At 28.5% G+C, this 72,089-nt stretch overlaps 5 protein-coding genes and 1 long non-coding RNA gene across 6 annotated transcripts; 4 read left to right on the forward strand and 2 right to left on the reverse strand.

Moving 5' to 3' along the window:
* Nucleotides 1-1,630: 1,630 nt before the first annotated feature.
* On the forward strand, nucleotides 1,631-2,952 carry LOC8266290 (probable xyloglucan endotransglucosylase/hydrolase protein 27). Its single transcript, XM_002529916.4, has one exon. The coding sequence runs from the start codon at nucleotides 1,839-1,841 to the stop codon at nucleotides 2,763-2,765; it is 927 nt and encodes a 308-aa protein (XP_002529962.2). The 5' UTR covers nucleotides 1,631-1,838; the 3' UTR covers nucleotides 2,766-2,952.
* Nucleotides 2,953-8,308: 5,356 nt separating this feature from the next.
* On the reverse strand, nucleotides 8,309-9,349 carry LOC107262108 (auxin-responsive protein SAUR32-like). Its single transcript, XM_048370475.1, has 2 exons — nucleotides 8,720-9,349; nucleotides 8,309-8,482 (listed from the first exon to the last, which is right to left on the reverse strand). Exons 1-2 carry the CDS (start codon nucleotides 8,986-8,988, stop codon nucleotides 8,422-8,424), a joined length of 330 nt encoding a protein of 109 aa, XP_048226432.1. The 5' UTR covers nucleotides 8,989-9,349; the 3' UTR covers nucleotides 8,309-8,421.
* An 8,575-nt stretch (nucleotides 9,350-17,924) lies between these two features.
* Nucleotides 17,925-21,450, reverse strand: LOC107262107. Its single transcript, XR_003080495.2, has 2 exons — nucleotides 20,751-21,450; nucleotides 17,925-19,384 (listed from the first exon to the last, which is right to left on the reverse strand). It is a non-coding gene; the product is annotated as an uncharacterized LOC107262107 (long non-coding RNA).
* Nucleotides 21,451-36,903: 15,453 nt separating this feature from the next.
* LOC8266293 (homeobox-leucine zipper protein ATHB-7) lies at nucleotides 36,904-38,314 on the forward strand. The gene is made up of 2 exons (XM_002529914.4): nucleotides 36,904-37,400; nucleotides 37,500-38,314. The coding sequence occupies exons 1-2, from the start codon at nucleotides 37,044-37,046 to the stop codon at nucleotides 37,872-37,874; spliced, it is 732 nt and encodes a 243-aa protein (XP_002529960.3). The 5' UTR covers nucleotides 36,904-37,043; the 3' UTR covers nucleotides 37,875-38,314.
* Nucleotides 38,315-38,477: 163 nt separating this feature from the next.
* On the forward strand, nucleotides 38,478-42,266 carry LOC8278400 (uncharacterized membrane protein At1g16860). Its single transcript, XM_048376109.1, has 4 exons — nucleotides 38,478-39,600; nucleotides 40,829-40,984; nucleotides 41,512-41,723; nucleotides 41,814-42,266. The coding sequence occupies exons 1-4, from the start codon at nucleotides 39,289-39,291 to the stop codon at nucleotides 42,022-42,024; spliced, it is 891 nt and encodes a 296-aa protein (XP_048232066.1). The 5' UTR covers nucleotides 38,478-39,288; the 3' UTR covers nucleotides 42,025-42,266.
* A 14,067-nt stretch (nucleotides 42,267-56,333) lies between these two features.
* LOC8273048 (cytochrome P450 78A3) lies at nucleotides 56,334-58,445 on the forward strand. The gene is made up of 2 exons (XM_002533288.4): nucleotides 56,334-57,411; nucleotides 57,569-58,445. Exons 1-2 carry the CDS (start codon nucleotides 56,437-56,439, stop codon nucleotides 58,184-58,186), a joined length of 1,593 nt encoding a protein of 530 aa, XP_002533334.3. The 5' UTR covers nucleotides 56,334-56,436; the 3' UTR covers nucleotides 58,187-58,445.
* Nucleotides 58,446-72,089: the final 13,644 nt, after the last annotated feature.

A 72,089-nucleotide genomic window follows, 5' to 3' on the forward strand; every position in this document is an offset into this window, starting at 1 on the left:
AGAAAAATCAGAAAAGAAAGGCAGGTTGGGGACGTCATGCACAGCGTGTACTCACTATCAAGAGAGCAATGATGAGTGTATGGACTGATTACTGAACCTTTTATTTTTCTTTTTCTTCTTCTTCTTTTGCTTTGGTCTAAAGCAATATTAGAGTTGACGACCATCTTCTATAAAGTGCATGTATCTGCACTCTTTAACTAAAACACTTATGTAATAAAATCCTCGCTCTTTTCCTCAAGTGGATGGGCGGTTCCAAGCCCTATTGATCTAATCTGACTATGACCTTCATACAACAAATATTTAAAATTATATTCTTTTGGCTCATTAACAAAGTCAAATGTACATGAACCTTCATCTACTTACTTCAAAATGAACAAGAAAAACATAATCCCTTCTTCTTCACTATGATGTAATGCTATTCTCCTCTCAGATTCCTCAATTTGTAAAAATGATCATATGCTTCGTATTTAATGTATGAAGATTCACATGAGAAATTTTATCTGGTGTCCTCTATTATTTCAGTTGCTTTCAAAAATATTCTTCTTCTTTTTTAAAGACAAAATTATACTTCCTTATTTCTTTTAATAATCATTTCTTTTAAATTAAGTTTATCATTTAGAGGAATACATTTATGATTTAGAGGAATACATCTTTTAAATTAAGTTTAACAATAAAATTGGCATTGGGATGCTGCATCCAAGTAGATATTTCAAAGTTTGATGGTCGCAATCTTCTCCTTTCCTTTGCGAGATAGCCAGTTTGTATATTCTGTGGTAGATTCCCTCCACTTTCCTTGTGATGTTATTGTCCAATCACTATCAGATAAGTCTTTTTTTTTTTCTTATTCATATCTAAATATATATAAATTAATTCTTAAAATGTAACCTGTGTATTATATTTTGACTATTAATTTATATATTTCTAATCTTGATATACATAATTTATTATATATTTAGTGTTATTATTATATATTTAATAATAATTTACATAAATGCAGTTAACATTTTAATTAAATTATCAAAGTAACATCATCTCATAAAAATATAAATGATTACTTGTTCACTTCTAAAATAAATATATTTTACAAATATCCCAACCATGTAATATATTATTTCTAGTTTTTCAAAATATTATAAAACATTTCGTATTAATTCCTATATTTTCTTCCTTTCACTTACTAAATATTCCTCTTTTAATTTATAACTATAATTTTTTATTTTTTATTTTGTTATACTGGCGCAATAAGATTGATATCCATTTCACATATAAGTGAAATAGGAAGGTAATAGATTATACTACAGCCGGAAAGAAAAATTAAAAGAGGATCATTAGTAAATGAGAGGGAGAAAATATAGGAAGTAATAAGGAAACATCTTATAATATTCTGAACCATTAGATATAATACAGTCTATGGTTGAGGTATTATATTAAATATTTTCATATATTTTTATATCATAAAGTATATTTATTTACACATTTATAAGTGGATCCCTTCTCATATATACATATGGATTGGCATGTTATCCATCTAAATGCAAAAACGGTAATGGGTGAACTTGCTAAATTGGAAGTTACAGAAGAGTGTTACCATCACATACAGGTTGTGATGACATATAATTAACAACCCACTTTTACCTTTAATGTATCTTTGTATGGAAAGCCTCCTATGATTTCTACTAAAAACGTGTTGTATATTCTTTCTTTATAACAATAATAAAGGAAACAAAGTTCAGCTTCTTTCTTTTAAATACCATAGGCAAATAGTATAATGAGGCAGGAATACAACAGTCTCTGGTCACTTGGGATTTAGTTTTGAGTTAGGAGGGAGGTGAAAAAGGATGGTGATGATTTCTTATCTAAGGTTTTTTATTATGTCAATGTCTTTACCTACTATTTCTGTTTATGGGTTCTCAAAAAATTACACTACCTCAACTTTCAACCAATCTTTTTCTCGTTTATTTGGAGATAACCACATTGTTTTTCTTGATGATGAAGGTAACTCAGTTCAAATTTCCCTTGATCAAAGTACAGGTTCTGGTTTCATGTCTCGTGTTTATTACTACTATGCATATTTTAGTGCTTCCATTAAACTTCCAGCAGATTATACTGCTGGAGTGGTGGTTACGTTTTACACATCAAATAGCAATATCTATCAAAATTTCCATGATGAGTTAGATTTTGAGTTCTTGGGCAACGTTAGAGGCCAAAATTGGGTTGTGCAAACCAATGTTTATGGCAATGGAAGCACAAGTAGAGGACGTGAAGAGAGGTACAATCTCTGGTTCGATCCAACCCAAGATTCCCATACCTATAGTATACTTTGGGTTAGTAAATGGATCATTTTTTATGTAGATAATGTCCCTATTAGAGAAATTCGAAGGGTTGACGCAATGGGTGGGGATTTCCCTTCGAAGCCTATGTCTTTGTATGCTACAATTTGGGATGGTTCTTCTTGGGCAACAGGTGGTGGCAAGTACAAAGTAAATTACCAATACGCCCCTTTTATCGCCATGTACTCGGATTTTGTTTTATATGGATGCTCCGTCAACCCGACCCAGAAAGCACAAGCATGTCATGAGGATATAGGGTCAGATTTGAATGCTACTTTTAGTGGCCTAACCAGTCAAGAAAAGATGAGAATGAAGAATTTCAGGTCGAAATATTTAAAGTATTCTTATTGTGATGATCGTGCCAGATATTCGACTCCGTTGCCTGAGTGTGTAATTGATCCACAAGAAGCAAGGAAGTTGCAATCAGAAATCTAGTTACATTTAGGGCAGGCTTTATTATGTATTCACAAGTAGACCAAAATATGCTTATTTTAGTTCATTTATTCTATGACCATGCCTTTATTATTTTTAGTTAACAATATATTCTTATGTTCCAAATTGCTTCGTGTATGGTTGCTATGCTTCCTAGTTTTGGTTGTGTTGATGCTGAGTCAAGATTTAATATTTAATGAGCCTTCTCAACCCACTTTGTTTCCCGGTTCATTTTTTCTTTCTATTATTTGGTAGTTTTTATTTTCATTTAATCAGCCCCCGAAGCATGCTTAGCATACACTATCTCAAGAGTTAGTCTAACGTTCCAATAATTGCATATTTAAAATTTAAACTCGAAATCTTAATTAAATTAAAATAGACATTTACCATCTCATCTATACATACTCTTAGGTGTCTAGTTGCATTCTCATTTATTTAAAAAGAGCTATTATTAAATTAGATCTTACTAGCCATACATAATTGATTTTTGGAAGTTTATTTATTGCTATTGGATGCGTGTTCTGGTGAGTTTGCTACATTAGCAAGTAATATGTGATTGTGTTCCTCTTTTCTTTTATAAGTGGGAACATGCAATTTCATGAAATTATTAGCTTAAGGATTTCATGAAGAGTGATACATTTGAGATTTGCAAGAAAATCAACTAACTCTAACTTAATTCACTCCACATGGGAAAATAAGAAAAACATTTTTTTTTTTCAAATAAATAAAAGTTCATTTATATTTTCTATAGGAAGGTAAGGTAAGTATAGAATATGGAGGATTAAGAAAAATTACTGGCAAAATTTAAGAGATCACTGCTAACTAAGTAGACCTTAGTGATTTTTCTAATCAGTAACAATTATAAATTTATTTATTTTTATAAATTAATACGTGCTCAAAGATTACTGATCAAATTAGACTCAGATTATGAATATTAGCATATAAAATAAGTTTAACGATTAACAGATTGGATCTTAACAAGCCACTTTGCTAGTTAGATGAGTTTTTAAACTCATAATTTCTGATCAAATAGTTTGTCAAAGAATAATTTTATTCACTATTGTCACAATCTAACTGATGATTACTGAACTGATCATAAATCATTATCACTTGCAATAAGTTAGAAATTGATTAAAACAAAGAAGAATACAAGATAGTAAGTCGCTATCCTCACTGATCAAATAATTAAAGCTCTTCTATTAACACAAAAGGAAAAATAAGTACAATATTAAGCACTTCTTAATTCTTATACGATACAATTAAACATTAGATTATTTGCATTCAATGTATCAAAAAACAGTCAAACCCACTTCTTTCCACATATGCTGATGTCATATTTAAAGGAATTTATTTAAGAAAATGCAACCCGAGTGTTTACACAATGCATTTGAGATCTTTTTAGTCAAGAATTAGTGGAAGTGCAGAATTATATATTTTAGGTCCAATTTTGTTGAAGAATTAATATTTTACTTGTTTGGTCCCCTTAAGAAATGAACAGTTTCATTGATATACACATTTTATTGATAATAATGGGTTTTATATTGGAAATTTATCTTTTTGTCTCTAAGATTTTTTTAGAAATTTTTTACGTAAGCTTGGTATGTGTTTCTACCTATATACTAAACTGATAAATGATTGACACACATTCATTAATTTTCAATGATAAAATATGTGCTAATAATCCAATGCTAAAATATAAAATCTTATACATTCTGTTAGTTGTTGTGTATATACCAAGTTTAGATAAGAACTTCTCAACTTATTTATGATGGTATTTGTTTAATTTTCTGCCCATAATTGATGCTTTGTCTGATTTGTTTATATTGTGAAAGGTATATTAAATCTTAAATTGTGCAGTTACATATTAACGAAAAAAGGGGTCCATTTTATATTTTTTTAACATGCGACCGTGGTATGATTTACTCAATTAATAATTTACTATAAAATATGCTAAATTTTCGTTTACTCTCATTTGATTTTATATTTTTTTGCAATAGGTTATGTGGTTTCTTTGTAAACTTTCATATTTTTATATTCTCTTCTAACACTTTGAGCAAAATCAATGAATATTATTAATATTTTAAATGTATCAATGAATTTAAATTAAATTTAGTATAATAACTATTTTTAAGTAATTCGATATCTAACTCAATACTTGAGAATTAAATTATAAAACCTTATGTTTTCACTTATGATACACAGTAAAATGTGATATTATTAAAAATATGTTATTCATATTATATTAATATCAAATTATAAAATAGCAATAGCTTATTTGATTGAGGTACTTAAATATCAAATAAAATAAAAATAGATCCACGTAATAATAATAATAACCGTATTAACATCATCAAATAGTGTTATCATATTTCGTAGTGAAATCTTAATTGATAAATTGGTGGAAAAGTAAATTATAGGCTTGTTTCTGTAAGTTAGTCAAATAATCTCATAATTTTATTACTCAGCCACGGATGACAGTGAAAGTCGTTATACTTCAGCCGTATAAACTTAATGAATATATATATATATGAAAAGGAAAAAAGAAGCAGAAATAATTGTACTGATTGTTGTTCGGGTGTTCTGTTCAAGAAACAGAAGCATGTGCCCTACAAAACCTTGGTATCAACTGAAAGAGAGAAGAGTGTCCGCCACTGGTTACCAGTTTGCTTTACCTACCAAATTCAATGCGGTCCAAACAGCAATAGCATCGCTCCATTCATTTAACTAGTCCAGTTAGTGCCTTATACACTCACCCATTCCAAGGATACGCCTACCCATTTTCAGTTTTAAAGCAGCTACCCATATAATGGTCCATACTGCCATGCTCATCAATTGTGGTTCACATATATGTTTAATTTCTTCTACCAGATATATAACCTATTTTTGTCTACTTTTAATTATTTCCCCTTCGTGGGAATTTGGTTTTAAATTATAACAATAACTGAAACAATATTTTTTATTTATAGGGTAAAAAATAATTATTCTCTTACTACTCTACATACAAATGATATTACCAATAGTATGGAGCAAAACATTTGAGTTATCTTCTCCTCTCAAAGGCATTAACACACTTAGCAATTTAATTATTCTTTCATTACTTCTAATAGCTAATTATTGACATATATTTAGAGAATTTAAATCAAATTACATGTTGAATATACTTCCTCCGTCCGATTTTAATAAGCTATTTTTTTAGTCGTTCAAAAGTATACACTGGTTTCCCTTTTTAGTTGTTAGTTTAATAATTTAATGTCTAATATTCCATTTATTAGTTAATATCATGTCTCTAATTAATTTATACTTATTTGATTTTGGAATTATAAGTTACTGTACAAAGTTTTTAAATTTCAATACAAATTTCTTTTTATGTAAATTTTAAAAATTAAAAATTATAGATAGATTTCATGCATTTTAAAATTTACTAAAGGTATTTTAATAAGAAAGTTGTTAAAAATAGTGGTATTAATTGAAAGAAAAATTAAATTCCTTAATTCTTGTATAACTTGAAAATGGACTATCAAAGTTGGACGGAATGAGTATACTTTGATTTGAGAATAATGCTAATCATAGTTTAAAGACAAATATAACTGCTTTAATAAATAGCAATATATATATATATATATATATATATATATATATATATATATATATATATATATGAAAATATAAAATATATGTCTCAAATTATAATAAGAGACAAAAAGAGTGTTTAGTTCAGAAGTTTATCCGCAGCTAATAGTTGATTTAATCCAAATCAGCTGCTGATTGTATTGACTTTAATTGAACAACGTTATCCTTATTTATACTTATTAATAATAACTTATTTTAAGTTGATCTCATATAACTAATTTTTATAATTCACAACAAAAATTATTATTTTAAAATTATACTTAATAGTTAAATAATAATAATATTTAGAATTATAGTATTTGAAATTAGAAAGTTTTATTGTTGAGATCTAAATTTTAATTTGTATTTTAAAATAAATTTTTATTAATATTTTTAATAATAAATGCACTTGAGCTAAATAAAACATTTGTAATTATTGTGAAGTCATTTTAATTAATTTGTCATTGAAAATAGTATAATGAAAATAAAATATATTTAAAGTTAAATTATATCCTTAATAATTATTTAACATACTAATATTAGCCACTAATAAAATTTAATTAAGCGGTCAATTAGTATTGTATTGATGAGTCGAGCCCAACATGCCTAATTAAAGTAAATTGTCCTTGGTAATGGCAAAGACTTTTTTTTTCTATATCTCTTTATAAAAGCAAATTTACTTCTCTATAATTATAGTGTTTTGAGAAATATAATTTGGTCGGTATATAAAAATAATAATTTATTAGCCTCCAAATCTATTATTAAAAACACTGATATTCTTGTTTTTAATTATAAAATGGTGCTCCCTTAAATCAAATAATAAAACTAGATAATTCGCCTCCAATTTAAGGCCAATTTGAAAAGTAAGGTATCAAAGAAAACAAAATGATAAATCAGAAATATGAAAGTATAAGTTCTCATAAACTTTAATCCAAACGCTTGTCCATACAATATACACAAAGGCCTTACATTTGGATACAAGATCAAAAGTCCCTTGACCCACAAATTTATTTCTTTTACGAGTAAATAGAAACAACATAATCTCTACAAATCTGAAGCCCTTATACCCTTTGTTGGGGAAACGGTGATTTTTGAAAATCATGAATATCTTTGGCTTTCGTTAAGATTTCTTAGGTTGAGAAACCAAACACGTGCATTATTCTAAACAAACATAACAAAGAGTTGACAAAACAACCTAATTTAGTAAAATGGAAAGCAAGGGCAAGAGAGAGCGAAAGGAAAAACTAACCTATGACAGACAAATGGGACTGGAATAAGCCAAACAAGGACTTATTTCGCCCATACTAGATCAGCCGCTTTCCTAGTGAACTCCATGTTTTTGGATGAATACGAGTTCATACAAGTGAGTGTACTAGGAGTGGACTATTTATCATTTGTATTAAATTTCTATACAGGATTTCATATATATCATTCTTTTGGCTTCAGATTTGAACGAATAAACTTTAGCTAATGTTGTGACATAATTATGTGTCACTAAATGTAAACATTTTGGCTTTCGAATTTCTGTATGGGGCAATACTTTTGGAGGCAAATAAAACAAGTTAGCCCCAGAAAGCTTTTATGATATCTAATAAATGTTTTATGTGAAAAAAAGAAATACAATTTAGCTGGAAAAAAGAAGAAGAAAAACATCAGAAACAATAATCATAGGTGACGCAAATCATTTGCCTCTATACATCACTTTTGTTATATTGGGAGAGAAAAGATAATCAAGAAATCAACTTAGATTTTGTTTTAAATTCAAATTTTAACTTAAATTAAATTAAATACTCCGTGATTGCTGTCATGATTGTTAGCCTAAGCCAAAATTTAAAGCTCTAAAGCAGTTGCATATGGCCCTACCACTGCTTTCCGTTCTCTATTCTATTGTACTAATGATGCCATTGCCATTAAATTTATCCGAGAGAGAAAAAAAATAAAAAGAAAAGGAAAAGCGTTTAACTTTTTTTTTTTTTTTACTTTGAGATTCCTAACAAAATAATAACAAAAATGAAATACAATATGCAAGGCTAACATTTTTTTCTCGTCATTATCGACCTTTATCTTCATCGTCTTCTTCCCTCATCGGCCAATCAACCGCCAGCAGAGGTCTAACAAGAAACATAAAGAAAAGAAGAAAAATAAACCAAAACAAGCCCTAAAAAGACTCCGAATTTACATCCCAGGAAAGATTTGAACATGGAAGGGGTTAGGCCTTGTTTGGCACCACAACGCCCCCCAAACAAAAGTCTTTCGTGATATCAAATCATATTCAAACCCTAAAACACCCACCACCGTGATGATGGTGATGCAGGGATTTTTCTCTGTCAATCATGCCTTGAACGTACCTAAACTCTTCCACATGGCAAGGGATAGTGATTGTACCCTTCTGATCAAACCCGTATTCATCTTCTGCTTCTTTAAGTAATTGCATGAAGAGTGGATGATTAAAGTATATCACCGGCACTATAAATCTCTGCTGCTCCTCTCCCTGGCCTACTTTGATCGCCAAACAGCCTTTCGGAACGTCTCTCGCTTGCTTCTTGTGGTGGTGATTGTGATGAAGGTGAGGCAGGTGTAGATGGAAATTCTTTACACTCTTCTCTCCACTACCCATAATAATGGTCACTACAAAAAATCAAGAACCAAGAAACCCAAGAAACAAGAAAACCCAAGAAAGCTTTTACAAGAAAACAAAGGAAAAGGGCCAAGGTTCTTGATTGAGATGGGTAAGGAAAGAGTGATTAAGAAACTTTGGAACGTTGGTCATGGTGAATATAAAAACCCCAAACGAGACATACTAAGCAGAAAACAATAAAGATATATAGGAAGGGAGAGGAATTGAGATAGCCCCAGATAGTGTTTTTTCTTTTTCAAAATTATAAAAGATAAATAATAATAATAATATAATAATAAATATTTATTATTTTTTAATAGCGTAATCACTGTATTAGTTTACTTGTTTTTTACACAAAGGTGATATTGAAGAAGTTTGATTAAAACGGGTAAGATAAGGATATGATAATATGGAGAAGAGTAAGAGCGTTGTTATAAAATGCTGTTGGGGTGCAGGCGTTAGCTAGGATTCTTCGAGTGGGTAAATAGGCCGAATTCAGAAAGGGAGAGACACGTGGACAGTGAGTGGAGAAGATGATGACACGTGGGAAAAGGTGGGGCTGAGTATCATGAGCATAGCCGACAATGGAGTGTCGTTTACAGGAGTGCAAATATCAGAGACAGCCAATAGCAGGTATCGAACATGTCCATGTAGACATTGGAGATGTCTATTCGGCTTTACTAAGGGGAAGAAACCGTAGGGTCGTTTATGCTCCTGTACCAACTATCATCAATTTATTATATGTGGTTTTTATTACTCCATTTTTCTTCTATTTTTTTTTTCTTAGATATAAGAGTAATTTTATATAATTTATTTTTTCTCTATTTTATATGATATGTAATATTCTATAAATATATATTTTAATATTTTTTAAAATCAAAAATAACTTTATAAAAATATTAAATATCACATAAATATTAATATTTATTTAGACAACAGAGAAAATTTGGTTAAAAGAATCTGAAAATCTAATAAACAAAATCTGCCAGTCAGTCCCCGCATTTATTTTCGCACTTTCTATTGTTAATAGAATATCTTCCCTGTCGACGGTTTTTTAAAATGGAAGCTTTATTTTTAGCTTGAAAAATATTACTAATAGAATTTGGAAAAACAATAACATCATTTATGCAAAATAAGTGCCATATTTTCGTGCATGATTGGTTATGAAATATATTTGGAAATTCTCATTCAAATGTTGAATTGTTCTTGGATATTATTTATTTGCCTTCCGTTATTGTTAAGCATTTAAGGTAAATACATGCAACTAGGAAAAATTTAAAATAAAAAATAAAAAATTCAGTTTTAATAATATTGGATAAAATAAAGAGTGAAATTCAAAAGACTATTTTGCAGTTTGATGCTTTTATATTTGAAGGATAAAAATGTTTTTTTTTTATTATTAAAGGAGTAATGTATTTTATTTTCTAATTATTTTTAAGTACGTTTAGTTATTTTTATTTTTAAATTAAAAATATTAATAAAATTATAATTTTTAATAATATAATTTTTTTTAGTAATTTAACATTCAATAAGATATTTTCTAATTATAATAAATTCTTAGTATGTCATTCAGGACCGAAACGATTGGACTACTTTATGAAACTTTTTATCTGGATAAAAAGTTAAAATATATATTTTTTAATTTTAAGTAAATTTAAAAAATAATTTCTTAAAAAAAATTTTAATATATTTATATAGTTTATAATATATTATTAGATGCCACATTGTTTATAAAATCATAATTTAGTAATAATTTACATTAATATATATAAGACTATATAAATATATATCTAAAATATACTAAGAAGCGGTACTCTTTTGATACAAAAAATATTTTCATCCCGTAAGTAAAAAACTTCTAAATATAGGATAATTTTTTAAACATTATCTTAAAATAAATTATAATAGACAATTTGAACTCTAATGCCAATTCTTAGAATAGGTCTACATGTATCATTGACATACTAAGAATTTATTATAATTAGAAAATATCTTATTATATTATAATAAATTCTGACTATTTTAGATTTAAACATGTCAATAATAAATTGTTAAAATTTGTTTTAAAGTATTATTGACATGTTTAGATCTAAAATAGAATTGGAATTATTTATCTGCTGCCAAGTACGTCCAATAAGTAAGTTTCATTCATACATATGTGGTCCAGTGGAAAATTATATGTGTCCAATTTAAATTATTTGAATGAGAGTTAGGTGCATAAAAAAAAAAATTGATGACCAAGTGTAAACATCACCAGCCGAACCATTAGAAATTAGAGAAAAACTTGGAATAAAATAATTATTAATGATTAAATTTTAGTTTCTTTCTTATGTAGACCTCATTTGGAATGGCATTTTCAAAATTTTTAGATTTAATTTGTTAAAATTAATGTATTACAAAATACAAGGGATTATAAGTTTTAACATCATATTTCTTTATTTAATAGGTGCGTTTAATTAATGGAATTCAAGTGTATTTTTTAAATAGATATTAACAATCTCTCATTCATTAAATGAGAGATTTAATAATAAAGAAATAAATTTTCGAAATCCTTCATTTAGGATTTGAATTTATGAGAAATTTTATAAAATTTTAATTTTTTTAATAAAAAGATAGATTTTGGTAAAGTTTGTAGAATCTGTAAATTCTCTTACTAACAACATTCAAAACAAATATTACATTTAAGGAGGGAATTAGAGAATCTTGTAATTATGTTTAACTTAGAATTAATGGTGCAGTTTACTGTTTTAACTTGACGTGATAGAAGGATACGAAGTAGGAAGAGTTTTCTAATAATTTTTATTTTTGTAGAGTTGATTTTATTATAAACACTCAAACACATATTATCTTAACGAGGGAATCTTGTTATTATCTTAGCACAGATTTTGTTTTGAATGCAAATTATCTTAACATAGAATTGATAACTGAGTTTACTTTTTTTATTTTGTTAAAATTAATTTAATAAAATTTGTGTTTTTTAGATTTAATATTTAATTTTATAACTGAAATTATACAAATAGAGATAAAATATGTTAATATTATATAATTAAACTATTGATGAGATAAAATAATATTATAGTAAATAAAACATAAAGTAATTTAAAATTTTATTGTTATTTTAAAATAAAAATGATAATGTAGTTTTACTCTTTTAATTTGGCATCGCAAATGATAAATCTGTAGATTATATGAAAACTCTCACTAAGAATACTCGAAAAAAAGATATTATCTAGTAGCAAAATATAAATGATACTATCTGTTTTTTATTCCAAAAAATATAAATTGTTTTGAGCCTTTTTTTCTTTTTGAACGGAAACTAAACCAATATACATATTGAACGGAAAAAAATATTGATTATTTCTTTTAGTATAATTTTAATATTAACTATTAGAAGTGAAATATAAGATTGATAATAACGAGTTATTAATATTCCCATAAAAGTATTAATGAATTACTGTAACAACTTATTTTCCTAACAATCAAAGAATAAATGAAAGAAAAGAAAAACTCAATGACATTGCTGATTTTTCTCATTAAGGAGATATAAATAAAATTTGATCAATGATTAAAAATGGTAAGCAATTGAATCTTCATTACCAAAAATATAAAATTTCTCTGAATTTGATTAATTATGATTAAAATTTAAATTTAAAATTAAAAAAAAATGAGTTTCAACTATTAATTTCAAATTAATAGCAAAATCAATCTCAACATGTAAAAATTTCAAAAAAAATGGTAAGGATCGAGTGATTGAGGAATAGAGTGCGAACGTAATTAAAAGAACAAAAGACAAATTGAATAAAAAGAAGGGAGAGGTACGGACCCTTCCTGCACGAACTCAATAGAAACGTTAGAAGCAGTAGACTGTTGTAGCCTAGTGGGGAATAAAATCGAAGACGGAATGACAAAAATGTCCCTATCCTTTTGGTAGAATTTCCAATTCCCATGGGACCCAGAGATCAAGTTGGGTAGATTTGATAGCATTTCATTTCTTTTTCAACAAATTAAAAAGGTTGAGCTCATAATTCCAAATTTTATGGCCTGTCAATGCCTAACCGGTGAATAATATCTCATATTTAGAAAAAGAAAAATTAATAATTTTTAATATATACATATATATTTTTTTTTTTAGAAAAGAAAGGGTGGCAGGTTTGTGGCTCTGAAATTGGTTGGTGAACTGATATTATTAGTTTTGGAAAATTACAAAAAAAAAAAAAAAGGAAATTGAAAAGATTTATTAACTTTAATTGTTTTACTGGCTATTATTTATTTAGTTTTCTTCTCAAAGTATATTATGATAAATAATAGTTTATTTTTTTCATTTGAAATGGCTATTGCACATCCAAATATCCAATTAACGAACTTTTTTAAACTATATTAATTTCTTAATACTTATTTAAAAAGATATTAAACAATTCATCTTAAATTATTTTAAATTTTAGTCATCTAGTATGACATAATATTTTTATAAAATTATTTTATTAATAAAATATTAATCTTAAAATATTAAAAATAGTATTATATACCATATCAAGTAGTTAAGAGTTTAAATGAATAAAAATGAATTATGTAGCATAATTGTTTATTTATTTTATAGTTAATAACAATATTTTCTTAGAAAAGAAAGAAAGAAAGCATAACTTCATAGTAAAATTTAAAATTTCTCATCAAATTCTGCAAATTTTTGAGTTCCCAAATCAAATGTTTTGATTTTTATTTTATCCATTGAAAGCTATTGATTATGAGTTACACATAAAACTAGTCATTCATTAGTTTCATTATAAAGATAAAAGTTTATTTAGTAAAAAAATTGAATTTAAGATTTTTTTTATGTTTTAAAATATAAACATTTTATAACACAACTGTAAAATGCTATTATTTTTGATGTCGCATATTAGAAAATCTGTTTGGTGGCAGAAAAGATGTGAAGTATTTGGTGAATCATTTTTGGTTCTCAATTTATTCTGGTAATTAAAGAGAGAATCAGGTTAATAGACATTAAACAAAGTTGGAATTTGTATGCAATGCTAATCAGACGTGTAATTGTGCTAAGTGCAACCATATGCATGTACCGCACCAGTACTGAAAGTACACTACATCTTGTCACCAGCATTCACAAAACGACCAAAACACAAAAAGAAAAAGTTGAACACCATTGGCAAAGTGGAGGCACAAAATTGCATAAAGATTGCAGCATGATTTTCTTTTCAGAAATTTTATTTTTTTTTATTTTTTTTTTAAAAAGAAAGTGAAAGGCAAGTTGTTAATAACCATTTGTGGTGGGTTCAAAATTAATAAATCATGCACTACAACAAGATTGAGATTTAGCAATTAAAAAAGAATTCGTCGCCAAAAAATTAAAAATTAAGAATTTTCGTTTCTAATATTCATGGAGACAATATTATGGCTATTGTTTGACATTCATTATGAGATGCACAAAGTTGAAAAAAACAAACCGCCATTTTTTACCTGGTATGAAGGAATTCAATTTATAACTCTCTTGTAATATTTATTTTGAAATTATATTATTACTCATTAATTCTCTTTTAATATAATATATCTGCTTTAAATTAATCAATTTGTTCATATTATAAACACGTAACTCATCCATTTCAGAAAGTACTTATTCAACTATTTTTGAGATAAATTTGAATTTTTCTAAGGAAGTTTCAATCGATAAAACATAGATACTGCTTATAAAAATTTCTTTTAATGGAAAAAAAATATTATATTCCTTGAAACAATATCGAATCTCTCATTGGATAATCCTAACAGAAATGAAGATTATTTTCATAAAAATGAAATCAAAGAGAATCTCTCTCAATAAATAGAATAATTTAAAGGATATCTTGTGTTCTTCGTTAGGTACTTTCTCTTTTCTTTATAATGAAATGCTACTCCTTATCTTGAAATTATTCCCATGAAACAATTACAAAATTGAATGCAATAAGCTTTCTCCCTCCTTTTCTTTTAATAGAGAATCGCAAAGCCATTATTCATTTTAAGTAGATGGTGATTAATAATTATATTTTAAAAGATTTAATAACAATTAAGCTCATTTGATTAATGAAAAATGTCGATAAAAAGTTAGTTAAAATTAAAAAAAAAATGAGAAAAAAATAAATTAAGCTCTGCTCCTAATATCTGGCTAAATTATAAAAATGGGTAGGAACACAAGGCTGTGGGATACGAAGAGAAAGATGTAAAGTCGAGGAAGGAGGAAGTGGGGGAATGGAAAGACCATCCAAAGTGGAGGGGAGCTACTGTATCTTTTTGAACAAAGCAAAAGGCAAAAGATGCCTTTGACAATTTATTCTTGCTCTTGCTCTCTCATCTTCTTATGGGCTTCTTTTGTTTATTATTTAATGTAAAATATAGCCAATTGACTTCCAATCAATTATATGATATAAATAATTATTTGTGAGGGTCAAGAGCTACTGTGAAGCACGCAATTGCATTTGGGGGTTGCGATTCTCCACTCAAATCATCATTACCCACATTCAAACTCCAAATAAGGGAAAATGAATACTTGAATAGAAAAATAAAACGCTGTAGCCCATTTTCTTTCTGTGCATGCTTGAGACTGTTTGAAATTGAAGGTCTATTATCTTTGGAGTTAAAACAAGAAAATTCTCATGTTATCATTGTAATAATAGAACGGTATTCAACTCCAAATGATCCTACTCCGCTTTAAGAATTTCAGAGTAGAAACAAATAAATCAAATCAGTTGTTAAAAAAAGGGTCAAATATTTTATAAATAAAGAATGCAATTGTATACCATATGTTTAATATGGTAGTAGGTATGTAACTTAATCTGAAAAAATATTTAAATCTGAGCCATTTTCTTTATTTATAATTAGGAGTGGTTTGGTTCATAAAAAAATAAGATTGAAATTGGGACAAGTAATTTTTTTGTTATTAATATTTGGCTCATTAAAAATTACTTAAGAATTGGAATGAGATTATTTTTCATCAACAGAAAAATACTAATTCCTTATTTTATACCTAAGAAATAAAAGATTTATTTTTATAAAAATTAAGTAAAATATTTATTTTCATAAAAATTGAATTTAATAAATTATAAATAGTAAAATAATAATTTATGATATATAATAAGCTTTTTTTTATTTATAGTTAAAAAAAGAAAAAGAAAAGCAAGTTGCCATATGGGTCATTCCTTTCAAAACTTTTGACACTCAATCAAGCTTCGAGATTCCAGAAATTGATGAAGAAAAGCTCTTGATAGGCTAATCTTGGAGCTTTTTCCAAGGATTTTTTTTCTTTTAGATATATGTCATGTTATGTCAATAAAAGTGTGATTGACTCGAGTCTTTCGCTAGTGCCTATCTAATGTCTATCTTTCGAGGCCTATCTTATGAAATTGAAGTATGTGTTATGATTTTTCCAGTTGAAATTTTATAAACATTACAGTTTTAATTTGTGTATAAATACAGCATTTTAATTATTAAATTTATAAAATAAATTGTAAGAGTTGTAAAATGTTGAGAAAATATATAGAATTTATCATTGCACAAATATTAAAAAATTGATCTAATTCCTTTTTTGGTAAATTCATAACATAGAATTTAAATATAAAAAAGTTATGGACTTAATTTCTCAACTATTATCAAATTATGGAAATACTTCTGGAAAATAATAATAATACAATTTTTGACTCCACCGGATTCATATTACAATTCCGGAACTCTTAGCAAATTAGTCCCTATCCCTATCAATGGATGACAAAAATAAAGAAGCTGCTAGCACTTAAAAATGATTGGGCTATCTTATGGGCTGGCCTTGAGATTATAGTTTGCTCCTTTAAAGCTGACACAAACAGACGGCCCAAAAGCTGTTTTAAGTGAGAAGATCTTTCCATTTACAAGCCCGAAAAATATAAGAAACTAACAGAAATTATTTAGGAAACTCATCAGAAACACTCTAAAATTAATATATAAAAAATCATTTAAATACTGTTCTTTTATTTTCTTTAAAAAGATTCGGTGTTACTTTTTTATGGTTGTTTTTCGATTTTTCTTTAGTTGTTTTATCAAAAAACAACTAATACCGTATTTTTGATATTTTCATCAGTAAGTTTTTTATTTCTTTTGATAATCAGCACTAACAAAAGAGCTTCGGCTAATAGCTTCATTGTTATTAAAGCTTTGGTCTATATTTCTAATTGGTACCGATGTTTAAGTTTCTTTTTTTGGTGCTAAAACTTTAATTTCTCTTATAGGTGACGATACTCATTGAAAACTCATTCAATAATGGATGAAGCAGAGAGCGGAACTCTACATCGGCATTCCACTTACCGTCCATATTACATTTACTTCGAATAAATTATTCCGTTTGTCCTAAAGCTTTACCACTTGTATCTAAATGATACTAGTTTTTAAATTTGTTTCTTTTTAATAGCGCACCTTTTTTTTTATTCAATCAATGGTAGCTGAAGGAGACTTGCATAAATGCAAATTCTCATATGAGTTAAGAACTCGTTAATACTCGATAGTCCTTCTAGACCACTAACATATTTAAAAGGCGAACCGTCATTCTATATGGCTGCAAAGCACTACTCTTGAAAAATTAAAATTACTAAGCTTTAGGATGATGCACACATGGAAATAATTAGCACTTCTATAAACACTCACCTAAATTATCGATAAAAGACTAATGCTGATACAATTCTTAAACGCTATGTCTTAAACCCCTACATAAACCGTATAATTCAGTTATTACCTTACACTTTTGGTGACGATAGTAGCCATTGGGATTCTAATATTTCTTGCTAATATGGTAGGCAAGAGTTTAGCTAAGCATGAAACTAATTAATACATCAATAAAAAAATCATTTGAAATCCAATAAATTTCATCAATTGAAATACAAATAACGAGTCTTGTACAAGAAAAAATCAAATTAAAGAATTAGTACCAATTAGATATAAATGGCAAAGCTTTAATACCAATGGAAATTAAAATTTTGGTGTCAAAAACAGTTAAAAATTGATACCAACCACAAACATAGAGCTTCCCCCCTCTCTCTCGTTCTTTCTCTTTTCCTAAGAAGTCAAATAAGCATCGCAGTAGAAGCTTTTGTTTATTGAGATAACATAGCTGCACAAGTGTTGCCTTCCCCTTTCTTTTCGTTTAGTCTTCTTCTTCTTCTTCTTGTTCTATTAGAAAGAGCTAACGCCTTCATATGCACACCATAATGTATAAACACTAACAGTCTGTATAAGACTGTAGTTTAGCAATAAGCTAATTGCCATAATATAACATGAGAATTGACATTAGAAAAGCAAGACAAACTTTTCTTGGATACCGCTGTAACTGACTAATAACTGTGAAAAGCCTTGGGTCCTTTTCTTTTTGCCACTAGTTTTCTACACTGTACTCAACATTTTATCCTCTATGGTTTTTATATGGTTTTCTTGGTCAATTTCTACATATAACAATCATTCATGGAAATCTGTGGTCATAAAGCTTTTATAGGAACACATCAACCAGGCCAAAGAACTCTCTCTCTCTCTCTCTCTCTTTCTGCCTGTCTAAAATCAAAGATTAAAAATCAATAATCACAGATAAAAGCAAAGCAGAAAGTGGTGTACTTTATGTTTTTGTGAAGGTCAAAAAGACTCAATTTCCCAAAAGGCGGTCCTTTACGAGACAGTATTCATACATTTCCCTTTTTCAACAACAATGGCTTGAGAAAATAGATTGGAAATTAGTATAACATTATGTTTAACCAAAGAAACCCATAATCTAACTAATCTCGAGGTGAAAAAACATATTTATCATAGTAATAACACTAATAGAAAAGGACCATACTTGCTTCCCAGATTCCAAACCTGCTTTTGATAAACTCAGAAACTTATGAAAATTAATTACAAACATTAGGTCATACATTGACAGGCAATAAAGAGATATTAATGGCTAGCTGATCCTCATTTGTCACAATTTTCCATGCTCTGTAAAGTCTGTTCATTACATGTATGGTTGCCTGCCTGCCTGCTTGTCTCCGTATGCGAGGAAGAAGGAGAAGAAGGGGAGGCAGAGACGGGACAAGAACATTACACAATCAAGGCCTAACTGGCAGAAATATGACCTAGGCCCTAGAAGCATGTAGGTTTTTTTATACTACTTTCAAATCAAAATGCTTTCATTACATTCATTCAGGATGTTTTCTCCCTCAAACTCCGATGAGAAGAAAACAAAGGCAGACAACGAGCAACAAGATTATAAGATAAAGAACATTTAATGATGATGACGACGACGACGACGATGGCAACCACCAAAACCCTTATTGATCCAATGGGTTTGTCACTACCCTTCTAAAACGTGCAACATAGAAGCACAAATATAGGAAAAAGCTCACTGCTTAAGCATGTGGTTTACCTGCACCAATGCTTCTATGTAAATCAATCAAAACATTTCATTTCAGCTATCAATATCAATCCATTAGGGATTGACTTTGCATAGAAATCTGCTCTATCACCGCACAAGATCAAGCGAAGGACATTTTGGTTCTTCAAATGGGTTTCCTAACTGCCCAAAATATTCACTGTTTCCTTCCCTAATACGTGCAAGCTAAAATATAATAAGAGGAAATCTAGCAAAGCATCCGAGAATAGGAGTTTCTAAATATATCATAAACTATTCGTATGAGGAAAGTATTAGGGTTTCAATTAATCAGGTGATAACAAAAGCCAAAACTTGCGGGGTTCCCTTCAAGAGACACACACACACAACCTCAAATACACATCATTGTCCCCGTTTGTATACACTGTGACACAATCATCCCGTACTCAAGAATTAAATGTATGATTGAAATTTAAAAATATATTATTAAATGTACAGCATTCATATAAACCCAAAGAAAGAAAACCTAAGCAACATCCATATCTAAAAGAGCTCTACAGAGTTATGATTCAATATTACAAATCTAATACCCTCAAGCGGAGGTCCATTACTTATAGCTTGCAAAGTAATGATTCTATATAGTTCAACTATTCAACTTATATTTCAGAGAAAGACAAACCAAACTTAGAGCAGAAGTAGATAAACAAATGGCAAAAGCATCTTCAACTTTACATACATATTACATGTACACCAACCAAGCCCCAACCACCACAGCAACAATATACTAAAACTTGTATCCAAGAAAACGTATGTATATGTTAGTATGTTACATTTCTTTCACCAATTATTATCTCTAAATATCTACAGGTTCTGAGAGACTTTTAAAAATATCGACAGAAAGAGAAAGGAGAAAAAGAAAACAAGGGCTTCACTTTATAGCCACTGCCTCTTTAGCCAGCAGCTTGTACCACTTTTAAAAGATTTTATTTTGAAAAGTGGAGCATGAAACCCGAAGAGAGAGAAGGTAGAGGAAGAGAAGAACAAGAATAGAATGTTGAGCAAAGTTCAAAGCCAGATCTGAAGATACCAGAAACGGACAGATCAGATACTGGAAGCCATCATTTGAGAAATCTTTGCTAATGATGAATTAGAAAAGGCTGACAAAGAAACACCATCAGAAAAGAAACATAAATGGAGTAGGTTCTGAGGTAATGATGGAAAACTTTTATTCAAAGTAGATAGTCAAAATACTTCATCATTACACCAATCTGCACACATGACACTAATAACAAACCTTGATTAGCCTAAAACTGAAAACCCATGATCTAAAACTGCCCGTTCTTTCCCAAAACGACCAAAAGCAACAGATTAGAGAACAGAATAAAGGGATTAAGAATCAAACCTCTACATGCAAATCCTTGGAATGAAATCTTCGATGAGAAGCATATTCAATTGGGGGGAATGAAGCCTGGTCCGACGACACTGTCAAATGATCTACCCACTCCCAATATCCGTATTGGATCTATGGAGAAAATTGAAAGGGATCAAAAGAGAGTCCTCGAGCCAGACAACATTCCCCTCAAAAACAAAAAGCTTCCCTCTTTGCCTGCACATCCAGCCCAATTCTTTTCATTCTAAAGAGAGAGATATAAGGGAAAGGAGAAAGGGATGATATTGTTGTGTGTGCGTGCGTGCGTTTTTATTTCTGGAGCTAAAAAACTCTTCTCTTTCTTTCTTTCTTTCTTTCTTTCTTTCTTTTATCCCCCAAGAGTTTCGCCTATCTTCAAGGGGGATGAGAGCGAGAGAGAGAAAGAGAGAGAGAGAGAGAGAGAGAGAGATTGGTGTGATCATGAAGAGATGATGAAGGGAATGATATGGCATGGGGGGGAGGGGTTATAAGAAGGAGTTAAAAAAAAAATTGAAAGAAAAAAAAAAATAGAAAGCCAACGTTAAAAAAGACAAAAGAAAGGTGCAGAGCCCAGACCCTACCCACCCTGTTTTTTCAGTTCCAGAAATGACCACGACTCCATGCACTCTCTCTATCTACTAGACACTGATCAAAGATCAATATCCACCGTTGGATTATAGGAAGATAGGATTATGATGGTAAAACACCTCGTACGGGATTTTGACTACAGAGAAACCCGCCATTAGATTTTAGGTCTGATGGTTGATGGTGTCATCAAACATGAACTACTGTGACTATGCTGTCCATGTACTATATTAACCTAGAAATCCATACCCCCATTATGGACCGTAGGATGTGGTTACTGTCCCATGATACAAAAAGCTGTAATTGTTTCTCTCTCTCTCTTTTCTTTTTTTACATTTAACTAATTAATAATTGAATAGAAAAGGAATCAAAGTAAAGGAGGCCTAGAATTGAGTCAGAGGAGTGGTTGAGTTATTGAGCTGTCCGATAATGGAAACCCAATTTAATATTTTCTTCTTTTATCTGAAAATAATTTAATATCTTTTCTTATTTTTTAAGAATCGATTACCATTATTTAATTGTTTTTACAATTTCCAAATTTAAAAGGTTATAATTAAAATTAATAGCATGAATTTCTTTAAAGATTAAAAAAGAAAATACTGGTATAATTTTTATGAAAGATTGGACCCTCGTCTGCCGTGTCACTTTTAGGGCAGGGGCGAGGAATTCGAAGCGATGACCGACAGAGAGAGAGTCAGGGGTCCACGCTTCCCTTTTCACCTTCACCTTTTTACCCTCTTTTCCCATCCCAATTCCTCGCTTACTCTCTTAGGTCAATATGACTTTTTCTTTTTCACTTCCCTTTTGTTCTTAGTAATTTTCTGAAACCCTTTTTTATTATACTACTGAATACATTTGTTTTTCTTCTTATTTTTTTATTTATTATTTATGGAGGCTTAATGATTAAAAATATTATACAGTGTAAGGAAAATAATAACACATTTATTATATAATAACAAGTCTTAAAATAGAAATTCAATCGACCTCAAGAAATTTTATTTTTCTTTTTCTTCTTTCTTAAACGTGAATTAGAATCATTTGTTAGGACACTGTAGATGATGATAGCATAATTTTCATGCAGTGGCTTTTAATACTGTGGGTCCGAATATACTTATCGCAAAGAATGGAGTCCTCTCCGCTAAGCATAAAAGCCTGTAACCAGGAGATTTACTGTGCGCTTCACTTAATTAGCCTACATTACTCAAAACGAATAGTTTCTTCGTGAAAAATACTTTTTTAGGAATTTATTAATAAGGATTAATAATTATATTTTAATATAAAAATAAAAATTAATATCAAATATTAAAAAACATATATAAAAAAAATTATTAACATTTATCAAATGTGTTGATGGAGTTTCACTCAAGATAGTTATGAGCCATATAATAGAGAATGATAAAATTTATATTAAAAAAAATTCAACATCTTATATAATAAAAAATTCTAATATTTATTTATTAAGACTAATTAATAGAAATTAAAAAAGAAAATAATTATATAAATTTTTTCCAAGAAAACAGAAATAATATGAGAAAGAAGGAGAGAATGCTATCTTGAAGCAAAATTTTAACTGAGAAAGAAAAGTTTTTCCAAAAAGATGTAAATATATATTCTTTTTATTTTTAGAAATGACAGTTCCTAATTAGAGTTTCAATTCTAACTTATACTAATACCGTGTAAATATTACCGTCAAAAAGTTATTTTCCTTCTCTTTATGAATACTTTAATTAATTAATTAAATATGAGCGATTTTTATATATATTTATTTTAAATTTTCATTGTTGGTTTATCTCAAACCTCTCATCTCCATTTGGCTTCAAGCTAGGTAGCAATCAAAACAGTAATGAATTAGAAGGCTGAAAACTAATATTGGAGGAAGGGATGTGAACAAGACGTGCCTTTGAGATAATGATATGTTTGGCTTATTAAAACTGGCCATCTACTTTCTTTGTTGTCCAGATAGAGACTAGCCGAAGACTATCATCTCCACATGCACATAACCCATGAAATTGAATTGAATGGGTCCAATTTTGTTTCCCCTATCTCTCACTTACTTGACAGGCCTTTTTATTTCAAGCTTCTTCCTTTTGCAGTAAATGATGATAGAATAGAAGTCATTGATTTAGGGAAATCTAAGTAAAAGGGTCTAAAATAAAATTTCCAGCCATGAGATGAGACGAGACGAGCAAAAAATTGTTCATTTGAAATTTGATGGAAAATCGGAATACTGTTGCTGTACTTGTGAGTATAGTAATATTTTGTCTTACACTTGCAAGTTGTAATGAAATTGCTAGCTGGACCATTATTATTAAAACATATGTATCCTACACTAAGTAAAATCTTCACGTGATCCACGGCCACTCAAATTATTATTATCTTTTAATCAACGGGTTGATTACTTCAAAGCTTTTGAATTCTCAATTGGTAAAGCATATGAAACCAGACTTTTAATTAGCTTTTGACATCTAAAAAAGTCAATCAAAAGATTTTGTGACAATGATGAAAGAAGAAAAATGAATCTCATTTTGGACTTAAAATGAGTTTCTGTAACTAATAAAAAAAAAATGGAAACAGAAAAAGGGTTTTTGTTTTGAAGTGAGATTGGTGCCCGTAAGAAGTGCTGCCATGTTATCACAGCTCGACCATCTAAAGGCTCCACCACACACCATCATCCTCTATCTCTCTCTCTCTCAACTGTTCATCAGAGTGACAAACGGAGAGGACGATACTGGCTCCAGATTTCAACGCCATTTTTTTAAAATATTGTTTTTCTTTTGGTAAGTTAAATTAAATGGATGGTTTTTCTTTTCTTTTCTTTTTCTTTTTTTGTGATTGAAAATGAGGAGATAGATGTTGGGGTAGGATTTGTAAGAGATTTCAACGCTTTACAGTCTTGAAAATTGTGTCTTTCTCTATATATAGACAGAAAGAGAAAGTGAGTGAGATGGCAACAACACGTAAATGTCAAATCCCTGCTTCTCCAACCCAGGTTGTCACTTTGCTATTCATTTTCTTCACAAATAATTCAAATTTAATTTGTCCAAAAAGAAATTCAAGAATTATTCAAAGTGTGAAGAATTTAATTATCATGTCTTGTGTATTTATTAAACTGTTCAGTTCAATTAATAAACAAGGAGGAGGAGGAGGGGGCAGCCTTTTTGAATTCGTCCCAGCACCACCAGCTGGGATCATATATGAAAACACTAACATGTTTTCTTCACTCTCCTCAAAATGCATGGTCACGTGCCATATGTCTCTCTCTCTCTTTCTGTATGTTTTTGGAGGAGTGGTTGAAAAGGAGGAAAAAGGTTAAGCAAACTTTTAGACATTCAAGTCAATTTGATGTCTGTATCGAGGTCTTAAACTACTGTTACTATAAAGTTTAAGAACAAACGTACAAAAGGATTACGTGGGTGGGTGTTTTGGAAAAGAATTTTATTAAGACGGCCAATATGCACATTCCCCTATACTTTTTCTTTAATTAAATCTGATTAGAGAAAATAATAATAATAATACTTTGTACTGAGAGGGAAGACTTTTTTAGCACCTAAATACCTATTGCTATAAGATCATAGCATTGTAATTAGCGAAAGTTGTGGCAAGTACAGTAAGTCTCTCTTTTTTTGTTTCTGTTATTCTTTTGATTTTTATTTTTTTAAAACATTTGTTCTTCTTCTTCTCCTTCTTCTTCTCATGCATGTATAAAAGAGAATCCAGGTCATCCTTCTGCTTGCTGTGTTTTCTGGTCTTTAATTGATATGCCTTTCTACCTTTTTCACATGTACGTTTGAGTTGGGTTGATTTGAGCACAAGGGTAGCCTTTGGTCTATGTTGCCTTTATGGATTGAAATGATCTTTGGTCAAAACGACTTTTAGATAGCTTCTGTCATTTTTAATGTGCATGAACATTCCCTATTGTTCAGACTTCCTTCCCATCTAATTAACCATTTCTTTCTTTTTCATGGCTAGACACATTTATTTCAACATAACGAAAAGCAATAATGTTTCATTCTAATAGCGGTTTTGAACCAATATATCATTACAAAGGAATACTCGTTCTTTTTTTTCCATCTCTAATTTGGTCTATTTTTGCGTGCTGTCAAAACTCATTTAACATGAATGACTTTGGTGCCCATTTAACTTTTCTTAGTTTTCTCTTTTTCTTAAAACCGGTGAGATTTGAGTCCTGCCCTCAATCTCACTACTAGACTGAAGCATTTTTCATGAACAAGTTTGTTGGCTCATGTAACAATCATAACTCTCGTATTTTCTTGTTTTATCCATTCCAAATAACAGTTAAACATGTTTATAGTGAATTAAAGAAACTGCGAAACACATATTTTCAGACCCAAAAATTCAAATGCTGGAAATACGTCTGTAATTACTTTTTCAAAATAAGTTACACCCATGGCCAGGTGCCTAAAAATGTCCATTTTTAACACTCACTTGGTGTCTATAGATTGGACTTTTCCAAGGGAAGGCCCAATGGTCGAAATATTAAAGAATCCTGAAGGTCTTCCTGCTGGACCAGACAATACAGGCCCACAGCTACCTGTCCAAAAGAGTTCAAATTCAGCCCATGAGTAGACGCCTTTCATATCTGCGTCCTAACATCAGATTGGATGCATGCATACTTGTAAGCAACGGCTCATTTACCATCAACAAGACAAGTCAACTATGACACTTCTCAATGTCTTATCCTCTCCAAAAGTTGCTGTTAACATAATTTGCAAGTTACATGTGTCACATAAAACGACAATAGGTACTTATGAGTATACGACTGCGATTTAATCCCTTCCTCATTTCTTAAATTCTACATGCCCAAATTTGACCCATTAGATTCAATAAGTTGATAGTTGAAATTTGAAATCTATCCTATTCACCTTACGCCATATTGCTGAATTATCTCTAGTTTCTGTTGGATATTTCTTGAGCTAATGTGGCAACAAATGCCAACTTGCTCATCTCTTTGTCCTTCTTTAGATCCATCTAAACATTTCCTTTGCTTGATTTTGAGCTATTTGGTTGCTTAGACTGGTCCAATGTACTAACCCATGCGGAAGAAATGCTAATCCTGTTACCCTTTCTTGCTAAGTATTTCACAACCTTGTAATTATATTGTCATTATCATGAAGTGTCTCCATCACTTGTGCCGTCTTTTTCTGTTTAAGTATAAACTTTTAAAATCAACCTGTTTTATCCATCTACTTTGAATTTGATAATGGCGAGAGCAACAATATCATAACAGCCGTTGCTTAAAAAAGTACAATCTCTATTTTCCAGTTGTTGGCCGATGCATGGGAGCTACATTTTTTATATTTTTTCTAAGGTGGATTACGTGTATATCTTGATATCTACATTTTAGTTGTTTAATCACTTTAACATCTTATTTTCCTTAACATATATTTAAAATTTTATTTTAAATTTTATTTTAATTTTCATTTTAACTTAACATTCAGTCGAATTCTACTTTTATAATATTTAAAAATTCATACATAATATAAGTGAATTTATTAACTAAAGCAAAATATTAAAAAAAAATTAAACATCACAAAAAGAAATAATAAATTGCCATCTATTATAAATTAAAATATTAAAATTTTGAGGTAACATTTACTATTTTCAAGAGTTTTATGCAATCCGCTTTAGATTATTTAATTAATTTTAAATATTGAATAAAAAACTAAGATATTCAAGCAATTCAATAGCTACAGTTTAATATCTAAATATGGATTTGGTTTTCTTTAAAGAACGGGAGCTACATTAATCAGGGGTAATTTCAAATGATGTAAATGCCAATGCTCTACCTATTAGATGAACTCTATTTAACAATTAAAACCTAATTTAATGAAATAAGTCACAATACATAATCAAGTCTCTACATATTATGAGATAAGCATATTCGGATTGTTGAAAATACCTATATCTGAGTCTATTTTGACTTTATTTAAAAATTACATTTATTATTTATCTTATTAGAAAATTAATTATTTTATCCATTTAACCACATAGTGAATAATTTCACTCATTAAATATCTACTTTGTTAATTAATTTAGATAGTAGGATAATTGTCTGTTTACTAAACTTATTTATAAGCCTATATTCTAAAAATATTAAGGTTTTAAATAAAAAAATAAAAAGCTTGAGATTCTAAAAATTAAATGAGTATCTTATGTATTACCAGTATCAATCTAAACTATATTCAATTGTACTTATCTTATTAAAATATGGCAAGATTGAATCTTTAAGATTAGCAATAGTTGGCATTCTTATTGATAATATAGAACAAATATGAAGAGTAGGCCGAGCTTAAAAAATAGACTGAGCATGAAGAATAAACTGATCGTTAAATAATAGGGTGAGTATGAAAAATAGGCGAGCATCAAATAATAGGCTGACCATGAATAAATAGGCCAAATATAGAAAAATAAGTCGAGCAGATAAGAGTAAGCCGAACATCTAATAATAACTGACCATTGCATGTCGAGTTGTTACAACTAAAAAAAGGAATTAACTAAGTTCAAATCCCAGTATAATAAGAAGGCTTAAGATCAAATCATTCTTGGACTCTAATTGAAAAATTCAATCCAATCTGGGGTTATATTGTATGACCAAGAAGATTGGTTCTAATAGAATTAGGAGACTTTATATTCATAAAGTCTTATTTCTTATAGGACTAAGCGACCTTTTCGATTTTTATATAAAAGATTATGATACAACATATGTAAAATATTTATATTTTTTTTATAGTTAATACATATTTATCTTTATAATATATACAATTACTAATTTAGGTATTAGAGTGTGTGGTTGGACAATTTCATTCAAAATTTTTAAATTTTTATTTTAGATAATCTAAAGTTCGAGTTAATCTTGAAAATATTATCAATAACTTATTCATTCCGATCAAGTTATTCATTAATAATATAAATTTCTTTTCTGTAAAATGTTTATTTCCGCTCGTTGTCAAGATTCGAACTTAAACATATACTTAATGAAGACTGAAATTTTAACAAAGCAAATTATTATTATGATATAGACAACAAGAATTGAAAAAAAAAAAAGAAAAAAGAGAAGGGTGCACGTTCTTAGGAAAAAATACGAGCCGTTGAATTCCACCAACAATGTATATCAAGGGCTTATATTCTTCACACGTGCGTTATAAGTGAATATAAAATCTGACGTTGAAATCATTGGATAAAAGACAAGAGCAGCCGCAACACGTGGTAAAAGGAGAGATGAATAGAAAAAGCAAAAGAAAAGACAGAGACCTCGGATTTAAAACTGTCCCCAACGTCGACTCAGTACTGAAGAAAGCAAAGGGCACGTGTCCTCTTTTATTTAAGACAACCTTTCTACGTTGAACCATAAAGTTTCTGCCACGTATTTAAGTACACCTAATACTCCAAAACAAGACGGCGACAAACTGCGATACTAAGTTTTGACTCACTGCAGGTGGCGAAATCCCATTGGCTTTACGTGTGACAGATGATAGATTCTTGTTTCCTGGCAATTTATCTCATTGGCTGGGAATTAAAATATTAAAGAATACTTCAGTGATAAAAATAGTAAATAATTCCTCTGATTTTTAATTTTTTTGAAGAAATAAAACAATAGTATATGTTTTCCCCATTTTTAATTGATATTTGGTGGAGAAACAAAGTCGGGCACGTTGAGAGAGTCTTGAAACTGTGCTATTGACGGTGACTCGACCTGACTTATATGGCTCCAGTCGACTCGGCCGTGGCTCAACATACTCTCCCTCCCCTTATATGCAATCATAAGAATCAATTATTGTTTTAACCATTTGATTATGTTTATGCCAAATCAATGTAACACAATAATCATGAAACACGTGAAATTGCTAACCTTTAATTTGGACCAACTCAACTAAATTGCTAAATTTTAAAAAAAATTGTTATCTTGACCAATTCATAAACCATATAATCCATATTTATTACCCATAACTCAATATTTAAGAAGTAAGATGGTTATAGAAGTGATTATTTAGTTGAATTAGTTTTATTATTGAATTGAAAAAGAATTTTGATAGGTCATTGTTTGAACAGCAACGAGAAAGTGTAGGATTAAATTGCACATTTTTTCTTTAAGTTGGATAAGTGGAAGAGGTGGCATTGCGTCACCTTTTCCTTAAAGCTCGCTACAACTACAAATTCATCAAACCTATTAGAAATTTGAGAAATAATTGATTAAGGTGGAACTTAATGGATGAATGTTAGAGCTCTAATCTAATTAAGTCCGAATCCAATTAATACAAAAATGGAATAATAGTCACTTGATTAAATTGTTTGTATTTTTTTAATGACATAAAATTCCTAATAAAACTTATAAAATATTATAAAATAGTCTATACTGTCTTTTTCGAGTAGTTAAACTTTTGATTTAATCCTCAGTTTATTCTTAGTTACAGTTTGAGACATGTGTTTCTTAACTTGTAATCCTTTTACTTTTATTAAGTTCGATTCTTCAACTTTACTTTTTATTAAATTCATAACCTTACTTATTATTTTCAATTTTCTAGCTTATTAATTACTACCATCATTATTTGTCTTAGCTACTCATTCATGCAAATTCGTTTAGCTTACAAATTTATTTTGATTTAATAAAACTTGCAGGCCCAAAGAATGGATTCTAAGATTTGGTTGAAATTTAAATAAAGTAATTATTTTATGAAGTATCTATTCTCTAATTTCGTAGATAAAACCTATGGTGATTAAGAAATAAGATAATTTCTTAGTTACTATCTTAGATTTACTTGACAACATCTTGTATTATCAATCACCATGACCATTTTCACCAACCACCATCATCACTATCACTGCCAATTACTACCACCACAACAGTGATTGCCGACAATCGCCACCGCCTGTTCAGCATCATTACCACTAATATCACAAACATATATTTGTATATGTAATATTTAATTATGATTTTATTTTAAAATAGTTAATCCAAACTCATGAACTAAAAAGATATTAAAAAATTGTATAAATTAGCTATTGCACCAACAGCGGAGGATAGAGCTTAGATCCATTTTACGGAATATGTTGAACTACGTCTTAGACTTATGATGCATATGATGACACATACAATGATACATATGAAGAATATAATTCACTTCCTCAAGACATCCTGGACGAAGAAGTTCAAAAACTCTAAACAGGTCTTATTGTTGAGGGATCAAGTAATGCTATGGCAAAGTTGGATGGTAATATAGAAAAGATGTCGAATGAATATCAACAAGAAAGCATTAAAGAGAAGGAACGCAAGTGCATTATGACAACTATCTAAAATACGTTACTATTATGTCCGAGAGGATGGAGAAACAGAATTAACAAATATTTATTCAAGTGCAACAAAAGAGTAAGAGGAGGAGCTTTTTCTTAATTTAATGCATTTCAAAAAAAAACTTATCATTTTAGGATCAAAGTTTACCAAATTATCAAGTTATGGCTGTTTTGAAAAAAATATATTCCACTTTAGGATAGTTGTTAAAGTCAAAAAAAGAAAAGAAAATAGACTTTGATCCGCAGACAGACATATCCGCTAGTCTTACAGTCGGACATAGCTAGATTTTTTTTTCTTTTTTAGTGTGTGCATATTCTGTGGTTCAGGCGTAGCTGCGGTTCTAGCTAGTGATTTTCTACTATAATTCACTATATCACCCACTTTCGTCTTTCTTTATTTTTTTCTGCCTTTTTGTGTTTACTTATTTCTATCTTTCTTCCGCTTCTTTGTTTCTTTCTTTTTCTTCTGTGTTTTTCCTTAGTCGGTGAAAAACATAGTATTTAATCATATTGTGTAATGATTTATTTTAAATTTATTTTTTCTTTTTAAATTTCTATCTTCATTACATGCAATAATTTTAATTATTATAACATATTTTTCATAAGTAAAATTATTAAAAGTAAATTATTATTATGTGTCCGGCAGTGAAATTGATAGACATTTTTGTCCATAAATTCAATTGCTTGACAGGTTTTGTTTTACATTTGAAACCTCTCTGCCACCTCAATTGGTGGGCAATTTTTTTTTTATTATTATTTGAAACCTGTCCGACCACTTTAATTGGGAGATAGATTTTTCTTATATTATTATTTGGAACCTTTCTGTCTACCATTTAAAGTAGTGGACTGCCATGCTCGCTAGTCCAATTGAAAGACATTGTCCATATATGCCAATTTCTATCTTAAATTAAAAATTATTTCTCAAATTACTCTAGAAACAGAATTTTCTTAATTTTTACCCTAAATTGAAATTTTTTTTCTACATATCCTAATTAAGGAAATAGCCCAAAACGAGGCCATATCTAGGTCTACTTGACAGATTGTTCAGAAACTTAGAAGGCATTCCTCGACAGTTCCTGAAGATATTCCTTAGGAAAATGATGATCTTGATCATGTTTAGGTTGAGGAACAATAGAAAACACATCACTGGGACAAGAAATCAAGTAATCCTCCTTAAGCACCATATAATAAAGCTGCTACAAGTGCGTTTCCTTATACTATACAAATGATTAGCGCTGAGGAATCTTAAATAGTTACATTTATACTCAGGCTAGCCTTAGAGGTTCCTTAAGAAATAGTTAGGCTAAGAGCACTACCAAATGCTTTATAGGATTAGGAGATTCCATAAATTAATAGCCACCATATAGATAAGCTTGCAAATTCTCAAAAAATATTGGAAAGTACTTCTCCTTTTGCTATAATCTTGAATCAAAAGAAGTGATCAAATAAGGAATTTGTAGGCATAAATATTTTTATTTATAAAGTAATTTAGAGCATGTCAAATAGAATTTTTGCGAAATGTAAATTTTAAGATTTTTAACACAAATATATATTTAAAGTTCGAATTTGAAATTTTAATTAAGCTAAAAAAATCCTCACCATCTCTTAAATGCTTTTATATGTGACTAAAAACTATTTGATTTAAGGAAGAGTAATGCGACCAATTTCATTAAAAAACATAAAAATTTTAAAAATTACACTGGAAAGATCTTTTACCAGGTGTAGGTATCTAAATAGTTTTTGATGCTAGTAGAGAAGCATCAGGAGAGGAATGTTCATTCGTTTAAGATTCCAACTCCTTATTCATCTATAAAATTTTATGAATATGACCTATAGTCATTAATCCTTCAACTGTGAAGTCTAACCAACAGTGACTGTTAGAAAATTTTTACTAGGATACATCAGACAGAAATTACCAAGGTAAATGGCTGTAAAAAAAGAAAAAACGAAGCTGGAATTAAAAACACTATCTAAGAAAAGAAAAGGCAAACTTAAAAGAAAATCCACTAATTCAAAATCAGTAGAAATGAATAATATAAAATGGAAGCTTTTTAAAATAGGAAAGTTCACAGAATTGCTATTCTGTTTTCGGAAACATATGGCATAAGAAAAACAGTTATGTAGAAGAAAACACTTAAATTAATACTTGATGACATGATTTTACAAAATGGACAGTCTGGTGGTGCCATGATTCACGTTGCCGACATATGCAGTTTAAAGACAAGAATAGGATGAAGTTAATGATGACCGCAAATGCATGGGACTTTAATATTTATGTTGCAAATCGATAAAAATGTGTTTTAATGTCCCTTTATGTGTATTAGATGTTCCATATTCAACAAAATTTGTAAATCTTTCCTTTTAGGATCATACCCTAATTATAGTTTAGTTTCTTTTGCCTGAAATTAATGAATTTTGAATTCATATTCAAAATAATCTCACATTACTATGAGATTATAGTTTAATTATTTTTCTTTATTCTATAAATTTCAATTACATTTTTACTTTTTTCTTCATTATTGTTTTTCATTAATTTTTTTTTAATTATCGTCGATTATCTTTTAGAAAGACAGTGATTTCTTCTTTTTTTTATTTATATTTTTTTTATTTGAATCAATAGATACAAATCTCTTTAGATTTATTATTTTCCTTTGTTATTATTATTAGATTTTTTTTATTTCTTTTTTTATGAAGTTTTTTACTCTTTCTGTGGAAATTTAAATTATATCCTTTTATGGGATTTGAATATTCTTTTATAAATGCTTTTTATAGAAATTGTATGAAGCTATATAATATTTATAATAGAAACCTTTTTATTGATATTTTTGCAACTCATTTGAAGAACCAAAGAACTGATTTGTTGTTTAGAATAACTACTGAATAGAGTGCGTAGATTATTAAATTATAAATTAAAAAAATTTATCAATGCAATTGAAGGATATAAACAAGTTTTTACTATTAGTTGGTAAATTTATTACCAATAATAACTCATGACTAAAATCTAACTAATGAAAATACTACAATTAATAAATAAAATTACAATATCACCATATAATTGATTTAATTTATAGATGACGTGGTAGATTGAATCTACCTACAAATTTTCTTATTTTTGTTATTCATTAAACTATACTTTTTATTTTCTAATGAATGGAAGATTCATAATTTCTATAAAAAGAAAACTAAGATATCAGTTACTGTAATTCTACATTTTAATTTAAATAACATATATTAAAAATTTCATGCTTATATATGACAGTGCTACGACACATATCATTTTAATCCATCTATTATAACATTGTTTATACTATTACCTAAAATTATTTATTGATGACTACCTCTCATGAATTAAAAAAAAAAATCACATATTAAAAGTCATCATGGTTGGTTAATCTAATTAGTAAGGAAATTTACTTCTTAACTTGTCATTTTATATTAATTTGTATCTATACTATGTAGGTAACACAACATATCTAAATTAGAAAGCATGATTGGTATACTTCAATCTAAAATCATTATCTAATTAGAAATTAAATTATTAGTTAATATAATTAGTACGATATTTTTTTAAATAATCATTATCTAATTAGAAAATTAATCATTATCTACTTAGAAAACTAATCATTATTTACTTAACTAATTATTATCTAATTAAAAAAATTAATTTATTATTAATATGTTATTTTTTAAGTTTAGAACGAATATTTAATTATGAATATAACTTATTAATCAATAAAATTATAAATTAAACTATAAAATTTCACATAAACTCGAATCTCATATGTTAAAAATAATACATATGTTAAAATAAAAAATTTATATGGCAAAATAACTATAATTCTTGCAATAAAATTGCATTTCAAGTCAAATTCTTTAATGATATTCTTATATTTGGAAAACTTAAAATTTATCGTAAATAATATTTCTATTAATCTCCTTCTAAGTTATTTTGTCCCTATTTATTTCTTACACCAGATCCCCATTAATGTTTTTATCATCATCATTGAGGATCAAATTTTCATTCTTTTAAAATTATGATTAAAAAGTAAATTTAGAATAAACTGTGAAGAACTTCTATAATATATATTTACTTAGAAAACTAAGCATTATTTATATAGAAAACTAATCATTATCTAATTAAAAACTAATCATTATCCGCTTAAAAAATTAATCATTATCTAATTAAGAAATTAACTTATTATTAATATGTTATTTTTTAAGATTAAAACCGGTGTTTAATTAGGAATATAACTTATTAAGCAAATAAATTAATAAAAAAACTATAAATTATACATAAACTTGAATCCCTATGTCAAAGATAGTACACATATCAAAAATAAAAATTTTATATGGCAAATATTAAATACAAATATTAAAAAAATTAAAAATTTCAAAAATTAATACATATAGATATATATTCCTATAAGTATCTTAGAAATTCTTTGTAAGACCTACATGTATATTTCTAGTCAAATTCTTTAATGATATTTTTATATTTGGAAAACTTAAAATTTACCATAAATAATATTTATAAGTCCTACATGTATATTTCTTATATCGATGTTAGTGAATTGATTTTTCTATTAATCTCCTTCTAGGTTATTTTTTTCCTATTTATTTTTTACATCAAATCTCCTTTAATGTTTTCGTCATCATCTGAGGATCAAATTTTCATTCTTTAAAAATTATGATTAAAAAGTAAATTTTGAATAAAATATGAAGAAATTTGATATATGTATTATTTCTATTAAATTTCCATAGCATTATTAAACCAGTTCAATTTTGTCTTAATTATAAAAATAGAGTCGGAAAAAGAATACAAAATTTAAAATGTGCTTAGAAGTTTGAAGCTTCGACGACTATTGAGTAAGTGCTTTAAAATCGAAAGTTAGAGATAATTTAAGACATAGTTTAAATGTCACAATCTCATAAGTATATTTTATTGTTAAAATTAATATGAATGCAATAAAATAATAAAGACAAATAAACAAGCCGGCTTGAAGTAGCCAGGCTAAAGCCTCATCCAGAATAGGTGATATTTTTCGGTCTTCTCTTTTTCCTGTTATTATACTCTTGCTTTGCCACACTTTCGTACGACGTGTTTTATTTCTTTTGGTGACACTATGATAACTATTTTCATTAATATTGGTAATTTTTGTATGTCTTTTTCTTTTTCCTTTTTGAAAAGATTTTGTATGTCTTGATATAGTAATAAGTTGGACCATCAAAATTTAATATCTAATTATGTATTATATTGTAAAAAGATACTAAATGTTTATTTAATAAAAATTTATCTCTTAATAAATATTTACCTTGATGAAGTTTAATTTCAAATCATTGATATTATCATAAATCATTAATTGAGTTTAGATTAAAAAATTAAAATACATCTTATCAAAAAACTAAATATTATTAAAGAATGTCAAAGCCTAATTACTAAACAAATAATGAAATTTGCACTTGTTCTTAAATTTAGTATGTAGTTTTTATTTTCTCAATATTAGCAATATCGTACTTTGATTTTAGTTTTAATCTCTATCAAAATTGTCAATTAAGATTTACTGATATGATTATAATTTCGATACTAAAAAAAGTAATTTAATCAGAATTGCTAACTTATGACTGGACATTTCAAAAAATATTTCTTTTAGCATTTATTTTTGAAATTTTAAAAATCTAAAGTTTGAAATGCTTTTAATCGTTGCAACAAATAATAAAAAGAAAAGAAAAAAATGTGAAATTGATAAGAGGTTAAATTTTGAAATCATTTTTTTAACTCTGAAATCATCTTTTTAACCTTAATAAAGATGAGTAAAATATTAAAAATAAATATTTGTTATTAAATTATTTATTTATTTATTTAAGTGATGCCACTGTTAATTTATAAGATGATTCAACAATTCTAATGCTAATTCAATTTTTTTTAATTACTTATCACCAAAATAATAGCAACATAAATAAATTTAGTTAATAATTTTGTCAAAAAATAAAATTAAAATTAATATTAAAATATGCTAACAAAATCTTGATAAATAAAAGTTACATACTAAATTTAAAATGCATAATTTATTTGCCAATCATCAACTAATTATATTTAAGAAAGTTTGGCATTAAAGGAAAAATTAGACCAATAATATTTAAATTGACAAGGAATTAGGGGAAAATCACTAAAAGCTATCAGGTTCTGTAGTATTAAAAGTAGGGCCATCACATAAAAACGAAACCCCACAAGAATAGGGATATAAAGCAAGGATTAGATCATCCCAGTCAGACCCAGAAGCTATAACCCATAATATACTAATAAATGCACTCATTCTCTCAAAACATTCGCCCATCACTACTCCTCTATTATTCCTGCAGGTCACTACAGATATTCCCACTGTTACTACAAACATGTTAGATGGAGGAGATTTTTCTTCTTCTTCTGCAGCAGCAGACCCTTTTCCAACCACCATCTCATCAAGAAGGAACAAAAGGAACAAGAACAAGCGAAGGTTTAGCGATGAACAAATTAAATCACTGGAAACCATGTTTGAATCTGAAACAAGACTCGAGCCTCGCAAGAAATTACAGCTTGCTAAAGAACTTGGATTGCAGCCACGTCAGGTCGCTATTTGGTTTCAGAACAAAAGAGCTAGATGGAAGTCCAAGCAACTTGAAAGAGACTACAACATCCTACGTGCTAATTATAATAGCTTGGCTTCCAGGTTCGAGTCTTTAAAGAAAGAGAAGCAGGCTTTGGCACTTCAGGTACTTAAATTACCCAACAATTGCTCTAGTAATCTTGATACATCTACTTGTTTTGCTTTATATGTGCTAATCATGATCAGTTCTTTGAAAATTTTGCAGTTGCAGAAGCTGAATAATATGATGGAGAAGTCAAGGGATCAGGAAGGGGTGTGTTGTGAGCAAAGAGTAGGTTCTGCTGTGAATAGTAGTGAAGCTGAATCAGATAATGGAGAGGCTATAAAGTGTGAATCAGAAGCCAAGCCCCGCAGTGTGTCGGTTGAAAGATCAGAACATGGATTAGGAGGGCCTTCAGATGAAGATAGCAGCATAAAGGCTGAATACTTTGGTTTAGATCAAGAAGAAGCCAATTTGATGAGTATAGTGGAACCTGCTGATGGATCATTGACATCACAAGAAGATTGGGGGAGTTTAGATTCTGATGGCCTTTTTGATCAATCAAACACTGGTTGTCAGTGGTGGGATTTCTGGGCTTGACTGTAAAATTAATGAATTGCGTACTCAAGGAGCTAAGCATGGACTGTCTATGCAAATACTCTTTCTTGTGACTGGTGGGGCAGAATTTGGCGACTTCTATTAGAAGGGACACTTCAGCGAAATGGATGACGGAGACAATTTGGATTGAATTGTTCGGTTCAGTATAGAAAACCAGTCTGCTTCTTTACACTTCTCCAAAATCTGAGGTTGCTGATTGCCAATCTTGGCATTTGCCAAGCACCAAGTTTGAGGATCAGTTTAGTAATGAAAGTAAAAGCCAACTTGCGAATCGATGTTTGTAAATAAGCAGGGAGAGAAATGTTGCACAAAAGCCTCAGGACACATAAACATGTACTGTTTTATTAGTTTAGGATCCTACAACTTAGAAGAGTTTGGTGTTATTATGTTATCGGACACTCGATTTAGTGCCCTTTTTTTCACTGTTCTTGCATTGTTTGACATAAAAATAATTTCATACTCTTATATGATCTTAGGGATGCAAATGATCATTATAGAGCTAATTTAGCTAAATAAATTGACACAAAATGATTAAATCTGGATTATTCCACTCTTCAAATTGAAAATAACAATACATAGGGATAGGGTATGGAATTAACATTTCGTAAGCAATATGATTCGAAATTATAACAGAAAGCAGAAAAATATTTGAATTTTATAGCTTGGGTTCTTCTTTTTTTTTTTGATTACTTTCCTCGCGTATTTATAAGATCGAATCCATTCGATTTCTAAAAAGGATTACTAATTCTTAACTTTTCGAGAAATTCTTCATCAGCGGTGAATGACCGATTTTTCTCAATCTTTTCGACCTCTTGGTTCCGTAGGAGCAAGTCAGAAAGATTGAGAAATAGAACCCTCTGATTTGGTTCGTTCTCAATAGCCATGAGATGATCATCTTAGGGTGATCCTTTCTTGAAGGAAACATTTACAGGGCGAAGAGGGAAACGGAAGCGAATCGGTCTGAGATTTCTTGTTATTAAATTGATGACAGATGATCTTAATCTTGGGTAATAATGGCGCCCTCCTTCACCTCATGTTTCATGCTTATATCTATTTACAGGCTCAGGTATCCCTCGGGGTGTCTGATCCATCAAAATATACAGCCCGATGGGCCAGATTAAGTCCGGCTCGGTAGCATGATCTGGTTTATTTGTACTTCAGATTTTGGTTAGATAATAAGAAGCGGTCCCCACCCTTCCCAAGTTCGTTTACCATGTTATTGCCTAAACGGCGTGGTATATTAGCTGTTGTAAACCCAAGGAAACGGGGGTCGTTTTGCTTCCCGGGCATCGTTTTGCGACTAGTCTTTCCACCAGGCCACACTTACCCACCCCCTACTCTTTCTTGAGTAATTAGTAAAGTTTCTTTGAGTTGACAGAACGAGAAAGAGAGAGTAATGAACGACCTCTCAAATGCGGTTGTGAGAGAGCGAAACAGAGAGAGCTGCAAGCCAATTCCCGAAATAGCAATCTTCGTTCTTCTGTCTCTGTTCGTCATTGGATTCTCTGTTTCTCTGTTTATACTAATTGTGGTCCATAACCCAATCTTCTTTCTCTCTTTCCTTTTGCTCTCTGCTTTAGTCACATCTTTCATTGCTTGGAACAGACTTAATTGGAAGTATAAAGCTGCTATTTTTCTCTTTCTTCGCTCTTTCCCCGACTCTGACCTTGCTTCTTCACGTCATGGACAGCTTGTCAAGATTACTGGGGTTCTACTTCTTCCCTATTGCTTGATTTCCTTATTTAGTTTTTGCTTTTCTTGCGAATTTTTTGTAATGTGAAATGTTAAGTGGATGTTTAGTTTTTATGTGTTGAATGGTAAATGTAGGAAAGTTGTAACATTTGAAATTGGGAGTTCGGTTTATAGCTGGGTGCTATTTTGAATATTATGAATATATACATGATGTGAAGAAGACAACCTTTTAAGTGGGAAACAGAAAACCCAATTTTTACTCTAGATAATTATGCGATTGCAACCATGTTTGATTTTTCTTTTGCATCGGTTAATGTATTTCACTATCATCAATATATAACTTAACTGCTTTCTATTAAAAGAATGTGAAAATGAATTTTATGCTTTTTGTTGTTAAGCATGATCGTGAAAGCAGCATTTGAGCTTTCAAATTAAAAGAATGTGAAAGTAAGTAGTCTTGTGATAATCAAAATCAGTGAAAAGTTCAACCCTTGTGTATCTCAATCGACAATTTATTTATTCATTTCTGTCACATTAGATGCCAATTGCCTCTATTTCTGTAAAGGATGCGTTTGCATTCAGCAAAATTGGAGAATACAAATTGGGGATTTTGGGATGGGGCTCAGTCATTGTTGGAAAAAAAGGAACTAAGGTTGAAGCTTGAAGGTACCTTTCTGTAATCTGCATGTCACTGAACAGGGACATTCAGTTGGCCTTTAGCTGTCCTAATCTTGCTGATTTCACGGTTACCACGCTAATACTTCTATGGTGTTATGAACATTTGGTATGTTCTTGTCACAAGCATAGGTGTTATGGTGATAAATGTCTGTTTTTTCTACTTTATGAACTTATGGTAGTATCATTTGAGTATTTGTTTCCACATACTCAGAGCCAACTTTAGTATGTTAATTTCTGCCAACATTGAATATGTTCAAACTTATGCCCAAGGTTCCAATTGCCAAGCAGCTAGGTACTTTGCAAACAAAGTAAAGAGAGTTAGGGTCAAATACAACTTGGAGTCGGTAGTTCTTACTTTCAAAAGATACAAGTATATCATAATGATAAGTTATTTCATTACTTAATGTAGTTGAGAAATGTCCAGTAAGTTCTCGTGGTATAGCAATTTCCTTTAGAGTCATATGAAACATGATTAATTTATTTCTGCTAATTTTGCTGCTTACTTCTACTTGACAGATTGTCTTCTTCTTTTGTTTATTTTTTTTTTCTTTTTCTGATGATTTTAGCTTGCATCCTGCGGGAGTGTTCCCTTGGAGTCTTCCTATGAAAGGGCTCCTAGATGTATATATTCATCTACTCTTTTGTATGAATATGGAGGATTTGGACTGAAGGCAAAAGGCGCTAATACATCATGCTTTCAGTGGAGTTTAACATATTGTGAGGTAAGGGTACTCATCCTCAAAAACAATTTAACAAAAAATGGTGCTATCAGACTTGATATACTGATAAGCTTTTTTTTTTCTCTTCTCAAAAGCCAATGTCTGTTTCCTCTCTGATTTAATAGCCTTGTTTTATATTGATTGTTGTAATCCTTTAGTTCTCTATGGATAAACAAGTCGAGAGAAAGATATCTAATGAGTTGATAGGCACATATGAAAATTTCTTGCTTTACTATATGATTATCAATCTTCTGACTCAGTCTTCCTTGTGCAGCATTTAGCAAAGATTGCAAGCATAGAAATATCTGAAGAAGCAGGGTGTTAAAAATATCTAATTTTCCATAACTGTAATGAGAGATATTAAATTACTATGCAACAAAATTTTGGTTTAAATTGTTTCTAAACCAGAAAACACAAGCAGCTTTTTGTTGTACCTCATTCTGCTGATTTTGTTTTAATCTAGAAATTGTTCGAAAGTCACTTTTGTTTGGAAGTTTGATATTTTTATGATTAGGATGTCTATCTGACAGAGCTTTTCCACCGACTTCTACGTAACTGATAGAAAGTCCGGTATCAGAGCTATTGTGAAAGCCGGTCCTGGTTGTAAAGTTGTTCCCCTGATTGTTGAGAACAAACTTGTGACCACTGCAAGGCAGTGCAGGATGCTATCTCTACACTTGAGGAAATGGTTGCAAGAGAGAAACCTCTCAGTTGAACCCCGTCTACTACGGTTGGAAGAAGGGTAAACCTATAGTGTGTGCAGTTGCTCCATTTTCCCATCTATATGTGCTTTTAGGAGTAATAAGCTAGAAATTTGTGTTTGTTTCAACAGGTATGTACAAGAAGGTAGCTTTGTGACAGTAATTGGACAGCTGATTAAAAATAATGACACTATGACGATTATACAACCACAAGAACTTCTCTCTACAGGATGTCTGTGGAAAAAGCTTCTTCTCCCAGTTGATGTCGATGGACTGGTGCTGGGGGTCTCTAATATGGCTGGCAACGTGAACCCAGATTACAGGCAACAGGTAGTACAATAATGTCTAACCAATAAGGAAGTAGCAATATGTGTAGGGCTTTAGAGATGTTGGTGGATTAAACTGTAACTTCTAGAATTATACTTGCCTAATTTCATGTTGCACTTGTATCGGTGCATTCAGTTTTGGTATTAGTCCTTATCATAGCCCATCTAATATTATCAATTGTAAGAAAGCTGTTTTTGGATAGGCCAATTTTCAGACTTCATATATAATTAGTATTTCCCAATCTTAGGGTTTGTGTCCGATTTATTTAGATCGGAATTTTTCCAATTTAAGTTCCTGAATATGATCTTTCTGGTCTTAATATTAAAAACTCTCTTATATCTGTATTTTTTATATTGTTTTTCTATTCGAAAAATCATCCTATCCATTCTTTGAATCTACTATTAGCTTATTCATGCTCATGAACTAGTGACTTTTGAAGAGGCTAATCAAAGTGTAAGGCCTTTAGGGCCCCCTCTAAGAATCATCCTCTTGAAGAGGACTTTAAGTGGGCCGATTTTTAATTTTAATCATATTTCTTGGAATAGACCACTATAAATATTATTGGATTAATCAGAAAAATCTTATTCTAATTTGATAAAAAAGTAAATTTAACTTTAAAGAATTATTAGTATTATATAAGTTTGAAAATTAAATTATAAATTATTTTATATATTCATTTTTTAACAATATTCATTTAAAGAATTTATATAATATATATATTCATTTTTGAGATTTAAAATTTTTTTGACATGTGTACTTAGTTTTTTACATATAGAATTTTTTTTGATATGTCTATTTATTTTTGACACATGAGACTCAAGTTTATGTTTAATTTTGTAATTTTTTCTATTAATTTATTAATTAATAAGTTACATTCCTAATTAAACATTTATTATAATTTTAATAAATAATATATTAATAATTTATTCTAATTCTAAAAATAATATATTAATAATAAATTAATTTTCTAATTAGATAATAATTATTTTAAACATAGCAATATTAATTATAATTTAATATTATATTAACTTATAAATTAATTTTCTAATTAGATAATAATTCTAATTATAAAAAATAATATTTTAAATATTAAAAAATTAATTTTTAATTTTAGAAAATAGTAATTTAACTTATATCAATAGTATTAATTTATACAATATTAGAATTAATAAATAAATATTTTAAAATAATTTTTCTATTATTGTTCTAATAACTTTTAAAAAAAATTAAGAACATTTTAAAATAGTAAGTTTTCTATTATTTTTTAAAATATTATAAATCAAATATTAAATATTAAAAAATTTATTAAATTGTATATACAATTTTAATTTTATAATCAAAATAATAATAAATATCGTGCAACGCATAAATAAATAACTAGTATTAATTAATTTTATATCAAGATAAGAAAGTTCTAAAGATACTAAAAGGATAATTAATATATTCTATTAAATATATCAAAATCTATTTATATTATACGCTTAGAATTGAATAGAATTTATAATTTTGAGGAAGTTATAACTTAATAGAAGTTTAAGTATTAAAATTGTTTTTATTTGATATTTAATTTTATTAGTAAAATGATAGCAAGCATAGGTAAAATATATCAATATTTTGTTATATTATATAAATAAAATTGAAAAGATAAAATAATTATACAATAATATAAAATATTATCATAAAATATTATTTTTTATAAAATATATACAAAAACTACTATATAGAGAAATATTTTATTAAGACAGAATTTAAAAAATGTATAATTTATTACATTATAGAGTTTATTTCTATTTATAATTGGCTCAAATTTTGAGCGACATTTTTTATAACTATATAGAGGCCATTTTAAAAATTGCTAACAGGAAAGAATTCATTTTATAAAGTTCTTAACTTTAATTAGTAATTTGATATTTTATATGATATAGGAGAGAATATTTAATTGGGATCACAAATAATACCGAGTCAACTCTCAATTATTAAAACTAGTCATATATTTGTATATTACACGACTGTTATTATTATTTCAATTATAAAATTAAATCTATAAATATAATTTAATAATTTTTTTGATATTTAATATTAATTCATAATATTTTTTAAAAAATAACAAATTAAATATTTTTAAAATTTAAAATTTTATTAATATAATAATATAAAAATTAATTTAAAAATATTTATTAATTTAATTATAATATTATATAAATTAATACTATCAATATAATTGATATTACTATTTTTTAGAATTAGAAATTATTATATAATTAAAAATATTAATTTATCAGTAAATATATTATCTTTTATAATTAGAACCATATTTAATTAAAAAATTAATTTATTAGTTAATTAGAAAACCAATCATTATTCAATTAGGAACCTAATTAATTATTAATATATTACTTTTTAATATTAAAATTAGTGTTTAATTAGAAATGTAATTTATTAATCAATAAATTAATAAAAAAATCATAATATAACGCATAAGCTTAATTCTCATGTATCAAAATAAATACACATATCAAAATAAAAATTTTATGTGTCAAAAAATTAAATATTTATATTAAATAAATTTTAAATATTAAAAATTAATATATATATAATGATCCAAAGCATTTCATCAAACCTCTTTTTCTTTTTCAGCGGATCACCTTTTATGCTGCACTTTCATTTCTAATGTATTGTCAGCATCACAAATCTTTTCATTTCTCCAAAGCTCATGGTTTATTTGACCTTTTTATTAAAATATTTACAAAATTTCGGGTTAAATACTTTGAAATTCAAAATCTTTAGAATGTTAATTAATAGATAATATTTTATTTTTCAACAATTTGTACTTTTTAATTTATAAAAAAATTAATATTGAGCTATACAATAAAGGTGGTCTACTAATATTTACCTTAAAAATAATAACACACTTAGTGTGAGAAAAAAAGCTAAACTTAATCTTATCACTTAAACTTGGCATCAAATATTAATTTGTAATTATTACAAATAGCGAAATATCATTTTCATAACTGGAAAAGTATTTTTAATTGGCAATAACTTATTGGGTTTATGGTCTTGGTCAATAAATGTCATCAATTTGATTTAAAAGATAATTAGAAGAACAATTTCTTCTTTCACTTGCTAATTTCAACTATGTATGTATCAGATATGGCTGCCTTTCCTTCATACAAATACAATATTATTATTGACAAATTTACTTTCCAGAAGTTGACTAAGTTCCTACTTTAATTGACTTCGCAGTCGACACATAAGTCTATCCAGTAAATTTCTGACACAAAAAAGTTTAATTAATTAGCATCTTGTTGGCACTAGTGGAGACTACTGCAGTAGTGGAAGCAGCACATTCTTTGGTTATTATTTTGGTCTTCTGCTTACTCTCTAATCAAAATCTACCCCAAACAAAGTTGTTCTGTAATTAACAAGTGAAAACCATACAATCAACTTCTTTCTTTAATTCCCTTATTCTTTTTACAACTAAATGACTAAGTAACATTCATAAGAAAAGATTAATTATTTTATTTACAAATGAATTCCTTTATCCAGTGTGATATGTAACAAATGCAACATTTATTTAAAATTGATTAGAGTTAAAGAAAAAAAGGAAGAAGATAGAGAAGAAAACATATAAATAAAAGAAGGAAAAGAAGAATATAGTAATACTGTCATAAGAGAAAAATTTATAATAAAATTAAAACTCACTAAAAATTCTATCATTGATAAATTTAGGTTAGTAATATCTAATTTTAAAAATTTAATGGAATAGAACGTCAAATGAAATTTTATTTATATTCAACACATAAAATATTAATTTGCAAAAGAGTTTGATAAAAATTTATAAAATTTATTTATGTCAAATATAATTTTATTTTTTTTTCAAGAATTTTGAATGAAGAGAAGGGTAAGAGTTTGAACTCCAAATTGCATACAAAGCTTGAAGGATGGAAAGTTTGGAATTGAAATTAAAATTCTCAACGTCCTATAACTTTCTACTACAAAGTTAAAGTGATTAAGCATTCAATTACTATAATAATTGTCTCATAAACAGCTTCAACACTAAAGATCTAATGTAATGATACTCATGATTAGTGAGGTTTGATATGTAAACAACGACAGGCTAGTACTTCCAATGGATGTAAAGAGCCCATTATATTAATTTACAGCAGGAATGTGAATTAATTTAATGAACGTAATCTAAGAATGCGCTGGAACCAAGATTTGTGATCCTTATGAAACCAATGATTTACTCCTATAATCATCATCAATCATTCATGATCATTAAACATTGAGTTAGATCCTAAAGTAACTGTTTCTTTTATTTTTCTTTAAACAAGAGTCCCAATGATTCACCTGTACATATATATTTATTTATGCATGAAAATAGGCATATATATTAGAGGGGGGGGACTACTTCGAGAAACATGTGCAGGAAGGAATATATGCTCCGTTTGGATAGATCTATGATACCCTAAATGAGTTGTTCTGCACCAACCAATTTTAACAACTATTTGATATCTAAAGAGGAAATATGTATATATATATATATATATAGATATATATATATATATATATATATATATATATATATATATATAAGAAGATTAATAAAAATTTAACAGGGAAACAGAAAAGAAAAAAGAAGAAACTTAGATCCTGTGCATGGTGCATGCAAGTTGCATACAGAAACCATATTAAAAATTGGCGTCCAAGATTATGTATAATCTATTTCCATCTCGAATCAAATCTTGGGAGGATGAGAGAATATCATCAACCCAAAGATTACGGCCTTACTAATTTTTATGTTCTTTAATTTTCTAAGTCTAGTTGGTTGCACTTTAGTTATAAAAGGTGGATTCTCTCCTTCCTCTCTATTTTATACAATTCTTCTTCCATATTCTTGTTGGTGTTAGTATGTTTGTACCTGTAATTTTTTTACAGCACTACTGCTGTTTCTGAACTGGCTTTTCTTTTATCTATTGAATATCTTCAGGTTTAAATAAGAAAGATTAAATATAATAAATTAACTGGCATAATGATTCCTTTTGTTCAAATGTCTAACAGCTGTAATCTTCATCCACCAATAAATCATCAGAGCAGACCAAAATAAAATTCTTCATTGGACTAATTTAGTAATGGGTACTGAGATGATTATATGGAATAATATAAGATTTGAAACCACCAAGAACAGAAACTATTTTCAACTTCACATTTATCTTGTTTCTGTATTGGGAAGGATAATCGACATTTGAAACAAACACACACACACAGTGTATTTCTAATATATATTACTTAACTGTGAAATTAGACGGAGAATATTAAATAAAGCTGAATATTATTTTCTTGATAGATATCCATATTTAAAATCACCCAGCAAGTCTTCGGGTAGGACCCGTCTTCACTTCTCCATACTTCTGTTCAGCTTTTATGAGTCAAAAAGCACAGATGCGAACGGAAGCAAGCATATATGATCCATCACCAATCAAGTGTGTTTGTGCATGCCTAAAGAACCCAGAAAACAAAAAAGGACCACGGCCACAAAGCTGAAAAATTAATGTTATATCTTCTTTCTGTTCAAAGATTCAAATTTTGAAAAAGAAGAAGAAGAAAAAGAAAAGAAAGGGTCAAGAATCCTGAAGAGCTCCCCCACCTCACCCATGGCTTGTCAGAAAGGAATTTGTTAGATTATAAATGGCATCAAATCTAATCATCGACTGCCTGACTGACTGACTATATGAGTTGTTTAGGGTAAGTGCGTTAGGCCTTAACTGTCGCCACTGAACTATAAGATTGTTTATACCAAAGGCCTCTTTTGTGGAGTAACCAAATCTATTCCATTGCATATCGATTTTGTTTCTTGATTCCTCAAATCAATCAATTTGCTAGCAAAGATTGGGTTTCTTTCTCCTTAACTATTATTATTATTATTAAGCGAATCTAATTTTTGTGGAAACCAACTAATTTTTATAAGCTGCACAGCGTCTTTCCTAGTTGCATAAATCGTTTTATAATAAATGGTTAAGAATGAGGATAGTCTTTTTTTCGTCCACTTCAAATTATAGTTCATTTCCTTTTCTAATTGTTTGTTTAGTAAATTAGTTAATATAGATACTATCATATGCAATTAAATTTCGCATTTTAGACTCTTAATATTATAGCTTTTATAGAGAATTTAATTAAAGTATTTTAAAAAATTATAGTAATAATTATAATAAATGAAATTAACTAAATAATTCTACATTTTTCTAGTCCATCTATAAAAATGGACTGTCTTTGTAGGATTGAGAAAATAATTCTTTTTTGTGAGTTATATTATCACTTTGGTTATTTTTATTTTTATTTTAAGTCATTTGAAGATGAAATAATCAATTTTTTTTTGTTTTTTATTAATATTTCATCTTTTGGTCCACTATTGATCACTTTTAGGTCGGCGGTAATTTTTTTTTATTAATTAGTTTCAATAATTAAGTATTAATATTTTTTTTAAAGAGTTTTATAATATTCTATTATGTTTTATGGTTCTAGATTAAGTGGATGTTGAGTTCTCTTTCTATGGAAATGATAAAAAGAAAAAAAAATATTTAATCCAACATTCAAACAATCGGGCTCGTCAAAAGATACCTATAAAGTTGATATGTGACCGAATGTCACCGAATGAAGCGTTTTTGTCGTTGAACTATAATCTATTGTTTCATTAACACGATTAATGATTATTATAAGTAAATGTCTTTACATATTATTTCTTGATGTTGGATATTTTATTTTATTTTTTATATCAAGATGTAATTAATAATTCTTATTAATGGAATATTCATATTTCTTCTTAAAAAAGTATAGTCAATTAATTTAAACATTGCTAAATAAGAAAGGATTTGGAGTTTTGGGCAGCATTCTATGTTATTATCACTTTCCTATATTTTAAGTTGCTCCAAAGAACAAGTTAAGGAATTCAAAGCAAAAGGGTGATTTCTTAAGCATTTCTTGACGGTTTAAACATAAAAGTACATTCCAAGGAGCCAACGAGAGTTAATGTTGATTGGAATCATTCAAATAATATTAAACAGAAAAGGTCCATTCAATATAATGGCTCCCATCAGCCTGCAGTTCTCATAATGTGGAGTAGAAAAATCATCCCATGCCTTAACATCCAAGAAACTTCCCTCTTCAGCTACAATTTCTTTTATCAATTGATTTGGATTTAAGATTAAATTAAGCCCTAGTTTGAACGTTTACTCTGGAATTATTAGTTATGTCTCTCATGAATATTCTTCGATGAGTACTAAAAATTACTAAAATTTGTATAAATTAACTATTAATTAATGTCTGATAAGTTCATTTCTACACAACAATTTTCCAACGTTTAGCAGAATGAGGCATCGATAATAGATTTGGATCATACCTCAATTATACATTACATTGACCAATAGAATAAAACACTTATTTTAAATTAAGTTTTCGTGATGAGACTAATCGACGACTCTTCTAAGAATAAAGAAACTTCCTTGAACCTCCGAAGCCCCAACAAGAAGGCTTATATTCAATTTCCTTGTGTTAGATATGAAGTTAATTCACACTTTCCTTATTTATTTTAAAAATATAAAAATTAATTGCATATGATGACATCTATATTAATTATTGAAGAATATTTGTAATACTTGCTAGACTAACAATTATAATTTGGAACAAACAAGAAAAACATTATCATTTTTAGGCAAAAATAGAATTAGTAACAGAGAAGAAAACCCTAAAATTTGTGGATTAATTGTTGCTTTCTTTTGGTAATTATCATATCAGGCTGAATCTTGACCAAATTAAAAGGAACAGAATAATCGAATTATTTAATCACCCCAGGAGTCAGTAGTTCAGCTTTTGAATCACGTTTATATGTATTTATATTTTAATATTTACTAAATTATTGTATTTTTATGTTAGTTTTTTTTGTTTTTTTGTTTTTTGTTTAATGTTTTTCCTTTTCACAAAGTTGCAAGTCTTTTTCGATTAGCAAGTGGGTCAAATTGAGTTGGTGCAATTCTGTCTAAATCTTCTTATGAAAGGTCTAATCATTTATTCACAATTCTGTCTATAAATCGATTTTTCAAGGAAAAAGCTTCAAATTGGACTAACCTGTTAAATACAAAGCCCCCGTCTTTAGTCTACCAGTATATTAATATTAGTTAAAAAAAATACTTGATGCATTTAGCATATATGTGGATATATTCACAGGTAAATAATTAAAATACAATTTCACTAATTCTGTGAACGTGGAAGAGATGCATTTGATGCACATACTAATTTTTCAATAGAATAAGTCATAAGTATATTAATTGAGGGATTAAACCTATGGGTCTTACATTTTTTTAATATTTTAAACTAAATAAAGCAATATAAAGTAGGATTCTTAACTTTATTAGAGTTTATATTAATACTTTTTTCAGACAACAATTCAACGAATTCATTTGACACAACAACACCAGACATTGAGGATTAGGCAGACATAAAATCTTGAGCATAGATAATATCCGTATATATAAAAAGGATAAATTCTAAAAATTATCCTACCATTTAACACTTTTAATTTAAAAAACGAAGATATTTTTATATTGAATTTCACTTTAGTATCTTATTACGAAATCAATTCATAGAATTCATTTTTCAATAATTTTATATACATTTAATATTAATTATTACTAAAATATAATTTTAATAATTGATGTCACATTTACCTATATATCTTATGATTTACAGATAATATATTAAAAAAAAAGTAAATGTTATTGATTGTAAATAAAGATATATATATATATATACTTATAGTAATTTATCCTATTTACAAATTTTTTAATCAAGCGCTAGATCACCTAATTTATTTTATAAAATAATTATTTTTAGATTAATGTTTAACATATTAGAGAAATCTTGTACTCTAAGAAGTATTAAACATAGTAAAAAAGTGTCCTCTTTTAATATATAATAAACAGTCTTCAACGGTAAACGTACTTGATCATCGTCTCGTGAGACTTCGTAGAAGAGATTTGAAAATTATATTATATTTTTTGACAATTTAAGAATTAAATTATATTTTTTTATTAATTTAATTCTTTAATTACATTGACTTTCAAAATGAAAGATGATTTTAGTGCAATAAATAAAATATATAGATTAATTTATATGGTAATATAAAAAAATAAAAAATAAAATATTATATAACCAAAACTAATTAACGATTCTCTAATAGAAATTCTGACAAAAGAGATTTGTAGTATAAAACTATAAAATAAAAAAATAAAAAAATATATCTTTTAAATGTTATGAGGCAATCAGTATAAAAAATAGAAGAGGCAAATAGTAATTACCTCAAACAAAAAAAGTACTGTATTGTCGTCTGATCTTTCAAATTAGAATTTAGATTTCAATTCCAAATCCTACAGGAATAAAGTCTAATTTAACCCAAATGCTCCTAGCGCGCACTTGATGTATTTTACACATATAAGCATAACCTACTATATTGGATTTTGTTAGAATAAGCTATCAAATTCTGTATGGGTTTCTTTCCCATCCTCTATTAATTTTGTTTTCTATTTAGTAATCAGCAGATAATAAATTTTAGTAGTTAAAATTGAAAATTTAATATCTAATAGCTACAATCTAATAAGTGTAATTTAGACCGAATGCATACTGTTAATCCATATTTTAAATACTAAGATTTAGTCTAGTGACTAAATATTAAATATGGAGGTTGAAATTCAAGATTTTTTTTTAAATGTGATAATTTATTTACTATTTTATCAATTTTTTGTTATCTAAAAATGTTTAAATAAAATAGTAAGAGTCCTTTTTAATTTGACTAAAATTTTAAATTTGAGTCTTAAATATATAACTATATTAAACTCTTAATTTATTATATATATATATATATATATATATATATATATTGAAAAGAAATTTTTCATTTTCTTTAAACTAACACACTATCCATTGTTAAAAGAAATAATATAAAACTTAACCCACATTTTAGCATTTTCAGCTCACCTAATTCTTAAATTCTTTTTTTGGCCAACATATACATTTGAATGTATAACAATCAATAATTTAATTCTCTTCTCTTTTAAAAGAGATGCTCTCCTCTTTCTAAAAATTCTTTTTCGTTTTTTAAAATATTGAGAAATAATTAATTTATTTTGAAGAAAGAATAAATTGCATTTAGATACTTATATCGAAGCTAATTATAAGAAGTAGACAAGATAGAGAATATATTCAACCCTGAAGAACTAATAACCAAAAGACTTTGTCCACTTTAATGAATCTCCTAAGTACAATCTTTCAAGCATTAACAACCATGTTTACGGGCCTTGAGAAACTCAACAAAGGCGATCATCACACATAATTGCAGCAACAAATTCCTTCCTCTCTTTTTTTTTTTTTTTTTTCAGTTTTCCTTCATTTTTTCTTTGAAAAATTTTACACTAATTAATACAAGTAAAATAGAACTAAAATCAGCTTCAGAATTCATTTTAATTCTTCACAATTCTTAAAATTTAGTGTTGTGTTTTTGTTAATTTTACATAGGCTACCGCCCAATATTATTTTGTTTAAAAATACATACTTCTATATTTTCATTAATGGAGATTTATATATATATATATATTTTTTTTTTTTACATCAGGTTGAGAATTAACATATTACAACAACAATTAAAATTGATCCATCAGATTCAAAAACTTACTTGAAAAACAATTAGAAGACATTATAAGAATCATAAAATGTTACCAAAGGCACAAATAAAAAAGGCTTATCAACATCGCGTAATTAAATAAAAGAAAATGTACTCTCCTAAGATGGATTAAAAACTACTAAATTAGACCCTTTTAATTTTATATGTATAATTAGATCAAATGAACGATGTCATCACAGCTGTTGTCAATTGCATAGATAAATAGATATAAATTGAATTATTTTTTCGTATGCCCATATTACACTCAATCAATCGGTTCAATCTGGACCATACAGATCGGTTTTGCTAAGCATTTAATGCTATATAAACTCCACCAAATCCTTTGATTTTGCATTGGCAAGTAATCTTAATTCTTAAGCGTGACCTTAGATTTGTTTCAATTAGGGACAAAAGGAAAGAGCATTGAAGATCGATAAGACCAAAGAAAAAGAAAGAAAGAATAGTTGGGAATGATTCGGGAAAAGATATTCTTTCAGACAAAAAAAACACTATATTATATTATTTTATGATTTTCTTTAAACTTTCCGAGACTAAAATAAACGCACAGGACAAAGAAAAAAACATCAAATTAAGTTATGTAGTAAATTACAAGGTAAAAAGAATTTAAAAAAAGGATGAAATTGGTATGAGTTATTCCAATCCCAAATCCCTCACTCAGGTTTGACCACACGGTTGCTAATTTAAGTAACAAAGCTAGTATCTACCAAAAGAAAAAAGGTCACAAGATGAACGGTCAGGGATAGCTCGTCGTGCAACATTGAAATCAAGCAGAGCAAGCATTGGGTGTACACGTGACGCACTCTGATCCTACATTGACAATATGGGCCCCGTATAATTAACTTTCTCTAAATACCATGTCCCCTTCTAATACTGAGACAACGGTATACGATACCACGTGTGCTGTCTAATCACTCTATTCTCCTTTTTACCCTTCCACTTCGTCGCTTAAAACGCAATAACCACGAGGGTATTACTGAAACTATATTTATTTATTTCTTTTAGCCCTATGTGAACGCCACGTGCGACTGGACACATTAATTACTTCGGTACGCGGGTAGTCCGCCTAATCACCGTCACGACTATAGACATTTGCATGAAACCGACAAGTGGCGGTTCAACAGGCGATGCTTATGGCCAATGTTGCCATTGCCATACCTTTTGTTTTTCTTTTTGCTTTAGGGCAAAAACGGTGAACGAAGAAAGGAGACGAGAGCATGAGTGCATGGGTCTCATGTGCGACCTTTACTTGGTACCCGACAGCGTAGCGCCACAGCGACCCCCACGTGTCATTCGTTTAAACCAGAAACTTACTACAGCCCCATGTTACACTGTCCGAGTAAAACCTCACGCGCAGTTCTTAAGCATTCAGCAATAAACTTGAAGCTCTGGTCCCCACTACAATTTGCTTTCATTAACCAGCTGTTTTTAGACCTCTTTTTCCTTTTTCTTTTGTTCTGGTCTTTGCAAATCAGTGAGGTTTAATTTAATTTTATTGATTTTATTTTACCTGATGAAATCTTTTGTTTGTTCCCTTGATCCTTATATTTGATTAATTAAGCAATCGATTACATAAGCAGTCCCTTTCTTTTAGAGGTCAACACTTCTGAAGAAAAAGTTTTTAAGTACTTTTTTTTTTTTTTCTTTCTGAGTATATAAATCGAATAATGTCTAATACCATCATATGAAAATAACATGCCAAAGGATATCCCTGCTAACTACTTCAAAAATGACTTTCTTGACGTTAGTAATATAATATATATGCTTCCATATTTAGTTAAGTCTTGTACGTCTTTGAATAGGCAGTCACTATGAAATATTTTTCCAAATTCAAAAGAAAAAGGAAAAAAAAAATTAAACATCATTTAATATTTTTATGGAGAATGAATCCTTGTGTGATGCAGTAATCAAATTTTATTCTATCTGTTATAAACCAATTAGGGCAGTTACAACTACTATAGTTAATAAATGATGTTATAATGTTTAAACAAAATTATTAATAGAGTAAAATACACAGTGATTATCTTCACATTGATTCGTCCTATTCTTCAGTATTGGTTCTAGATTATTGGCATGATGTATTTTCCTACCAAGGATACTGGCACGATCTCATTGCTATTGCTGCTGGCGTCTTAAACCGCAAACAAAGAAATTTTTCTTGATTTTCATATTATGAATGTTATAATGGATTAGAAGCAGTGAATAATGATTGTTTCTTTAAGATATACCTTTTACATGGATTTTACTATTGAGTCCGAATAATATCATCTAATAAAAACAATGTTTAATATATATTCCTAATTTATATATTAAATTATATCTATTAATTTAAAATAATTAAATATGTAACAATTAGTTAATGTCAAATTGAAAATATATCGCCCATCTTTCATTATAATTGTAATATACATTATGTAATGATGATAAAAAATTAAAAAACCAATTCAACACGTTAGAAACATTAGCTTATATAACAAGAATTTTTATTTATCATCATAGATTTTTTTTTTGGACAAGTATCATCACAGATTTAACTATCCACTAGAAAGAAAATGAAAGAATGAAAACAAACAAAAACCTAATTTTTCTTCTTTGAAGACTGTGAATAAAGTGAAGGATCAAAATGGTACGAAACATAGTTTACAAATTATTCCTTTTGCTAATTTGATATTTCTAGTAATGTTTTCCTCTCTTCATTCTCGAGTAACTGTTTTTACCTATATCAAATATATAAATTATAAGAGTAGAGGAGCATGAAGATACCATTCATCTGAAAATACTTAGAATAGGCAATTATTTGTTTTTATTAATCTCCCTATTATTTTCTTAATGTATTTTTCTTTTTCAGATCTTAATCTTTCACTATTGTCTTATTTTTATTTTCTTCTTATTTTCACATATTTTTTATCTCTAATTTTTTATTTTATTTTCAAATTTATTAATTGCAAGGAAAAAAAAAAGTGATTATGAATCCAATTTTTCATCAGCAGGAAATAAAATAATAAGTTAATAAAAGAATTTTGTAAATGAAAAATAAAATTAAGAAGAATCATCCGCTATAAAAAAATTATTTAATTATCTATTATTTACTTTTCTATATATAAATGTTCACAGAATTGTCATATCAGTCAGATATTGACATAAAAAAGAAAACCAATCAAACTACCATTTTTTATTTGTTTTTCGATTAGAGAGTTAAATGTTATTAATGGTCAATTAAGCAAATACCATAAATTACAATAGTGACATGGGTAGCTCACTTTCGTCTGATTGGCGTATTCATACGGCAGTGCTCTAGACAATAGTACGTCAGCAATGTAGCCACAGGATCTCACGCGACTGGAGCGTCGTTTACACGCGGACCGATTTGGAAGGTTACTTTTCTACATATCGTCATGCATTCGTGGCGGCGCTGCTCAAAATTCCTCGCCAAATTTATATAATTGTATGATCAGTTATACGGTCCTACTTCTCAGTATATAACGGTTATGTATAATTTATTTCATTTTATTTTATATTTATTTATTTAATTGAATACCCTGCTCTACTCTGTTAAAGCTTTTTAGACCACCTCACTCCTCCCTATATATATTTCCCAACCAACCTCCTCCCATACAGCCCAAAAATCGAACACCACTCCCTTCTGTTCCTGTTTGTGTTTGCTAGTAACCTTTGTTTCTCTTTCCATTCCCAAATCAGCCATGAGAACTGACATAGATAGCGTTTGGGTCATTGCTTTAGTCTCTAAATGCAGAGCCTTTACACAAGAAAACATTGCATGGTCAGTTTTGATCATGGGTCTTGCTTGGCTAGCCATTGCCTTTCTTTACTGGGTTCATCCTGGTGGTCCAGCTTGGGGAAAGTACAAGCTCAAGAAGGGTTATTGTGCTTCTACTAGAGCTAAACCAATCCCAGGTCCCCGAGGATTGCCTTTATTTGGGAGCATGAGCCTCATGGCTTCCCTTGCTCACCACCGGATTGCAGCCGCTGCTGAGAAATGTAAAGCCAAGAGGCTTATGGCTTTTAGCCTCGGCGAGACTCGTGTTATAGTGACATGCAATCCTGATGTCGCTAAAGAAATACTCAACCGTAGCGTGTTTGCTGATCGTCCAGTTAAAGAGTCTGCTTATAGACTAATGTTCAACAGAGCAATTGGTTTTGCTCCTTATGGCGTGTACTGGCGAACGCTGAGAAGAATAGCTGCTAATCATCTATTCTGCCCTAAGCAAATCAAAGCTGCCGGGGTTCAAAGACTAATAATCGCTTCTGAGATGGTGGCCATATTCAAGGAACATCATCACAGTATTACTGTTCGCGGAGTACTTAAACGTGCTTCCTTGAACAACATGATGTGTTCTGTCTTTGGACGCGAATATAGACTAGACTCTCTAAATAATGAAGTGGAACAACTCAGAGCACTAGTTGATGAAGGTTATGATTTATTAGGCACCCTTAATTGGACCGACCACCTTCCTTGGTTATCTGATTTTGATCCTCAAAAAATCCGCTGCAGATGCTCAAACCTCCTGCCTAAAGTGAACCGTTTTGTTAGCCGAATCATCGCAGAGCACCGACTTCCAATCGGCGCCGTCGAAACCCGAGATTTCGTTGATGTTTTGCTGTCCCTTCAAGGCCCTGATAAGCTAACAGACGCCGATATGATCGCAGTGCTTTGGGTAAGCTAAGCAAACATGTTGCACCTATTAATATTAATCATTTGTACCTTGCTATTAACTTCTGGTACGAACATGTATGTTTGGTAGCGTGTGTACCTTAATCGAGTGTTGTTTTGTACTGATTAATTTCATGTGATTGTTCCCTTTTTATGACTAGGAAATGATATTTCGGGGGACGGACACTGTGGCAGTTTTGATAGAGTGGATACTGGCAAGGATGGCTCTTCATCCTGATGTTCAATCAAGGGTCCAAGATGAGCTTAATAAGGTTGTAGGCAAATCGAGGGACGTTGATGAGTCTGATATAAGTTCCCTGGTGTATCTACAGGCGGTAGTGAAGGAAGTGTTGAGGTTACACCCACCAGGCCCACTTCTTTCATGGGCCAGGTTAGCCATGACTGATACAACTATTGATGGGTATCACGTGCCTGCGGGGACCACAGCAATGGTAAATATGTGGGCCATAGCAAGAGATCCAGATTTGTGGGCTGACCCACTTGAATTTATTCCTGAAAGATTTGTAGCAAAAGATGGAGATATGGAGTTTTCTGTTCTCGGGTCGGATCTTAGACTCGCACCGTTTGGTTCAGGTAGGCGGACTTGCCCGGGAAAAAATTTAGGCTTAACCACGGTAACCTTTTGGGTTGCAACACTGTTACATGAGTTTGAATGGGTACCATGTGATGATATCACGGTTGACTTGTCGGAGATTTTGGGACTGTCCTGTGAGATGGCTAACCCCTTGACGGTTAAACTGCAGCCCAGGCGGCCTTAAAATCCTTTTCAGTGCCAGTAAAGTACTTATTTGTGGAAGGGTTAATTTCACAAAATCTTAAAACTTGATCCACCATATGATCCTGTTGTCTTTGGTGTATCTATTGGGTGTCAGTTCTTTTTCTTTATTTATTTTAAATTTGACAGTGTTGGGTATTATTAATGTGTCTCTCTTATAATATATGACATGGTTCCAACTCATCATCATGTAAATATGGGTGAAAAGTAATACAAGTTTTCAATCTCTCACTTGGCTTTAATCTCTTACATTGTATTATAGTTATTTTCAAATGCTAAATTATTAATCTGATGATAAATTTTAAGTCAAAAGTAAAAGAATCATAATGATGTCCTATTTTAATATTAACTATTACCTTTATCACATACAAAACTATGCAAGTAAATATATTCCATGCAAGATTCTGGGCCGTCACCCATATAAAACCAGCATTTGACCATATAAGATAAGTTATAAAAGATCTGAACATTGTTTAATTAATGTAAGAAGCCGTCATTCTCCGAAGAGGACGTCTGATGTTGTAATGTAATGTACCTTTCTTTTTCACTAATCACACCACTGCCTGTCATGTCATAATTTTTACCAATGTGTTCTCTTTCATTTTTATTTTAAATTTTGTCTGCTTGGGGATCTTTGTCATGAGGGTTTTGTCGCCCCTACCGCGATGGAGAAAGATTGCTACCCGATTAAAGCTCTGCCAGTAGATTAATCAATTCGTATATCCGCAACAAAAAGGAGAGCTAAAGTTTATAACATTTATAAATATAAACCACAAGAAATTCAAACTCTAATTTCTCTCTTACACTTAGATTTAATAAAACTATTATTTGGTTTCTTCGATTTATGCTTTAAAAATTAACAGTTTCTAAAATCACATAAAAAGTCAAATTAAAATTTTAAAATTTTATTTTTGTTAAATAATAATATGTAAGACAACTCCTCTTTTCTTCCAATTATATTTTCTGCTTTTCATCGAAGAGTTGCTGTCTTTTTTATATGATTTTGTTGGATTATGGTTACTATGAAAATTAAGATTAAAAAAGTAAAAATTATAATATGAAAACATAAAGATTAAACTGGAAAGTTCTAATTACTAATTAAATTCTAAATCTGACATTTTTAAAAATTTAATTTAAATCTTTTAAAATTTTAAATAAATATTTATACTTTCAATTTATTTTTTATAAATAATTTTCAATAATAAATAAAAAAAGTGTAAGGATTAAAACGTAAGGGCTAATTACTAATTTTATCTTGGACCCTCTTTATTAATTTATAATTATTACTTTTTAGTAAAGTCAAATTGCCATGTTTTTAAATTATAAAAATAATTATCAAAAAATATTCTTAAAAATAAATAAAAATATTAATATTTATTTTAAGATTTTAAATCAATTACATAAAATAGTTAAAAATAATAAAATTTAAAATTAAATTGGTAATTAAACCAAATATAAAATAAAACTAGTTCATTATCTTACAACAAAAAAAAAAAAAAAAGAAAAAGAAGTAAACAAAATTAATTTAAATTTTAGGTCTGTTAATCTGAAATTGTTTTTAAATATTAAAAAAAGTAAATTTAAAGTTGTCTAGTTTAACTAATTATTCATCTAATTATAATTATTTCTATTGGTTTATTTATTTAAAGAAAGTATAATTTTAATCACATTTTTTCTTGTAGAAGTAAATGTCCATGATTGGAAGCAAAAACGATTGGGGAAAATTCAGTTGTAGCGTGTAATAAATTATGATTGTGGTCGTTACCCTTATTTTTCCTAAATTATTTTCTAATAGAAGCTATTTCAAATTTAATTGCCGCGATGAACCAATATTGACCTAATATTACTCATGATGAGAGTACAAATGGTCCTTCATCCACCTTAAAAAATATCTAAAATAAAGGGTTAATTATATTTTTGGTATCTAAATTTATCAAAAAATAACAATTTAGTGGTTGGATTTTCAAAACTAACAATTCAGTGTGTTAATTTGTAAAAAAAAAAATAATAAAATATTATTAGCGTGTCACATATTATAAATACTATTGTGGATATTTCTTATGTTAAATGAGATAAAATAAGAGACATATAGTAAAGATCTATTGTAAAAACAATAAAATCATAAACTTCTTTATCATATATAAATGTGTTTTTACCAAGTCATTAGAGTTTTATAACGCAATAAATACCAGGATTAATGAATTAGAAATTAAAGATTATGACTACTAAAATGAGGATTACTAGAGATTAGAGAAAGCAAGTTATATAATATAAAATTTACCTTAAGACTATACACTAATGGATCCACTTTAATTTTTGACGCCTTGAATAATTTTTACCCTCTCGTTTATATCTGTAAAAATTTAAGCAAAATTTGAATATCACCTTTTAAAAACACTAATTTATTATATTTTTATAAATTAATATACTTAATTATTAATTTTAAAAATCTAACCACTCGATTATCATTCTTAGACAAATAGGGCCACTAAAAATATATTTACCAAAATAAAAATTAAAAATCGCCCCCCATCTCATATAATATATAGTTTTGTAAGTTAAGAGGGCCCAGTAACGGCAGCTACGCTGTGATTAGACTCCAAAATCGGAACATGTCTATCTTGTTTGGTTCCGACCTTTTAGGAAATAGCATGATTATCCAAATGTTTAGCTACAAACCAGTTACTTAATATTATATTATTATTATTATTATTATTATTACTGAGGAAATGGCACAATCGATGAGAAGAAAAACAACAAGAGAATGTATATATACTAAAATGCTAATACCCCATTTGTACATGTGTCACTGTCTATATAAAAATTACAAGCGTTGCAAACCAATGATAGATTGCCAGCTCATATAACTAATTAATTGACTAGTTTAGCTAGAGAATTCATACTCCTATTACGGAATAATTATTTCTTACATAGCTTTTTACCATATAAATTAGCACTCATCATTTTCAATGTCTCTTGACTATGAAAAAAAGAAAAAATATAATTCCATCAACTTTGTCTGGATAACAAATAAAAGGAAATCAAATTCCAAAATTTTCTTAATTTACCAAATGAAAATATCAAACAGACTATTCTCTAATTAATACTGTATATTTATTTAAATTAAATATATATTAGGTTGTTATGGTTATGACAGATGAAGAGTTCAATGGTGAAAAATGGTAAGAAATAGTTTTCATTTTGCAAGAGTTTATTATAAGCTACAAAAATTGGAGAGTTTCATAGCATTATTTTCTTCAACATAAATATACATATTTAACTGCCTAATAAGTTTCTTTTATTAAGTCAGTGAATTAAATAAACATAATTTCCAAACTGAAAAAGTCCATAAATTGAAGAACTGACTCCAAGTAATGGCACCAGTAATCATTATCAAAAAATCATCAAAGACTTCATCAAATATTTTATATGTTTACTTTCCTAAAAATTGTAGCTTATTGCTCATTCAGATTAGCATATAGCTTATATTTATTTCTAGTATTCATAAGCGAGTTCTTTTTAATTTATTATTACTTTCACTTTTATTTATTTCACTCCCTCGCTTATCTTAATTTCATTTTCTTAGCTATGTGGTTATTTTTTTTTTTTTTACTTTTACTAAATTTAAATTTTAATATTTATTTTAAATTCCTTAACTTATTAAATATCATGGTTATTATAACTTATTAATTTTAAAATTCTTTAGCTCAAATAATTATTATTTCTTAGGATTTAGTAAAACTATGTCAATAGAGTTTAGAACTCAGAAAAGAAAAGGGTCTTTAGATTTTAGCACAATCTCATGATAAAAGATAATAATTTAAATGACTCACACATGTGGCATATGCCAATAATTAACTAAAATTAATCTCAAGGACCAAAAGTATTTGTACAAACATACGTACGTGTGTGTATATATATAATATATTTATATTCCAAATTAATAACTCCATCATATTGCTCAACTTTGTAGAGACCCTTTCATGTTTCTAAAATTTGATGATTTGTCAACTTATTTAGAGCTTTCATTTTGATGATTTATTTTCAGAATGCGAAAGATGCTAATATGTGTCAATTGATGCATAATATAATTTAATTGTGACATAAAGAAAAACCACTATTCTACCTGGTTTATATAATAATGCTATGGGTGGGATCAAATCATTTCCTTCTTCTTCTCCCTTTTAATGTACAGTCCCTCTCAAGGGAAGACAGTACTTTTAGGCTTGATCCTGAAAGGGGCTATGACGGTACATTAGGAGCATATGTTTTTTCTTATTAAAGAAAATCTGTTCTCCAAATACAACTTGATATTGGAATATAATAATATAATTAGTTAAACCTTCATTAGTTCCGTCCTTAAGCTGATATAATTAAGCTTACTTTAAAAACTAATGGCACAGGAAGTTTTGGTTATGTAAGAAACGTCTGAGACACGGCATTGACCCATAAAATATTTAAACTGAGGCAGTTAAGTAATTCTATAAGATAATCATGGACTCGGACATTAGTACTTGAAACAGGACAAGTGTTTAAGATGAAAAATATCATGATGTCCACTTGTTCCCCAAACATGATTAAAATGATAAATATTTTTTAGCTGATAACAATGTAAATGCTGTAGCAGGCGTCATTGATGATGGTAACTAAAAGATTTGATTAATATTTCTGTAAATTCAGTGGAGAATTGGTCCACTTTCAATCCTTGTTTTCGGGACAATCATAATTTTGATTGGAGTTCTCCTCCAAGAACTTAACTTCTTAATGTTTTAAAACAAGCAGATATATGTATAGCCCTACTTAATTTGCATCATCTTCTGCTTAAAAAGCTACCAAACTAAAAGATTTTACTCAATCAGTGAAATCTATATATTTTCTTTTTTCTCTTGAAACCATCATTTCCATTACGAGGAAGGAAATAGATTTATACGGAACTAATAATAACTGTTCTCGTCAACATTGAAATCCGTCGCTGGACCAATGCTAAGATCATCAATTATGATAATTAAAATACCATCATTCCAATTAATTATTTACAGGCATTATAATTATATGAGCGCTTGCTTCCCAACTTAATGATCAAGGTTGGAATCTTGGGGGTCAAATCTAATGAAAGTTACTCTTTTTTTTTGTCCCATTATTTTAAAATAACTCTTAGTCTTGATATGCATCATAGATCAGATCAATTAAATTAGAAAATATCAAGAAAGCATTCTGTGGTATATACTGCATAATGCAACAAATTAATATAGACACATATATATTATGCATACGCAATTCATGTTATCAATAAACAAAATGCTTCAGTAGGTTATTATTTCATTAAAACTGGATCGCGACTTACTTAAATTTGTTTAGTGCCAAAAAGAAAATAGTAATAATAACTAATAAAATAAGACTGTTTATTTTGGCTTTGTCCAACAGCATTTTGGCGTCTTCTCAATCCTAATTAATACTATGTTAAGCTAAACTAATTTTATTTTCTTTTCATAACAAAAGAAGAAGGCACCCAGGACTTCTTCTCTTACGAAAAGCAGTTAATTAACAGAAGGAAAAGAGTAGCGACAAAAGAAAAACAAAGTGGAGCAACAAAATCATACGTGTACGAGGGGCGATAAGTTGTTGTCGTGCATTTGGCTCTCATGCAATTAAAACGGTTGAGAGGAACACACATACATATATATATTAGTGTTGATCATATGGAGCCTATGATAGTGATGTAATGAACAATTGAAGCCTTTCTCTTAAATGAATTTGATTAAGACTTCCTACCAATTCTTGTAAGGTTTTCATCAATATGTACAGAAGCCGCAACACCCTCGCCAACCCCTTTCTCTCCCCCCCCAACATTTCCTTTTATGTATTATAATAGTCAGAACTGGATCAAGCCCTACTGAATAATTTTTTTTCCTCTCTTCCTGATTGTGACTCGCATGAGAAATCTAAGCATAACCAACAAGAACTGGATGATTTTGGTTTGGATAACGAACAGTTGAGCTCAAATAATAACAGGGTTTGTATTGACTAGTTGAAGTCCTTTTCGATGTGATTTCTTTTATTATGAATTAGATGCTTTGTTTTGTTTGTTTAATCTCTAGAAGCGTGTTCAACTTAGTAATTAAGGTTTATATATCTACTTTTTTTTAAAAAAATATAGAATATAAACTGTCAACTTGCTTATTTAATGAAACTAATGTGTAATTTATGAGTACATTCGTTAGTTTTATATTAATTTTGAATTCGCGAGTTAACCGAGGACCACATTTGATAATAGATAGAGATGTGTGTCATGATTTCAATAAAATCTTTCTAACATTTTCCTTTTCTTTTTTTAATTCTTTCCTCTAAAGTTCTTGCGTCATCAAGAGTTTTAAATTGGTAGGTAGGAAAACACTTCAACAGGGACTAATAAATTGTATAAAACTGAAATTATTAGAGTACTTATACTCCATGTATTTGCTGATATAATATATGCAGAAATTGTGGAGGTCCTGAGGAAGAAGAAGAAGAAGCAAGTGGTAATTTTCTTTTCTTTTTTTCTATATAAATTGTGTACCTTATATGATGTGATTGGTTGAAGAAACCCTCACCAGAAAACACAGGGCTTAAGCCATCATAACGTTATTTTATTGGATTGGGGTAATGTTTTGCCAAAAATGATAAATGTAATGGGAAAAGAAATTGCAAAAGTCATCATGTCATTAACATAATAATGAATAAGGATGTCGTCCTAATTAGCCTGTTACTAATCGGGTTTCTTGTGCGTGTCCTATATACAAACTTTGCTATCTGTCTAGCTGGTGAAATTGTTCCCTCCATTTCCAATGTCTTATCTCCTTGCCAATTCGACATTGCAGCATATCCCAGAAATCTCGCAGATTTGAGATATTAATCATACAGATAATTAACTTTTAATTTTTCTTGTGTCGGCAATGTAAAAGAAGGAGAAAAGAGAAGAAAGTTAACGACACCATGCATACACTGATCACTAAGGCTTAATCTGTAATATTCCAAAATGCCATGCCGATGTGTTGATGAAAATCAAGGACTGAAGATATATATGGCTTACCAAACATCTCAGCTCATCAATTGATTCAACATACACACAATTATAGCTCAAAGTACATGATCAAAATCATATAATATAAAAATATAGTGATGACCCACATAGAAAAATGCCTATGTCTTATTGGAGAACATGCCATTTCTGATGTTTCACATGTTTTAATTTCTAGCGAAGAGATGAATGATGAACTTTTATTTATAAGATTCCAAATCAAAATGCTGTCAAGTATTTTCGGAAACATTTTATTCTTGCATTTATTCATTTGTTTTTATAAAAAAAAAAAAAAAAGAGTAGTTCAAAAGTATACACTATATATATTAAGAAATTATCTTTTAACTAAAACGTAAAAAATTAAACTTAAATGATGATATGAAAAATAAGCACGTATAATAATTTTAAAAAGATATATTAAGGTAATTAGGGTTAATCCAGCAGTTAACTGAATTAATTAATTGTAATGTAAGTAAGCGATGAGCAAGGAATTTATGAGAAGATGACACCGGTTGTGGTCCTGGGTTTTAATGGCCCTAGCAATTAACATAATGTTGACATACAAATATAAATATAGATTTTAAAAGAGGGTACCATTATTCTCTGCGTACGACAAAATCTCTCTTTTATATCTTGTGTGGTTAAAGTTATGAATAATTAGTTATGACTTATGAGATGGAAAACGTCATAGGAGCTTTGGATCCGAAGCACAGCTTGCAATTATTATTTTTGGGTTTACGATGCAGATCCAATTTGATTCTCCTTATATTAAATCACACATCTGATCAGCTCCAACAAATGAGATGGATCTTCAAATCAAAGAATATTAGAGAAAAATGTCCTGGCCCATAATCCATTCCAACAGTCGAGTTAACGGAGGTTGGAAAAACAGAAACACAGAGAGAGAAAAAGAGAGAATTAGGAGGATGCAAAAATTATTTATTGTATTTGTTTTTCATTTTTATTAATAAAATGGGGAAAAAACTATCATGTGGTGAGAAGGGATTTACTACAACTCCGTTCAGCTGGGCTTTCCGGAGTAGTAATTATATATTTATAATGTTATTCTCTGAAAATGACTTTTAAAAGAATATAAATATTTTAGCAATTTCCAAAAGTCAGTTTTGGTCTTCTTTTGTGATATAGATATAGAGTTGTATTTGATGAAATCTAGTTTAAGGTGGAGAAACAACATTTATTGCTAGACAAGTTAAATCTTTTCTATCTAAAAGTTAGTTTTATAATATATATATATTAATTTCTGAGATTTAAAATTTTTTCAACATGTATTTATTTTTATCCATAAATTTTTTATTTTAAAATATGTATTAATTTTTATTTTGATATGTATACTTATTTTTGATATGTTTGATTCAAATTTATATATAATTTTATAATTTTTTTATTAATTTATTGATTATTAAATTACATTTCTAATTAAATGTTGATTTTAACTCTAAAAGATAATATATTAATAAAAAATTAATTTTTTAATTATATAATAATTATTTTTCTAATTAAGTAATAATTATTCTAAAAATAATATATTAATTGGTCAATTAACTTTTAAATTAGACAATGATTCTAATTCAAAAAGATAATATTTAAATATTACATTTACTAATAAATTAATTTATTAGTTATATAATAATTTCTAAATCTAAAGAATAGTATTATCAATTATATTGATAATATTAATTTATATAATATTAAAATTAATTAATAAATATTCTTAAAATAATTTTTAAATTAACATACAAATAAAATCTTAAGATATTGAAAACAAGTTAAAAAAATGAAAAATATTTAATTTGCTTTTTTTTTTAAATATGATGAACAAATATTAATATTAAAAATTGTATCAAATTTTATTTATAAATTTAATTTTATAAATATATAATAACAACAACCGTGCAACACAAGTGTAAACGACTAGTATATATTAATTTCTGATACCTAAATTTTTTTGATATAAGTGCTTAATTTTTGACACGTAATATTTTTATTTTGATATTTTTACTTATTTTTTACACATTAAATTCAAGTATATATATAATTTTATAGTTCTGTTTATTAATTTATTGATTAATATATTATATTTCTAATTAAATACTGAATCTAACTCTAAAAAATAACATATCAACTATATTTTAGTGTTATATTAATTAATAAATAGTCTCCTTGTAATACCCGAAAATTTCTCATTTTTAATAATAATAATATTAGTAATAATTAATAATGAGTTTTTCTAAAATTAATATTATTTTATTTTTAATTAGTTTAATTGGGATGATTTAAAATAGAGTTTCAATGCTAGATAAAAATAAGAAAGTTATATTTCCATATCTAATTAGTCTGCTTTTCAAGAAAGTAATTAAGTAAATTTCTTGAAAAATAAATTATATTTTTGGTCACTTAATTTTTTTCTCAATATGAATATATGAATTAAAATATATATTTGAGAGTTATGAAAGAATTAGTAAAAAATATTTTATAAAAGAATTTATTTAGGAATGATAAATTTTAATTAGCTAATGGTGTTGATTTTAATTAAAAAATGGTTAGAAAAATTGATTAATTTAGTTAAAGTGTTAGAATTAAATTGACAATTAATTTTGGAATAAGGATTAAAATAAAATTATTTTAAATTGGGGTTCTAAATGAAGATTTGTATGGTTGGTATTTTTGTAATTAAATGTATCGGTAAGATTATTTTAGTAATTTTATATTTAAAAGCAAGGGTAAATAAGTAATTCTATATTTTCAATAATTTTAATTTAGCCCAAATAAAATAGTTAGGGGCTTAATTAAAAAGCTAAAAAAAGGTTGAAAGGTTAATAAAAAATTTACAGGGCGAAATTGTTAGTAATTAAAAAATTGAGGAACTAAATGGTAAAGAAGAAAAGCTCAAGGACTGAATGTCGATAAGGAAGGAAAGGAAAAGAAAGAAAAAGAAAGGAAGAAGGAGATCGAGGTTGGCGAAGAAGAAGGGAAGAGGGAGAAGAGGAACTGTCGTCTGTGGCTGGTCAAGCTCGGGCACGATGGCGATGGCTGGCGGAAGAGGTGGCGCCAGCGGCGGTAGTGCATAAAAGAAAAAAAGGAGGCGTGTGGCAATCGACTCACCTGAGTGTGGGTTCCTTTTGGGAGCAGCGGCGTCGACAAAGGTGGCTGGAGGAGAGAGTTCCGGCGAAGTGAGGGCAGCTGAGTTTTTGGGCTTTCCCGGCCGTCTCCAACGAGCTTTGGCTGATCAGAGGGCATATTCAGACCCCCCTCAGCTCAAGCTTTCTAATGGCATCGTTTTTGTGGCGATCGGACTCTATTTAAAAATCAACGACCGAGATCGTCCATAAATTTCTCTAGATGATCAGGAGTCGGATCGAAAGATCAAAAGCTGGAATCATCATCAGCGCGTTGTTTCGAGTCCATAGGCGCGTTCGGATCGTCGATCGAACTCCGGCAACTTGAATCAAGTTGACCAAGTAATTAAGCGTCTCGGTAATTCTCTAGCTGTTGATTTTAGAGTTTATTGATATAAAATTATGAGATTAATTATTGTATTGAGCATTAGGAAATATTGTGAGGATTGTTAGTTAAAATAATTAATTGTTGGACCGTCTGTCAATAATCGTGTTTTGTGTTATGTTGCGGAGTCGGAAAAATTAATGCAGTTTTGGTGGCCCGACTCCCGTTAATTAATCACTATATATTCAAAGTGTTTTTTGGCAGGTCCTAGACTCGTTATAAGGGAGGTAGATGTCCGTAATTTAAGGGAGGTTCTGCCGAATTTTCGGTAGAATTCTTCCAAGTTGATATTCTTAAACAGTGATTCTAGGAGTCTAGGCCTAGGGTTAATTGCCAAAGTTTTGTATTTACTAATTGAATTGTTTTTATGATAGATAAATTTGTCAGATTGGCTTGCTCCACCTGAGGCATCAGAGCAGAGCTAGGAGGTCGTCAGAATTGTGAGTTAAAATCATATATATGCTTCACATGTGTGCCATGCTACAATTTTTCTCGGCAATTTTAATTAAATGATTTAAGATTTTAATTATTTATTTAATTACTATTTATAAATATATCATTTTCTATATTATGGTTAGTGTGAATGTCTGTTGACTCGGGATGAGACGAAAGTAAACATGCCACCTGATGGGTTGCATCAGGACCGATGCACACCTGTATGAATCTGAGTCAGGTAACAGAAGAATGGTTTAGGATTTGCCATGATCGAGTTTAATTCTCTTGGCAAAGTAGAGTGAGTTGCTGGAGTAAAGGTCCATAGTTGAGCATTACTCTCTGGGCGTCCGCTTTATTAGAAATTTAAGTGACCAGACTAGATTTAAGGACCCTGGTCGAGCTTTGCTCTCTGGGTGCCCGTTCTGTTAGAACGAGAGAGCCGAAAGGCTAAGACTGTTTAGTAATGGGGATTAGAGTTCTACTAAAGTACTACGTCTCGTAGTATGTGAAATTTATTTTATAGAAGCATGGCATGACCCAAATATTTTTACATGACTTAATATTTTATTTTAAATTAAATTAATGTGTTATTGAAGTATTTATAATTATTTTTTGATATATGATTTCAACTCATTTCCGAGATTAACAGTCTCAATTTAACTGTTTTTCAGGCGTGGTTAGTTTTTCTGCAGTTCTTTTCATTTGGCAGCTCGATTACTTCATCTTCGGGTTAATGTATTAAATTTTTAGTATGTTCGACTTTTAAGCTTCTAGAATCTCCGCAGTAGAAATTTCAAATTTAGCATTTTGTAATTTCATTTAAATGCGGATCTTGCCTATTCATGCTGGCAGTCCAAATTCTAAATATGTAGAACCTGATTGGAAAGGTTAATTGTGGATCAGTACTATTGGATTGAAACTTGATTAAATTAGTGAGTGGGCAGGCTTACTACGGGATTCGGTGGCCTTACACCTGCCCATTCCCTAGTGTCGGTCACGGGCCCACAGATCGGGTCGTACACCCCTAATCAAATAACGATACTAAGTATATTATTTAAAAATTAATATTATATTAACTAATAAATTAGTTTTCTAATTAAATAATAATTATAATTCTATAAGATAACATCTTAAATTATATTCTTAATATTTTCAATAATAACTTAATTTTTAATTATATAATAAATTTTTAATCTTAAAAAATAGTAATACTAATTATATTGATTGCATTAATATATATAATACTAAAATAAATTAAAAAATATTTTTATAATATTGCATTAATAAAATTTTAAAAAAGTTATAAGGAACATTTAAAAATACTTAATTTGTTATTTTTTAAAATATTATAAATTAATATAACATATTTAAAGTTTTATTAAATTGTATGAATCAATTTAATTTCATAATCAAAATAATAATAACGATCGTCTAATACACGAATAAATAACTAGTAATGATTTAAATTTTATTTTATTTTTAAATTTATTTTTAAGAAAAGTTTTATGACGTAACTCGACTTGATATATTTATAAATTTCAAGATCTATCATAAATAATATATTATTATATTATAATAACATAAAATATATGTTATTTAAGAAAAGATAAAATATTTGTGTATTTAAAATAACTTATTATTAAATAAATCTTTGTTATCTTTAATGTTTAAATGTATGATATATCTTTAAGGTTTTTCTACTGGAAAATAAAGTTTCTTAATTTAATTTTTCAGAAGAGTAAGATATTTTATGGAAAAAAATATAAAAAGTATATGTGATTTTACTGTTGATAACTTTAAGTATATATTTTTAATTTAAATAAAGAATCACGTGTTATAAATTGTCCTAAAATTAAGTATTTCAATACTAAAATCTCTTGATTTGTAAGTATTCAACCGTTTTCACTTTGATTACTCATTATATCATATTTCTTATTTATGATAACGTGACTTTATGACTCAACAACTTCTAATTTCATTATTTGACTGAGAGAACGCAATAAAAAAAATCAATAATTAATGAGAACAATCTAACAATCAAATAACAAAGTTAAACATTACTAAACTTTGAATTCAAATTATCATATGTGTATAATATGATAATAATGGTTAATTTGAATCAAAATGACTAATTCCTGCAAACATAAGTTCTTAACATGATATATATGCTTTTGTTACTATTTGTAAATATATGCATTTTATCATATCTAAAGAAATATACATACTTAAAATTATTAAAAACTAAATTTACATTCCTTTTTTTTATACTTGCTTCTATTTTATTTTGTTTTCTAAATAGTTCTTTCATATATTTTGTTAATTTTTATATTTTTCTAAAGTATGTTCAATACTAAAAATATTATTTTACTTTTATTTATTCTGATTTGTATAATAAAAATTAAAAAATATATAGTATTTCAAATATTACAAGCTTCATTTGAATTTAATACATTATTAACTTGTTTGAGCTATTTGAAAATATCTCAAGTTTATCTTAATCTATATATATATATCAATTTATGAAAACCAAAATTTTTTGATACGTAGTTTTATTTTGCCATGTATACTATTTTTGACATATAAAAATCAAATTTATATATAATTTTATGATTTGTTTTGTTAATTTATTAATTTATAAGTTACATTCCTAATTAAACACTCATTTTAATCATAAGAAATAACATATTACTAATAAACTAGTTTTCTAATTAGATAATAATTATTATAAAAGATATCATATTAATTATATTTTAATATTATGTTAACTAATAAATTAGTTTTCTAATTAGATAAAGATTCAAATTATTAAAGAAATAATATTTTTAAATATTAATTCACTAATAATTTAATTTTTAATTATACGATAATTTCT

Source organism: Ricinus communis, chromosome 1, assembly GCF_019578655.1.
Source record: "Ricinus communis isolate WT05 ecotype wild-type chromosome 1, ASM1957865v1, whole genome shotgun sequence".
Classification (NCBI taxonomy): Eukaryota; Viridiplantae; Streptophyta; class Magnoliopsida; order Malpighiales; family Euphorbiaceae; genus Ricinus; species Ricinus communis.

Bases quoted from the DNA above. Each gene is read 5' to 3' on its own strand.
- LOC8266290 (XM_002529916.4), top strand. From the start codon at position 1,839: ATGGTGATGATTTCTTATCTAAGGTTTTTTATTATGTCAATGTCTTTA.
- LOC107262108 (XM_048370475.1), bottom strand. From the start codon at position 8,988: ATGGGTAGTGGAGAGAAGAGTGTAAAGAATTTCCATCTACACCTGCCT. The intron at 8,483-8,719 runs GTACGTTCAAGG...GTTTCTTGTTAG, and splicing joins TGCCATGTGGAAGAGTTTAG to ACCTCTGCTGGCGGTTGATT.
- LOC8266293 (XM_002529914.4), top strand. From the start codon at position 37,044: ATGTTAGATGGAGGAGATTTTTCTTCTTCTTCTGCAGCAGCAGACCCT. The intron at 37,401-37,499 runs GTACTTAAATTA...AAAATTTTGCAG, and splicing joins AGCAGGCTTTGGCACTTCAG to TTGCAGAAGCTGAATAATAT.
- LOC8278400 (XM_048376109.1), top strand. From the start codon at position 39,289: ATGAACGACCTCTCAAATGCGGTTGTGAGAGAGCGAAACAGAGAGAGC. The intron at 39,601-40,828 runs GTTCTACTTCTT...TGATGATTTTAG, and splicing joins AGCTTGTCAAGATTACTGGG to CTTGCATCCTGCGGGAGTGT. The intron at 40,985-41,511 runs GTAAGGGTACTC...TCTATCTGACAG, and splicing joins GGAGTTTAACATATTGTGAG to AGCTTTTCCACCGACTTCTA.
- LOC8273048 (XM_002533288.4), top strand. From the start codon at position 56,437: ATGAGAACTGACATAGATAGCGTTTGGGTCATTGCTTTAGTCTCTAAA. The intron at 57,412-57,568 runs GTAAGCTAAGCA...TTTTATGACTAG, and splicing joins ATATGATCGCAGTGCTTTGG to GAAATGATATTTCGGGGGAC.